General features: G+C 45.9%; 1 protein-coding gene across 1 annotated transcript; it reads left to right on the forward strand.

Annotated features, from left to right (window-relative positions):
- The first annotated feature begins 11,919 nt into the window (after positions 1 to 11,919).
- On the forward strand, positions 11,920 to 59,258 carry Pygb (glycogen phosphorylase B). Its single transcript, XM_042666437.1, has 20 exons — positions 11,920 to 12,263; positions 26,360 to 26,461; positions 33,517 to 33,595; positions 36,441 to 36,544; positions 37,595 to 37,726; positions 38,131 to 38,242; positions 38,709 to 38,791; positions 39,847 to 39,990; positions 40,483 to 40,575; positions 41,888 to 42,034; positions 43,109 to 43,272; positions 43,682 to 43,796; positions 44,692 to 44,793; positions 45,492 to 45,639; positions 47,235 to 47,293; positions 51,173 to 51,314; positions 53,290 to 53,497; positions 54,755 to 54,889; positions 57,167 to 57,233; positions 57,880 to 59,258. The coding sequence occupies exons 1-20, from the start codon at positions 12,021 to 12,023 to the stop codon at positions 58,030 to 58,032; spliced, it is 2,532 nt and encodes an 843-aa protein (XP_042522371.1). The 5' UTR covers positions 11,920 to 12,020; the 3' UTR covers positions 58,033 to 59,258.
- The last annotated feature ends 1,237 nt before the right edge of the window (positions 59,259 to 60,495 follow it).

A 60,495-nucleotide genomic window follows, 5' to 3' on the forward strand; every position in this document is an offset into this window, starting at 1 on the left:
CTAAAATCATCAGGTTTTCCTTCCTACAGGTCTCTTTAGACAAGCCTGGCCACATCTGTCTTTTTATGCACCCTCAAGAACACATAGCCTTTCTTTTTTGCTCATCCTGTGGAGTTTTTCAGCCTTGTCCTGGTCTCACTTTAGGCCCTGAGAGAAGGATCAGGCCTTCTCACTCACTGGTAAACCCCAGGGTCTACAGTATGGTCCTTAACTGTCTGTTAACTGATGAAAGGCTTCCTAGAACGAAGGTGAATCAAATCCTTGGTGACAGTGTGGAATCTCCCTGCTCACTCCACCTTGCACTTCCTGTTTAGCCTATGGTCATCTGTTTTCTCAATGGGTGTGCCTGGCCAGCCCTGGCTAAACAGGCAAAGCAAACAGGCTTTTGTCAAGAAGTCTTCCCTTCCTTCCACCTTGGACAAATCTTTAAGCTTGGCTCCGCCATAGCTGGAGTTGCTGTGAAAAAGTGATCTTGGAAGAATCTTGTGCTGTTGTGAGGGCCTCAAGTGGCCCTGACTATCTGTTTCATGGGGGTGGTTTCTGGCCCTCATGCTGACCCGGTGAATTTTGGTAAGTTTTTAAATTAAGATATCATTTTCATATAGTAAAATGCACAGATCTTAAGTGTACCATTTAAATTATTTTCTTGTATCCACATAGCTCATAACTACTGACATACAGAGCACTTCTCTACCACCCCAGAAAGTTCTTAGGTAATCTCCCCACAATGGACCCAGCAACCATTGTAGGACACTTGATTGGTTTATCAGTTGAATGACTTTGGTACTAGTGAGTAGACACGTGGTGGCTGAACATCTTCTGAACATATACTCTAATAGTGAGCTATACCTTCCAGCCCCTTTATGACACATTTCTATTGTCAATTATAGGACACCACATGAGTAGAATCACACAGTGTGTGCTCTCCATATCTGGCTTTTGGCTTAGCCAGATGTTTGAGAGATGCATCCAGGCTGATGTGTGTGTACTGTGTTCCTTTTAGTGTGGAATATAAGTAGATTGTTGCTGTATACTCCGTTTCTTCGTTTTCCTGTTAATAGTTACTTGGGCTGTTTTCAGTTTGAAGCTTTAATGTATAAGGCTTTTTATGACTGTTCTTATACAAGTCTTTCTGTAGACATGTATTTTTATTTCTCTTGGATGAATGCCTAAAAGTAGTTGGCTGAGTCATATGGAAATGTATGCTTAGCTTCAGCAGAAACTATCAAAACAAATGGGGTTGCCAGGCACTAGTGGCTCAGGCCTGTTCCTTTTCTTCTGTGGTCAGTAAAACAAGGAGAATGGTATGATAACCTTGGCTGGGGCTGGAAGGACATTCTTGAGTTCCCTCACATAAGAGAATGGGGAAAACAGCAGAAAGGGAAGAAAAATATTTTAAATGTGTATAATGGAAAGTGTAGTGGTAGGAAAAGGAGGTTATTTATTGGTGTCTGTTTAGGTTACATTTTCCCCATTGTCAATTTTTATGGAAAAGGGGATGTTTTAATCACCTGGCTGCTTTCTGCCAAAATCAGGAGATGTTAGGGAATTCATTTGATGGAAGGTATGTGCCTATGAGAGTCATCCCAGTGGGTCATATGAGTCCCAAAGTGATTTTGCCCAGGTGAAGGATGCAGCTAAGTGGAAAAGTAGATGTACTGCTCCTGTAATCAATATAATAGTTCCACTAAAATAGATGATACTTGATAGATTTGACACCCTTACACATCTAGGAAAACAAATCTGTCAATTCAGCCTCCAGGCTATTGAAAATGGATGTGTGCTGTTCCATGTCTGTTGTAACCAAATAGCTTGTTGTCTGATCTCTACCTGAGAGAAAGTGTTGATACTGGTAGAGCAGGACATACTAAACAATAATACATATGCACCTTTGCTCAGCCCTCATGTAGTCCAAAGCCATTTGATTATCCAACACAATTTCTGCAAGGAGTTGAAGAAGCCAGTGTTGGAAGATCAGGAAGTTAGCCTTCTATCCTACAGAGGGAATACAAAAGCAATTTAGATTTGACTCATATAGACATATGTTATGTCTCTTTCCTGAGTTAGAAGTCTTAGATCTCTTAGTGTTTGGTTCTCACACTGGGGTCCTAATTATGGTAAACTTCACTCCAATGAGATGTATAGATGGCTTGACTCCAGCTAGCTTCAAAAAAGTGAGTTGTCAAAAGCACATCATAAAGCCCTTTTAACATTTTTCTTCTTCGGTTCTTCAAGGCCTGTTCCTTCTAAGTTTTCAGAAGCACTCAATCTTCTGTTCTAAATGTATGGAGGGGGTATTTCCAGCTGAGACAGTGATCTGAAGCAAACTTATATACAGTGTTAATATTTGACTTTTATATATACTGTTTTAGTCTAGCTTCTTTTGTTGTTGGTGGGGGTGTTTTTGTTTTTTGGTCTTTGGTCTTTGGTTTTTGTTTTTGTTTTTTTTTTTTTGGTCAATCATGGGGCCTGAACTCTGGGCCTGAACACTGTCCCTCATCTCTTCAACTCAAGCGCTCTACCACTTGAGCCACCATGCCACCTCTGGCTTTCTCTGCTTATGTGTTGCTGAGGAATTGAACCTAGGGCCTCATGCAACAAGGCAAGCACTCTACCACTGAGCCACCTTCCCAGCCCTCTAGCTTCTTTTTTATGTGTATATTTTTAATCTCCTTTTCAAGGGGCCAAGACAGGTCTCCCATATATTTCATAGGGATTCAACTTGACCTACTTCTAGGCACCAACCATGTTCAGAGAAGAAAAATTGGCTATACTCTGTCTCCTTTTAAGTGATTTTTTACATAGTTTTTCTACAGTCCTTTTTAGTATATGACTCATCTTTTTCATTTTTCTAATAGACTGAGATCTACTGGACATGTATGTAGTTTCCATATAATGCCCCAGATTTCATTTGTTTGGTAACTCTTCATTGAAAATAGGAGTCCAAATCTTGAAATGATCTCTTTTAGCAAAATCTCTGTCACCCTGATGGACAAAGATAGAACAGAACTCTACCTACCCAAGAAATATATCATCTAACACTAACAGATATTTAAAGTTTTCAGCAGTCTTTGGCAATGAGTAAAATTTACTTTGCCGGTTTTCAAGGGGGTTGTTTTCTTATTTGTTATATTCCCTTCTGCAGAGGTTTGTTTTGTTTTGTTTTTGTGCTGGTACTGGAACTTGAACTCAGGCCTTCAACATGTCCTCTACCTCAAGGCTGGCATTGTACTACTTGAGCCACAGCTCTACTTTTGGTGGTTAGTTGGAGATAAAAGTCTCATGGACTTCCCTGCTTAGGCTGGCTTTGAACCATGATCCTCAGATTTCAACATCCTGAGTAGCCAGGATTATAAGTGAGCCACTGGCACTCTGCTGCAGAGGTTTTCTTGCATGTAAGGGACAGTTGTAGCCGGGCACTGGTGGCTCACACCTGTAATCCTAGCTACTCAGGAGGCTGAGATCTGAGGATCACTGTTCAAAGCCAGCTTGGGCAGGAAAGTCCATGAGACTCTTATCTCCAATTAACCACCAGAAAACCAGAATTGGCACTGTGGCTCAAGTGGTAGAGTGCTCACCTTGAGTGAAAGAAAGAAAAGGAAGGAAGGAAGGAAGGAAGGAAGGGAGGGAGGGAGGGAGGGAGGAAGGGAAAGAGAAAGAAAGGAAGAAAGAAAGAAAGAAAGAAAGAAAGAAAGAAAGAAAGAAAGAAAGAAAGAAAGGAAAGAGAGAGAGAGAGAGAGAGAGAGAGAAGGAAGAAAGAGCAACCAAGCCAGGCACTAGTGGCTTATGCCATAATTCTAGCTACTCAGGAGAATGAGATCTGAGGATTGCAGTTTGAAGCCAGCCTAGGCAGGAAAGTCCATGAGACTCTTATCTCAAAAAACAAAAAAAATCTATTCAGAAAAGGCCGGAAGTGGCACTGTAGATCAAGTGGTAGAGCACTTGCCTTGAGCAAAAAAAGCAGGTACAGCATCCATCCAGGCCATGAGCTCAAGCACTAGGACAATGAAGAGAGAGAGAGAGATGGAGGGAGGGAGGGAGGGAGGGAGGAAAGAAAACAAAAACACCCTTTGAGCATATGTATCATCATAAAGGCATATTTTGAGTCAATATACATGTTAACATTTTTTGTCCTTTGAGAGGTGTATTACTCTAGTTGTGATCAGTTCAGCCCTTGGAGCTGAAGACCCTGGAAGCAATATTGCTGCTTCTTTATCTCCTGCATATCCAACCCATTGTTGACCACTGTCTATAAATTTACTTCTGTCAGTGAACAAATCCCAGTCTAATTTCAAAATGGGCCGGTCAGGTAATCTCAATCTGCTGTAATACATAGCCTTAGAACCTCTAAACCATTTTTATGCAAGGATTCATCACCCTGAGCTGGGATCGGGGTCATATGGCTTAAGGTAGATGGAGTTTTTAATCCAACATTCAGGTTATCCAATAGGATGGCTTGAAATCCTCCTGTTTTACCAGAATTCATCCAGTAACTCCCTTCTTTGTTCTAGCAGAATCAAAACCAAATGAGGCACATAAACCACAATGAGGCACATACACTGCCCCACTGTAAACTTTTCAGCCTTTCAGAATAGTCACAAGTAGCAACAATCTATAAACAAGAGTTGTCAAGCTTGTGCTATATTATCAGGTTGTTTTGGGACATCCTCCTGCATCTGTAGAAGGGCCCTGAGGGCCAAGTTTTGCTTTTCCTGTACATAAAATTTAAACTCTTTCATGTGATTCAGGTGTTCCCAGGGCTTGGGCCATTATGAGCCTTTGTTTTAAATTTTCAAAGACTTTCTGGCTTTCCTCTATTTAAACCAATGGCTCAATATCAGTTCCTTTAAGGGCCTCATACAAAGGCTTTGCTGTTGGCAGAAAAGTTGGAATCCAAATACAGCATTAACTACCATTCCCAAGAGCCTGCACATTTGTCTCTTGCTCCTCAAGGCATATAAATTAAAAATGACCTGTCTTCAGTATGATATGAAACTACAGATTCTCTGATTTATCTGAAAACCTAGATTAATATCCTGTAGCTTGCAAATCTGTGCCTCCTTAGATGTTGCTTTGTGACCATGTAAGGTGACATGTTTCAGCACTACTTCAATGTTGACAAGGCAGCATTCAGGTCTAGGGCTGGACACAAGGTCATTCAACAAGGATTATAGGCCTAGCCACCAGTGCTTTGTGGTAGGTGGGTTCTTAAATCCTTGTGGCAAGACTGTTCAACAATATTGTGAAGTCACCCACACATTTAGATCTTGCCACTCAAATAGAAACATTAAGATTTTTCTCCTGACCAGGTGCCAGTGGCTCATACCTATAAATCTACCTACTAAGTGGCTGAAATCTGAGTATCACAGTTCAAAGCCACCCTATGTAGGAAAGTCTGTGAGACTTTTATCTCCAACTAACCACCAAGAAGCCAGAAGTTGAACTGTGGCTCAATTGGTAGAGCATCAGCCTTGAGTGAAAAGTCCAAAGTACAGCACCCAGGCCCCGAGTTTAAGCCCCAGTACCAACACCAAAATAAACAAACAAATAAAAGTTCCCCTAAAGGGACGAAAAACAAAACATCTTTAAGTCCATCTTTTCAAACATCTTCAAACACTGACAGCCATCTGACACAGAAGTTACAAAGGTGTATACGTTTGGTACAATTAGGTAGATGCCCTGAATCATCTACTATGGCTCTCATATCTTGTGTAACCTGTATTCTTCAGTATGGAGCTTTTAAATGGTATTGCAGGGAGTCAAAGAAGGTCACATAAGTCCCTGTTCCAAAATCCTGCTTAGAATTGGCTGCATTCTTATAAGGCCTCTTTCCTGAAAAGGAATTGTTCCTTTTTAGGGCAAGTTGTTCCTTCTTTTAATAGCACTTTAATGGGCACCATCAAAAAGCTAGTCCAGGGATCTCATCAGCCCACACAGCTTTGCTTAAGTTTTTGGAGACTTCAGCAGGTATGGGACTCATCTCGGTCGCTTGGCTTCCAAGTAGTGAATGAAGACAGAGGGCATTTACAGGAGATGAATGCTGTTAAGCTTGCTCTCCAGATAAAAAGGTTATTTGAGCATGTCATTTGCACAGCAGATCTCACCCCAAGAAAAGAAGGGGACAATCGGCATGTATACAAAACTATGGCTCTGACTTTGTTCTCCCAATTTGCATTCCAAAGGCTGGAGCATAGGTCATTCCTCTCTCCTGTTACCTCACTGCAGCAACCACGGTGTTACTCAACACTGTCACTCTACAACTCACAACCAAATAACTTGTTCTAGTATCCATCAGAAAGTCAATTGATCATTTCCCTACTGTCAGCTGTATTTTGGGTCAAATTCAATCTTATGGAGCATTTTTTTTTGGGGGGGTCTGGTCGTGGGGCCTGAACTCTGGGCCTGGGCGCTGTCTCTCAGCTCTTCAGCTCAAGGCTAGTGCTCTACCACTTGAGCCACAGCGCCACTTCCGGCTTTTTTCTTTTTGCTTATGTGGTGCTGAGGAATCGAACCCAGGGCCTCATGCATGCAAGGCAAGCGCTCTACCACTGAGCCACCTTCCCAGCCCCATTATGGAGCATTTTGATGGGAGCTATCAGTGTAACTCTGGGCTTCATCTCTACCTTTAGGGGTCATCTCTGAAAGCCATTTGTTCTCAGGTTTCATTTGTAGTTTGGGGCACTTTTTTTTTCCCTCCAATATTTTGCAAAATTGTGGGTGTTTTTTTTTTTTCCTAAGTTGGATCAGTTCTTGCCATCTTTGGGGCTTCTTCATAAAGGACTTGATTTGGTTTCCTCTCTAGCATTTTAAGTTGTGAAAGATGCATGCCATTAGCTCCCTCTACCTGTCGAAATGCCCTTCTGATATCAAGAACACTCTGTCCAGCCTCATCTTTTTGCCTTGTCCATCACAAGTTCAGGCTCATCAATTGTGGGGAAGATATTCAAGAAAGCTTTTACATCTTCCCAGATGCGGCAGTAGGTAGCAGAAACTAATATTAAAAACATTCAGTCATTCTTACTATCTTTCCTATAGGCAGGCTTTTAATTTTTTTCTAATTTAGTAAGTCCAAAGTTGAAAAGAGACTGTAGACCCAGTAGTGCCCAGCCAGCTATCTTTAAGCACTTATTTCTGCTAGAACTACCACAAAGAAACTTGCTGCACTCCAATTGGAGTGATTGCTTGATCAAATAATATTCATAGTTGAGTGTCAGAAGGGGAAACCACTCCTGTCCTTGACTTCTAACCTGGAGGGTCCTGGGTCAGCTGTGTTATGCCTCCCTCTTCTCAGAGATGAATGCTTATATCCACCCAAATGTGTAAAGGGGTCCATTTCTGTTGGATTATTTTATTTGGAGCAGAATTGTGAACTCACAGGAAGTGTTTGTTTAGCTTTTGTGAATACTGCCAGTTTCTCAAGTGCTTGCACTAACCTATAGGGAGTTTTGTTGATGTAGAAGCTGAAAAGGCTGAGGTGCACACAGCCATCAGTTGGTCAGGACTGAAGTTAGGGACACCCTCAATGTCATTAGTGGGTACAACCTAAAGGATTCAAAGCTGTTTGACAGATGTCCTAGTGTTACCTTAATAAATCCTCTAGCTTCATTTACTCTTGGCTGAGTTAAAATTTTATTCGGGAGTTCATACATATGTTGAGAAATAAAAAGTCTCCTGCTACTTTTGCTAAGGAGAATACTTCTGCTGTATCGGATTATGATAACAGTTGCTTGGATTACTGTTCAAGGACTTGAAAGCCACTTTTGCTGACTCTTCACTTGGTGACTGACTGGAATTGGATGAGAAGGCTTTACTTCTGCCATCATATTTTTGTCTCCTTGCTATAATCTTTGTGCCAGATGCTACAAAGCTTTACATAGAAACATGTGGAACACTTGAGAAATGATTGGTCCAGAACTATGATATAGTTCAGATATGGGACTGGAGGGGATGGTTTCAGGAAGGGGATAGTTCAGTGGTAGAGTGTTAGTATGCACAGGTCCTGGGTTGATTCTCAGCAAGGCAAGAAAAAAATCAGACATGGACTAGTTCTGAAGCAAAAGAAAGGTGAAAGTTTATTACAGAAAAGAAATACAATATACTTAATAGATGATGTAGCCTCAAACGGAAATGTACATTTCATTTTATGGAGAATGCTTTAAAAAAATCATATTTGGGCTGGGAAGGTGACTCAGTGGTAGAGTGCTTGCCTTGCATGCATGAGGCCCTGGGTTCGATTCCTCAGCACCACATAAGAAAAAAGAAAAAAGCCGGAAGTGGTGCTGTGGCTCAAGTGGCAGAGCGCTAGCCTTGAGCTGAAGAGCTGAGGGACAGTGCCCAGGCCCAGAGTTCAGGTACCACGACCGAACACCCCCCCCCCAAAAAAAAATCATGTTCTTTTTTTTAAGGAAATGGAGCAGACTTCCAGTGTGCATGTAGCCATTGGTACTTAGTTGAAAATGTTCCTCCCTATACTGTAGGTAGTTCACTCTTCAGTGGAGTATAATAGCCAAAAACAAGTACTTGCTAGCGATATTTACCATGGGTTTGACCATGTGCACCTTACAGAAGGATCCCAACTGTAAATAACAAAAGCTTACAATAGCTCTAGTTACAAAGTTTTGGAAAAATTGTTTTGATAACTGACAGAGTATTATTTCCATTACCTGTGGCATTTTAGAATAATAATTATGATTGGCAGCATTATAGCCACACTATGAAGCTCTGCTAATTACAATTAGGAACACATGTATACAAACCTGTTAAAAGCATCACTAACAATTTTAATTTAGAGGACACTGGCCCTCCCAGGTCCAAGGCACCTTGCAATGAGGGTTACAGACCCATGCCCTTGGGCCTCTCACACCAGAATGGAGCTGGTCAGTGCAAATGAGCAGCAGTTCATAGATGCATCCATCAGCTGGAGGGAACAAAGAAGAAATTACGGTTTTCCAATCCAAATTTATTCCAGGTTAAGACATTAACTAAAAAGCAAGCTGATTCTTGGGTTCTGCCATAGGTTTCATAAGGCATTTGGGCTTTTGTGTTATGAGATGCTCCATCCCTATAATTAACACTTGAGGGGTTAATTTATTCCATCTCTTCCATGCTTCCTAAGATAAACAGATATCCACCAGTGTCAGTGCAGATGTAATCCTTTCACTACAATAGTTTGCATCTGTCCTTTCTGGATTTCAGAAACCAAGCTCCTCAAAGGGTTTACTGAAAAATTATTTATTTGATGTATATAAAGAATATAAAACATATACTAAAAATTGAGTTTCTGTTCCTAACAATCCTTGTTTGAAATGCAGTCTGGACTTCTTAGCAGGCAGGGAAATTCAGATCCCAGAAAGAGCGATGCAGTGATAAAGGATGGGACAACCCTACAAGGCAAGGCGTAAGTGGTAGAGTCCCAGCTGTGAATGGAAAAAAGCCCAGTGAAAGTTTGAGGCCCAGAGTTCAAGCCCTAGTACTAGAATGCAGCTTTTAAAAAAACAACAACAACCAAGCTGGGCACCAGTGGCTCACACCTGTAATCCTAGCTACTCGGGAGCCTGAGATCTGAGGATCATAGTTCAAAGTCAGCACAGCCAGGAAAGTCCATGAGACTCTTATCTCCAATAACCACCAGAAAACCAGAAGTGGCACAGTAGCTCAATTGGTAGAACACTTGTCTTGAACTGAAGAGTTCAGGGACAGCACCCAGGCCCAGAGCTCAAGCGCCACAAACAACAACAACAATAACAAACACATAAACTCCTATTCATGTAAAGCATGTAAAAGTACCTGTAACTTAACATGTACAAATAGGAGTCTTGGGAAGGGAGTGTAACTGTATTTCAGTTTACTTTCTGGTTTTAGTTTTTGAGTCTGGTGCCTTTGAAACCAAGCTTTTAAGACCCCAGGCCTAAAGTCCAGGAATCCCAAGTTAGGTTTAGCCACTCACCCCCATAAGCCAAATAAATACGACATGGTGAAGAGCAGAGAAAGGAGGTTTATTGCATGACAGCCATAGGAAAGCAGCACTTCAGTAATCGTCAGCCATCTTCAAAGGTACAGACATTAGCCTCAAGTTAAATAGGGAGAATTGGGGAAGTAGATGAGGAACATATGTATAGTGAAGACAGTCCCAAGTCACTCTAATGGCTTCGTTGTCTCTGGGATGTTTGGGGATAGAACAGGAAGAAGTTGCTTGGCCAGTGGCCTCCTGAGTTTTTGGGTGTTTCCTTTAAGATGATATGAAGACATTTTCTTTCTGAGGGGTAGTTTGCCTTCCCTTAGAAGATGCTTATCAGTGAATCTGGTCTTTCCTGGAGCCCAAGGTGATCACAAAGTGACTACAGCAGAGACTAGCTCAGATCGAAGGGCACATACACAAAGATGGGGGACTTTTAGTTCATTCACAGGGCCCAGCAAAGGCACCTTTTAATACTTGTTGAAATAAGGCAATTTCCTTTTCTCCTCACTTACCCTGACTCACAGGGTGCTGGGGTTACAGAGTGCATTACTAAGCCATCCCTCCCTGCCTCCCTTTGAAGCTTTCTTTGTAATCTGTGTCCCAGAGGACTATGCATGTTCACAGGCAACAATCAAAACTGCCCAATCATACTCAGATTGCTTCAGCATCCCTAGCCTCCAGCAAAGTCAGACCCCCATCCCTGCAGTCAGTGACTGGTATTTGATCTGGCTGGCTCTAGAATCTCTAGGATATATAGTGAAGGAGTGAATTTCAGAGAGAAGCAAGGGTAGGAGGTAGACTTACTGTCTCCTGAGGAGTCTGCAGCTGGATCACAATCCAGGTGAGGTAATTTTGGAAGTATCACACCAGGAAAATGACTACACTTGGACTGGTTTTTGTTTGTTTGTCTGTAGTTCTGTAGTGTCTGTAGGATTACTGGTCCATTGCACCAAGGAAGACCATCCCAAGCACAAAAGAAACAGCAGAGTTCTGACTGCACTGGGAGAGGGTGAAGCTTAAGGGAAGCTCACTGTGAGGTAGCTCTATGTGCAGAGATCCAGCAGGTCTGGTCTGCAGAGGAAGCCGTGTTCAGACACTACACCTGAAGCTGCCTGGGTGGGGATGGAGGAGGATGCAATTTTGTCAAAGGAACTGAGCTCCTGCAGCCTACTCTACTGTTTCTGGGTGCTGAAGTTACAGGAGTGCATCATGAAGTCCATCCATTGTTTCGTTTTTCTTGTTTTCTTTTTCTTTTGAATCAATGTGTGCTGGCGTGTCGTTTAGGAAGCAGTATTTCCCAGTGAGGATGCTGTGGTCACTCAGAGGAGGGGTGGTGATGATTCTTGGTGGTGGTTTCAGTGCTCCCTCAAGCTCCTGTCTACTTGCTGCTGGTTTTCTCCAGGTCTGCCATCCTAGTCTGGATTGGCAGGTAGGTTTCATTTTCCTAAATGGTATTTTTAGAGCTTATCCCCCACCCCAACTCAAGGGATTGAGTCCCCCAGGTGTTGGAAGCCAACATTCACCATGATTCAGTCACACCTCTCATTCAGGGCACTCAGAGACATCTGATGGCCTTGTGTTGGGTGAAGGCCTCTAGCCCCAGGAAATCCAGAGAGTCCCTGGACAATACGGCTCCTCTCCTTGACTGGCCCAGAAGCAGCCTGGAGTGGCTTCCCACTTTCGTCCCATCAAGGTAAATATGAGTGAATGCCGGGGGTTGGGGGCGGGGGGGGGGGTGTCGAGGGATGGAAGGCGTCATTTCAGATTCCCCTTTAGTCTTCTTCTTGCTCTAGTGCAGGGTTAATGCCCATTGTAGGGGCAGCGCCCCCCAGACAGCAGGAAGCGCCGCTCAGCCCCCTGTCCCCGCCTCCACCCCATCAATCTCGGGGCCCTTCCCCACCGCGTGGCCCCGCCCTCGGCGCAGTGCGCAGGCGCGGCCGGGACCAGCCCCCAGACGCCGCAGTCCCGGGCGCCAGAGACGCCGCCGCAGCATCCGTGTGGAGGGTGTCTCGGGGCCGCTTTCCTCGTCCACGCCTGTGGTCTTCCGCCCTCGGCCAGCGCGATGGCGAAGCCGCTGACGGACATGGAGAAGCGGAGGCAGATCAGCGTGCGCGGCCTCGCGGGGCTGGGCGACGTGGCCGAGGTGCGGAAGAGCTTCAACCGGCACCTGCACTTCACGCTGGTCAAGGACCGCAACGTGGCCACGCCCCGCGACTACTTCTTCGCGCTGGCGCACACGGTGCGCGACCACCTGGTGGGCCGCTGGATCCGCACGCAGCAGCACTACTACGAGCGCGACCCCAAGGTGAGGCGGCCGCGCTTCCCCGCGCCCGGGCCCGGGCATCCCGCCGCGCCGCCGCCCCGCCCCTCGACGGGGCCGCCCGCCGCCCGCTGCCCGGCGAGCCGCGGCCTGCACTCCGTGAAGTGACCGCGAGCGATGCACCCTCCCGGAGAGGGGTCCGGCCGGGGGGGGGTCACCCCTCCGCGCCCTCCCTCCCTCCCTCCTGTTCCCGCACACCTACAGCCCTCCTCCTCGCCCCTCGGTGGCTGGCTTTGGGTGGGCGCCCACCTCCTCCGCACTCGGTCCTCGCGAGTCCGTGGCACAATCGCGCGGGCCGGCGGAAGGCCGCGGGAGCCCCGCGCCTGCTGGGGGTGGGGGGAGAAGAGGGTCCGGGAGGAGCGTCTGTCTTTACTGCAAATCTCCGAGGCCTGGAGTGCCGGTGGAATGTTCTGGCAAGTTTTTAGCTGTGAGTTTGCAGGGGTGGCTGCACTGCTGATGCTTTTTCCTTTCTTGCTCCCTCTCCCTCCCTCCCTACCCTTTTGTTTTTCCTGTGGCAGCGAGAAGGGAGGTCTGGGACTAGGCCTCTTGGTTTTTATGGGCTGGAAGGTGGTGAGAGAAGCAATCTGCAGGGAATTAGGGGTTTTTGTGTTGTGTGTTGGGTAAGCCTGATGAGAAAAATCTTGGTGATGCTGCTTACAGGGAGAGAGATCCAAAGCCAGAGATGGGAAAGTACTCTTTTGTCTTTGAGGTTCTTACACTATCTCAGAGAACTTTTCTTGGGTTAAAGTTCATAGAAATTGCTATTAGTAATTGTTAATTTTTTATAGTTTGCAAATTTTGTCTGCAGTAGAAAACTGCTCTTCATTGTTCTAAACGCTAAAACATTAATGTATCCTTCCAGATCTTTCTCTGGCCTTAAATATCACACATGTATATTCGTATGTTTGCATGGTGTTGTGGCTTTTCTGTTTATCAATATGTAACTTTTTCATTTAAAAACAGCAGTTCCAAGTCAGTCTTGTTTTCAGTTTGATGGGTGTATCATAGTCTTGGACAGCTTCCTGTTGTCATCTGTTTTGCTCTTGACCATAGAGAGTTGTGTCTCTCTTAGGCTAAGGTAGGGTGGAACTGGGAAGGAGATAGATCCATTCGCAGGTCTGAGGCCATTTAGCAAAGATTTGATTTGCAAAATTCACCTGGGCACATTTGCTGTGTTGATGGCATTTTATAGTATTTTTGTAGGGCATTAATATATGTTTGATACTTGCCAAGAGTAAGATTGATTGCTTTTCCAAACTTCCTGGGGCTTTCTTTGTTGTTGTTGTTGTTTTCTTAAATAAAGACAGTAACAGGACAGATATTTTTAGCATATCAATTAGACTTTTTCATATTTAGTATGCAAGACAGCTTAGGATGAAGTGGCTCCAAATGGCTAAAGCAGGTTATTACAACAACAGTTTAGGATGACTGCCAGGGAAACTGGCCAAGGGGCAGTGGCCTCCCCAGAATTCCCTGCTAATAGAGGAGCTCTGATAGACAGAGTCATTTGAATTGTCCAAGCATCGGATGACAAGTACAGAGCTTTGCTTGCACATTCAAGGGCACTGCCCAGGAGCCAAAGGACACCTTAGAGCTCTTGTAGTGATGGGCTCAGGGATTAAAGATTCTGCCCTTCATGGGCAGAATCAGCTCCTCTATCAGAACAGGTTTTCCTATCCTCAGTGAGAAGTCTGTCTTGATTGTCTGTTGCTGGGTGGAAATCTAAAAGTTCCATGTTTGCTTAGTAAGGGGCCTGAAACTAGCCTGGCAGGGCTTATGAGAGGAAGTAGGCTTCCAATAAAATCACACAGCCATCTCTCTCAATAGCTTGAGACCCAGACTCAGGGTACCACTGCAATGTTAAATTTGATCGAACATAGCTTTTTATTATTTTTGTCTTTAAAAATGATTGCTAGAGAGGAAACTAGAAAATAGATAAGCATGTAGGAAAAGTTAATCTCACCACCTAGTAATAGCATGTAAATGTTCTAAATATTTAGTGTTCTATATATTTTTTTCTGGCAGTACTGGGGTTTGAACTCAGGACCTTCTATTTAGTAGGTGGATATTGGTTTTTAATCACATAAACTAGGTTTGGGTTGAATCTATTGTTTCGTAACTCTTTTAGTTCTTTATTTTTAGTAACAGCAGAAATAAACTTGAGAGCTTAGAGGAAGATTTCTGTTTTGTTTTGGAGACAAGATTGCTATGTTACTGAGGCTGCCTCAATTTTAGATTACAGAGGTATGCATCACCTTTTGGAAAAATTTTTTCAAGCAACCCACCTGGCAAATCACGTCAAAAATTTTGGCTAAAAATGAGAGCTCTGAGCCAGGTGGTTTACACCTATAATCCTAACTATTCAGAAGATTTGAGGATGTGAGAATTGTGGTTCAAAGCTAGCCTGGAGCCTGGCGTCGGTGGCTCACACCTGTAATCATAGCTACTCAGGAGGCTGAGATCTGAAGATTGCAGTTCAGAGCCAGCCCGGGCAGGAAAGTCCGTGAGACTCTTATTTCCAATAAACCATTCGAAAACTGGAAGTGGAGCTGTGGTTCAAGCAGTAGAATGCTCGCCTTGAACTGAAGAGCTGAGGGACAGCACTCAAACCCAGAGTTTAAGCCCCACGACTGACAAAAAAAAAAAAAAAAAGCTAGCCCGGTCAGGAGAGTTTGGGAGACTCTCATCTCCAGTTAAACACCAAAAAAAGCCAGAAGTGGAGCTGTTGTTCAAGTGCTAAGCTCTAGCCTTGAGTAAAAATGGTCAGGGACAGTGCCCAGGCCCTGAGTTCAAACCCTAGGACTGGAAGGAAAAAGGAAAAGAAAAAAAAAGGAAGTCTGTACTTGGTAAGAGGAAGCACTTGTAGTTTGGTCAGAAGTCCGGTCTGAAATGGTAGTCCCTAAAACTCCACACAGCTCAGAGATGTAAGAACTGGGAGGCAAAGGAGGGTCTTGTATGAGTCAAACTCCTTTTATAATTCTTTCTTCTGGTGCTGGTGATTGAACCTGGAACCTTGTATGTACCTGGTAAGTAAACACTTTACCACTGAATTACCCCAGTCTCTTTTAACCCCAGTCTCTTTTTAGTCCTGGTTTTACCACTCATTTGCAGCCACTGATGGTTTGAGTGGATTTTTTTTTTAAACAAGTTCTTCCTGTGTATCATGTGTTAGCTTGGAACTCACTGTGTATCCCAGGCTGGCTTTGAACTTTCTACCCTTCTGCTTCTACTTTCCAAGTGCTGGAATTACAGGTATGTGCCCCCATACCTAGCTGGGTGTATGTCTTCACCTCAGATTTTTTTCCTTTTTTCTTTTTGTGTCATATAACAAAACAGTTTATGAATAAAATGCATCTTTTTTTCTGTTTTTTTATTGTAAAGATACTGTACAGAGGGGTTACAGTTACATGAGTAAGGTAATTAGTACATTTCCTATGGAGCATTGTTACCCCCTCCTCTCTTCTTTGTTTTCCCCCTATTATTCCTTCCCTTCCCACCTCCCCAACTCCTTCTTCTCCCCCTCCTCCACCAAGTTGTAAAGTTCATTTTCAACATAGTGTCTTGTACATCTCATTCCTTCCCAATCTTTAAAATGAAGGGAGTTAATTAAGCTAAATCTATTTGAGATTTCTGGTCCTTCTGACATGTTACAGTTTTGTGTTTGCTCATAAAATGTTTCCAGTTTAAGTTGACATTCTATCTTCATCCAGAAACAATTTATTACATCTTGCTAAGCAAGATATAACAGAAGGTTGAGTTTACTAAAGGCCTCAAAGAGAAAGTTGGGATGAGACAGGAAGAATAGAAAGTACAAGGTCAGGATACAAAATGCAGCCATGGCTACCAAAGCAAATGGCAGATAGTGCCCATTTATGGAAGTCACCAGATCCCATTGACACCTCTGGAATGCACAGATGCTTACTTTCTTCCAGGGGTTTTGGTAAACCTGGTTCCATACTAAGTAGTCACAGACCTGCCACACCTTTGCAGTGGGTTTGTTGGTCATTTATAACTTGGATCTATAAACTTGGCCTCATGGTAGTAATAGATTAAGGAAAAGCAACTCTACCATGGGGCCCAAACTGCTTTCTGTCTTAGATATTTCGAATAAGATAATCACAATGAATATGACTAGTTTTACAGCCTGGATGGGCCCAGGAGATAAAGGAAGATAATCCAGGGCAGTATTTTATAGCCACGGCTGTTCCAGGATCAGGTCTGAGGTTTTCTTTTAGTTAGTGGTAAAACTAGCTGCTTAAAGCTTTTTAAAATTCCTTCTTGGTGTGATGTATTTCCACTTGTATGGCTGATGTTGACCTTGAGTCCTTTGAGTAGGCTTCCCTGACAGCAGATAACTCAGTTATTTCCTCTGGACCAAAGTGGTAATAGGCTGCTGTTTTGGATTACTGATAACCCTGACTTTAGTCAAGTGTAAGGTAGAGTTAAGCCATCATTTTACCAGGTATGGACTCTCATCTGTATGCACCATAATTTTTCTTGGACCACTGTCTGGCCTCTGGACACTGTAGATTACTGTCCATCATTCTGGATATTTCTATGAAGATGTTTTGGGGGTAAGATTAACACTAAAATCAGTGTATATGATTTTTAAATTAAAAATTGGTTGCTACTGACTGGGTGTTCTACAATTCAGTTTAACTCTTGACTTTGTCTACCTGGAGTTAGTACAAACCTGCTTGCTTGCTTGCTTTTTGACTGTCTGGGCTTGGGCTTGAACTCAGGGCCTAGACACTGTCCCTGAACTTCTTTTGCTCAAGGCTAGCAGTCTATCACTTGAGCCACAGCTCCACTTCTGGCTTTTGTGTTTATTTGGTACTGTGCAATCAAACCCAGGGCTTCATGCATGCTAGGCAAGCACTGTACCATTAAGCTACATTCCCAGCCCCATAAACCTGTTTCACTTAGATACCAGTCATAAGTTAGAGCCTAGATTCTGGGTTTTTTAATTTTATAAAGACTGCTCACAAAACAGGGAAGTGCCTTACTTGTATCTATTAAATTGTTAGGAAGCCAAGTTTCAGTGGCTTATGCCTGTAATCCAAGCTACTCAGGAAGCTGAGATCTGAGGATCGTGGTTCAAAGATAGCCCAGCAGGAAAGTCGATGAGACTCTTTATTTCCAATAAGCCACCAGAACAAAACAGAAGTGGTGCTGTGACTCAAGTGGTAGAGCGCTAGCCTTGAGCTGAAGAGCCGAGGGACAGCACCCAGGCCCAGAGTTCAAGCCCCAGGACCGACAAAAAAAAAATTATTAGGAAGTGTACATCTTAGGAACCCATAGAAAGACAGGAACAGGGCTGGGAATGAAGCTGGGCTTTGAAGCTTCCTTGCTCTGCAGTTGTTTCTTTACATGTCACTAACCTTGGAGCTACCCTCTGGGACCCTTCAGTTGGGGATAATATAGGAGTTTCATCTCTGCAAAGAGAGAGAATGTGTGTGTGTGTGTGTGTGTGTGTGTGTGTGTGTGTGTGTGTGTGTGTTGTCTGTGCTTTTCTGTCTGTGCTATCCTTGAACCATGATCGTCTATTCTCAGCCTCCCATGTAGCTAGGATTGCAGGCAAGAGCCAGTAGCATTCAATGGTCTCACATATTTTTAAATGACTTTTTATTAAAAAATTGTTGTGGTGCTGGGGATTAAACCTTTAGGGCTTTGTGCTTGCTAAGCCCACTGTTTACTTTGCATAATACTTTTTCACAATTTTTTTATTGTCTTAGATGCAATTTTTTTTTTTTAAGTTGGTCATGGAGCTTGAACTCTGGGCCTTAGACTCTGTCCCTGAGCTCTTCAGCTCAAGGCAAGCACTCTACTACTTGAACCACAGTGCCACTTCCAGTTTTCTGGTGGTTAATTGGAGATAAGGTCTCATCGACTTTTCCAGCCCAGGCTGGCTAGGAACCGCAATCCTCAGATCTCAGCCTCCTGAGTAGCTAGGATTACAGGGATGAGTCACTGGCAGCTGGCTTGCAAATATTTTTAAATTCATTGTAGAGTTGAGTACAGCTGTTGGAAATGTGTTTTTTGACAGCAGAGGTCAGATGACCATGCTTGGGGTGACACAGGCCACAGGGGCCTCTGGGGAAACTGACCCTTCCCCTTACAGACCCCAGGGACAGTTGCCTCCTTAAAGGAGCCCTTCACAGCCATCAAAGCATACAACAGAAACGATTAGCCATGTACATAGTAATCGAATTACATGACTTTTCACAGATTTTGTTTCATATGATTACAGACTTTTAAAGGTTGCAAAAAAAAGACAATGAATTCTTCACTACTCATCCCCCAGACTCCCCAAATGGTAAATGTTTTAACATAATGGTTAGATCATCTTGTCTGTCACTCTAGGTATAAATATATTTTTCCTCTCAACCTTCTGAACACTGTCTGCAGCCTTGTTACCTTTTACCTCTAAGCACTTCAGTGTGTCCTGAAAATTGAGTTCTTACACAACCAGTATGTAGTGTTGGTTGTTTAAACTCTGGGTATTCACCCTGACATGGTGCTGCCATCTACATGTTCTGTCCAGCTTCACTAGCTGTCCACCTGGAAGAAAAACATATAAGATTAGGGATGTGGTTCAAGTGATCCAGTTCACTCCCACTATCACCAAACAAACACAAACAGCAAAACAAGATTTGTATATTAACAATATAAAATGTAATGCCACAATTATTAAAGATACAAGTGCCGAGCACTTGTGGCTCACATGTGTAATCCTAGCTATACATGAAGCTGAGATCTGAGGATTGAAGTTTGAAGCTAGCTCAGGCAGAAAAGCCTGTGAGAATCTTACTTCCAATTAACTACCAAAAAACTGGAGGTGGCGCTGTGGTTTAAGTGGTAGAGTACCAGCCTTGAGCAAAAAAGCTAAGGAACAAGACCCAGGCAGTGAGTTCAAGCCCAAGTACCAACACACACACACACACACACACACACACACACACACACACACACACACACACACACACACACACACACACACACACACACCCAGGCCCTGAGTTCAAGCCCGAGTACCAACACACACACCCAGGCCCTGAGTTCAAGCCTGAGTACCGATATACACACACACACACTCACACACACACACACACACACACATGCACACACACACACAATCTCATGGTCCAGATCACTTACTGCTAGTTGAGTTGGCTCTTGCCAAATCTGTCAGAGATAACGATCTTCTATTAACATTTTGTGACATTTTGTGAGCTCAACCACATGGAAGGCAGAAGACGGTGAATTATGAGTGTCACATTATGGAGTGCAAATCCATCTCTTGCAGACCTAAATGACTTCTAAGGTCCTTGTAAGTTCTAAAGTTCCATAATGTTAAGTTTTACATTTCCAAAGTAGACTGGACAAATGGATCTATGTTCCAGTGCCAGTTGCTAGAGCCTCAGTGGAAAGGAGATTGACAGTCCATGTTGAGAACAAGTATGCCAGTTTCCCATGGGAAGCCAAGTGTCCCTGACACTTATTCTAGTATAACATGTTTGTGTGTGACTTCACAGGCTGAAGTAGGTAATCTTCACATCCTATATAGTAAACACAATACTGGTTTTATAGCACTATTCCAAACCACTCTAGTAGAGACCAGGACTGGTCAGGGAAGGCCAAGACAAGCCTTGTCTGGTAGTATCTCTGCCCAGTGTCTCTCCTGCCCAGTGTTTATTCTCTCACTGGGCCTTAGTTTGCCCAGGGCTGTGTCTGAGATCTTGTTCAGCTCACAGGAAGGAGGGGCAAGTGTCTGAGGGGCAAGGATCCTCCCCAGGGTCTGTTGGTGGTATGCCATGCTCCTTGGCTTCCAATTGAGTCAGTAGTCTTTGTGTCTGTGTCATAGGGAGCCATTGGTGGCATGAGAATCATTCTCTGCCCACTTAGCTATTGTCTTGGATGGACAGAACCAAATGGACAAGAGGACAGGCCTCAAAGCAGACCTACCTGCAGCCTTCATCATCTTGGTGAAAGCAGTGACCAAGGCTTTGTTCTGAGGATTGGAAAGTTCTTTCCTTTTCCACCAGGCTATTCAGACACTTCTGTTAAACAGAGACTTTTCAGGAGAAGTCTCAGTTCTATTACGTAAAGAACAACATAAGGCTCTACCTATTGGTATTAAACTCCTCTTCTGAAGGGCCTTTACTCCTAAGGAATATCTACTCTTCATATTGTTTTTCACCTGTCTCTCCCAAAGAGCCTCATTTGCTCTTCTGTCATCTCCCTATTATAAACTTTGCATATAATAAAACATAATTTTTAAAATAAAAACAAGGGCTAGGGGTAGTTCAATGTTAAGTGTACTTGCCTAGAATGTTCAAGGCCCTGGGTTCAAGCCCCAAGACTTGGGGTGGGGGAGGGTAAGCCATTTCTAGGCTGTTTAATTATAGTTCCACTTCCTCTATTTCTGGGGTTTAAAAATCAGAGAATTAGGGGCTGGGAAGTTGGCTCAGTGGTAGAGCGCTTGTCTTGTATGCATGAGGCCCCTGGGTTCGATTCCTCAGCACCACATAAGCAAAAATAAAAAAGCCAGAAGTGGCACTGTGGCTCAAGTGGTAGAGCGCTAGCCTTGAGCTGAAGAGCTGAGGGACAGCGCCCAGGCCCAGAGTTCAGGCCCCACGACCAGACCTAAAAAAAAAAAAAAAAAAATCAGAGAATTACATGCTTTACCATTTGAACCATGTTCCAGTGCTTAGGTTGCTAAACACACTGTTGGAGGAAGGAACCTCATGAGAAAGGCCAAAGCCCCTTGCCATGGTACCCTGCTGTCATGTCCAGGATGAAGCAGATGAAGTAATTTACTAACCAGTAGTTTCTAAGCAGGAAGTCCTGGTGGTGGCTAGCCGGGAAGGACTGGTGAGCTTGAGATCATGGGGAGAGGCTAGGCAGTGCCTGGGACATCTGTAGACCACCAGACCTAGCCCCAGATGTGGCTGGACAAGGCCTGTGACCTCACATGCTATTTTTCCAGGACTACCATCATGCTAATTTATTAGGCTCTACCACTCTTCTTGAAAAGCCAGCATGAAGAGGGGTGCCAACACCAAATGAGGCCAAGCCTGGCCCCATGTAAATCCTGGAGTGGCTGTGGTGTTCACTGAGAGTGAGCCATTTTGCCCTGGTTCTCCCAGGTGGCTGGGGCAGACAGTAGGGATCAGACTACTGCCTGTAAAAGTCAAGTCTACATTTTCTTGTGTAACCCCTCTGGCAAGCCTCTTTAAGTTTGATGGTATAAACTATCTTCAGGAAACTGGAACAAAACAAACTCAACAACTGAGGAAGTATGGAAGTTCTTATAGCAAGTTGCACACATCACAACACAACATCATGTAGTCCTGAAGTCCGGTTCTTGGAGCTGAGCAGAGCCTGTAGCAGTGCTTGGCCTGTTGCCTACCCCATATAGTCTTCAATGGCTAGATAGTGTCTAGTGTCCTTTGATAGATCTATTCAGCAGACCTGGGGACCACACTGCTGCTCTGCTTATATACACGGCACTGCTTGGGAGGTTGCATGGTGTTAAACTTAGGAAAATGAAAAAGAATTTAATTTTTTTTTTTGAGTCTAGGTCCAACATTTTATGCCTCAGTGACCAGTCCTTGTAAGTACAGGTAATCATACTCTTGGAGATCAACTGTTAGACTTTACTTTTTCTAGTGACAGATAAAAGGTAGACATTTGGAGCTGGGCGCCAGTGGCTCATACCTGTTGTAATCGTAGCCACAGGAAACTGGGATCTGAGGATTGCACTTCAGAGCCAGCCCAGGCATGGAAGTCTGTGGGACTCCTATCTCCAATAAACTATTCAGAAAAAGCTGTAAGTGGCACTGTGGCTCAAGTGATAGAATGATAGCTTTGTGCAAAGGAAGTTTAGTGTTAGCATCCAGGCCTTGAATTCAATCCCCAGGACTGGGGAGCTGGGGCAAAAGAGGGGAGGGAAGGGAGGAAGAAGAGGTAAGGGAGACAAAAATGATATTTTGTCTGAAAGATTAAGCTGTTAGAACTTTTAAAATAAATACTTTTAGGAAAAGACAAAATCAAAGCATTTAACCATATTCTTCAGTGGTTAACCATTCAGAAAACTTCTTGGGAAGAACTCCAAGATAAATGGGGAGATAAACAGTACTGTGTGTCAGAAATTCCCTTCTCCTGGGCTTTCATTGTCTCCAGTTTCCACTACCTGTGGTCAGTTGTGATATGATGTTCAGCAAATTACAGATGTAAATCCATGTGTTTTAAATTGCATGTTATTCACAGTACTATGATACCATCTTGCACAAATCCAGCTTTGCCTGAGTCAAGAGTCATTCCTATGTTCAACAGGTGCACACTGTGTATACCCTTATGTGGTTCTTTCATTTGTAATATGGTCTCTTGCAGTATTACAGGGCATGTGCTCAAGGAAGTTTTGTTTAAGGCCCCAAAGCACAAAAATAGTAATGCTATTTGAATATTTTTTTTAAAGCTATCAAGTGCTTATTTTAAATGAGAATGTAGAAGTTCTTGACCTTGAAAATAAAAAAGCAGGCCTGGGAAGGTGGCTCAGTGGTAGAGTGCTTGCCTTGCATGCCTGAGGCCCTGAGTTCGATTCCTCAGCACCACATAAGCAAAAAGAAAAAAGCCGGAAGTGGTGCTATGGCCCAAGTGGTAGAGCGCTAGCCTTGAGCTGAAGAGCTGAGGGACAGCGCCCAGGCTCTGAGTTCAGACCCCACGACCGGACCCCCCCAAAAAAAAAAAAGAAAGAAAAAAAAAAAGCGCAGCTAGGAATGTGGCTTGGCTTAGTGGTAGAGTGCTTGCCTGGCATGCATGAAGCCCTGGGTTCAATTCCTGAGTACCACATAAACAGAAAAGGCTGGAGGTGGCACTGTGGCTCAAGTGGTAGAGTGCTAGCCTTGAGCAAAAGAAACTTAGGGACAGTGTCCAGGGCCTGAGTTCAAGCCCCAGGACTTGCAAAAGAGAAAAGAAAAAAGAAAAAGTTATACATAGATGTTGCTGAGATCTACAGCACAGTAAGGTATTTTTGAGAAGCCACATTCACACACTTTCATTGTAGCATATTGTTATATATTTTTTCAAATAGTAATATTATTTTCCTTTTGTAAGTCTTGCTGTTAATCCCTTACTGTGTTGAATTTATACATTAAAATATGACCATAAGTATATGTGTGTAGAGAAAATAACAATATATTCTGGTTGTGTATTCCTATCTGAAATGCATGGAGCCAGCAGTGTTTTTGAATTTGAAAGTTTGAAGTATTTGTGTACTTCATCTTTTCAGAAGTTTTCAGGTGATCAGTGCTCAGTCTGTGTAGGATTTGGTACTATCTACAGTTTCAGGTGTCCTTGGGGGTTTTGGAACTGATCCCCCTGGAAGAGGGAAGTACCAATAGATAGGAAAAAGGAGATTGCTGTGTGTGAACATTTAATTGGCAGTATTTTCTTAAGCAGTTGGGTTCTAATTGGCTTAGTATATTACTCCTTTGTTAGCAGACCTGCCTGGACAGAGTTCATGCTTCCTTTTCACTATGTAAACCCCATAAAATAAGTTGGGCCAAGTGCAGTATAAATACAGTGCAAGGTGATGGAAGTCAGTGAAGCAATGGACTGTGAGCCATTGTAAGAGCAGGTATACTGACAGGCTCTGTGAGGATTTTGTAATTTAAAGGATATTGGAATTTGGGTAGAATTTTAGAAGACATTCAAATGATCCAGAAAGGAGAAACAGGTAATCAAAGATTGGACTTACTTTGTAATCCTATCTTTTTTTGTCTTTTTGGATAAGTATATGCTTATGAATTTTTTGGCCCCTCATGTGTTGGTGTGATTTGGTACAAAAGAACAATGACCCAAATGGTAGAGCACTACCTGCTAGCAAACACAAGGCCCTGAGTTCAAATTCCAGTCATGAATTTGGCCTATCTCAATCTAATGTATTTTGCATTAATAATTAATAATTTTATTAATATAGTTAAACATGAATAATTGTTAATTATTATGTGACTATAAACATTAATAATGTATTAATCTTGAATTCTGCTTCCTTACTGAAGTTATTTATTAATTCTAAAAGCCTAAGCATTGCTGTGTTTATCTCCTCTTGTCTTTTATAATCTTGATAGATTTGATGAGTACTGGTTAGGAATTTCATAGCACATCCTTCAGTTGGGTTTGTCAAATGTTGTCTAGAGAGATTCATGTGGAGATAAGGTGGGATAGACCCCAGAGTTCTCCCTATGTCATATCCCAGTACCTGATCAGTGTGGCTGATGTTACCATAGCTCACTTTCCAAGCTGCCACTCTGGGGGTAAGGCAGAGTTTGGCCCACCCTCCAGTGTGAGGAATTCAGCTGTTTTAGCTGTTTTTACAGTCACTGCAGAGATCAGAAAGTATTTGGGGGCTCCATGGAGGCCATGCAGGACTGTCACTCTTTTTGCTATACCCATTGGCTTCAGTGTTCAGCCATGACTCCCACTTCCCTTGGTTGTTACTGTGGGATCTCAGAGTGGTTTTTTTGTTCTGCTCATTCTGTTTGTCTGTTAGAGTTCTTCTGTAAGGACGTTGTTTTCCCTCTAGGCCCTGTCTTTGATAGCACAACAGGGAGCAGTAGAAACTGAGCCACAGGTAGTTGGAACTAAATAAATACCCTTTTCCTAAGACAGAAAGCAGTTTCTAGAGGAACAGCAAGTGCCTTGAAAGGAATTGAGTGGACAATCCAGTTTTCAGGGGCATTCATTAAGAGAATCTACTTTGGAATTCACAAGGTTGTCTTGGCTCCCAGAACAGTGTTTGTGATTCTCTGCACCCGCTGAATGGGACTGAGGTAGAGGACAATGGAGTGTAACCGAAGTCTGGCCTGGCCTGTTGATAGACTTCAGTCTTTGCTCCCCACATTTAGTTCAGTGTTTTCTAGTTTGCAAAAATTTGAGAAGACAGGAAACTATTGTGTTTCTTTTCTGAGTGATCAGTCAGGTAGATAAGGGAACTCTCCTGAAAGCCTCTCCTGAAAGCCACCCCTGTGCTGAATAGGGGGCCACAGAGGAGCTTGCCTCAGGCTTCTAAGCAAGTCTGAGCTCAGCTCTTGGGGGATAGTGGTTTCTGAGCCACAACTAGAGCTCTTAATGCTCTGCTTAGTCCAGGAGCAGTCTGTCTGGCAACAGTTATACAGCACCTCACTTAGCATGGAAGTAGTGCACATCACCTGCCCCCACACAAAGCCACTCCACCCACCTGCAGGCAAATATACCTGTGCCTAGTGGAAATGGTGCCCCCATTCAGCCACCAGCATCTGCTGACCACACTATGATTTAAAAAAAAATGATTGTAAAGGTGATGGACCAAGGGGTTACAGTTACATCATCGGTCAGATCATGAGTACATTTCTTTAACAGTGTCACCCCCTCCCTCATTTTCTCCCAGTTTTTCCCTCCTGCCCCCCCCACTCCTGCACTGATGTTTATTATAATAGTACTTCATGTGTATTTCAAAGCTGTGCTCAGGTGGGTGACACAGACCTGCATTATCAGCTACTCTGGAGGCTGACATCAGGAGGATCAAAAAGGGAGGCTATCCCAGGCAAAGAAAAAGCCCAGGGAGACTCCATTTCAGTCAGTTGGCAATGTGCACCTATCATCACAGCTATGTAGAAGGCATACATAAATAGGAGAATTGTGGTCCAGGCCAGCCTGGGCAAAAATGGGAGACCCTATTGAAAAATAACTAAGAAAGGGTTGAGGTCATGGTTCAAGTAGTAGAGTGCCTGAATAGCAAGCACAAGGCCCTGAGTTGAAATACCAGTACTGCCAAAGGACAAGGGAGGACCTGTGCACTCAGGGTTTTCCTTTGTTGTTTTTCTCCTGCACCTCAGGGAAGTCTAGTGTATTTCCAGTGGGGACTTGCCCATGGGAAAGTGCTATGCATTTGAAGGGCCCCAGGTGGCTGCCCTTGCAAGTGCGGAGGCAGTATGGGATGATGGGAGGGGAAAGTCTTACCTCAGTGCCTCATGAATGTGCTCGTCACTCAGCCTTCCTGGTGCGGGAAATCTAAAAGTCTTCCTTTCCTTTCACAGCGCATTTATTACCTGTCCCTGGAATTCTACATGGGCCGAACGCTGCAGAACACAATGGTGAACCTGGGCCTGCAAAATGCTTGTGATGAAGCCATTTATCAGGTACGGGGCGGGGGTGGGGGGGGGGGGGAGAGGGGGAGTCCTCTTGGCCAGGCTTCTGGATGTTCTCTTGTGGCACACTGAGGTTTTAATACAGTTTCTCTCAGACGTGAGAATATCAAGATTTGCTACCCGGGGGAAGGGCAAATGTGCATTAGTATGTTCTCCCCTTTCAGAGGAGAATGGGTTGGTGGGCCATGCTCCCCTTCTCCAAAGGAAGAAAGTAAGAATTTGAAGAATAATAAAACGAGGAGCACGAAGATGGGATGAAGCCTAATGCTTAGATTTAGCAGTTTCTAGAAAACATTGCAGCCCTTGCTATAGGCTTAAAACATGGTAAAAGATGCTGGTACTGCATTTTTATTTTTTTAAACTGGTAATTGGTCTCTGGTTTCCTTCTCCCACCTCCAGGAAGCCTCCTGAGCTCACTGTACTTGCTGATTAAGCGAGGGCCCCTCGCTTCATGAGAATAAATGTCTCCTTTCCTGTAGGCTCCCTTTGTACTTCATCGCTGCACAGATGATTTCTGGCCTTTAGTAAAGCCGTACAAATATCTCCCCTCTGTTTTCCCTGGTATACTTGTCTCCACTGAAGTTTGCAGCTGCCTCCTTATTGATACGAATGTGGGAAAGCCTTCAGAGAGGGGTTTTCCTACTAGCACCCTGCTCCTGCCTCGGTTCTTGTTGGGTTTGAGGAGCTTGGGAGCTTTGTTGGAACATAAATCCAGCCATGGTTATGAGATGATTTAGCCTTCTTAGGACCCCTACCTCTTCCTCCATGGCTTTGTTAGTAAAATGTAACATTGTTGTCACAAAATACTTGAGGGGGGAAAAAAACTTGAAAGGTTCAGTTGAGCTTATGGTTTCAGCGATCTCATTGGGCCTGAGGTGAGGCAGTGTATCATGGTGGCAGGAGCTTGTGGTGGGAAAAGATACTCTGTGGCAACCAGAAAGCAGAGAGAGAGAGAGAGAGAGAGAGAGAGAGAGAGAGAGAGAGAGAGAGAGAGAGAGAGAGAGCAAGCAGAGGCAGTAGTGAATGAATACCTTTCAGGGCATGGCCCAGTCACCTGCTTCCTCTAACTAGACTCCACCTCGTAATAGTCCATTCTGCTGTGAACCCACCAGTGAATTCATCCATAGATGAGATCAGGGTTCTCATGATATAGTCACCACTCAAGACCCCACCTGCATTGAGTACCTACACAGTCTTGTGGGGACAATCTTTTTTTTTTTTTTTTTTGAAAAAAAATTTTTTTTAATTGTGAAAATACTGTACAGAGGGGTTACAATTACATGGGCAAGACAATGAGTACATTTCTTATCAAGCATTGTAGCCTCCTCCTTTGTTTCCTCTTGCCATCCCTTCCCATCCTCCCCTCACTCCCCCACCCCTTACTCCCCCCACCAAAGTTGTAAAGTTCGTTTTCACCGAAAGGACTTGTACATCTCATTGTTGCAATGGGTCCACCTGTATCCCTATTTAAACAATTTGTTTTTCCCTTCCTCTCCACAAATTATACCAACATCAAATACAGTGAAAGCAGGGGTTATACCGTGGGGGAGGGACATAGAAAGCAATATAGAAATCATCTTATAAATGTGTTAGAAACAATCACATGAAAGAAAAAAACATTTGAATACATATCTTAGGGTTCATTTCCCTAACAGCAACTTATCTGACCTTTTCTGCTTGACTCAGACATATACTAGTTGTTGCAAATAAGGGAAACCATGGGACCTATGTTTCTTTGGGCCTGGCTTACTTCACTTAATATAATTTTTTCCAAGTCTTTCCATTTCCTATCAAATGGGGCAATGTCATTCTCTCTGCTGGAGGCATAGAATTCCATTGTGTATATATACCACATTTTCTTGATCCATTCATCTACTGAGGGGCATCTGGGTTGGTTCCATATCTTACCTATGGTAAATAAGGCTGCAATAAACATAGTCGTGCTGGTAGCTTTAGTGTGGTCTTGTTTGTGAACATTTGGGTAAATGCCCAAAAGTGGGATTGCTGGGTCATAGGGGAACTCTATGTGGAGTCTTTTGAGGAACCTCCATACTACTTTCCAAAGTGGTTGAACAAGTTTACACTCCCACCAACAATGCAGTAAGGTTCCCTTCTGTCCACATCCCCTCCAGCATCTGTTGTTATTAAAGTTCTTGATTATAGCCATTCTAACTTGGGTGAGGTGGTATCTCAATGTTGTTTTGATTTGCATTTCTTTTGTGGCTAGAGAGGTTGAGCATTTCTTCATGTGTCTATTGGCCATCCTTCTTTCCTCTTCAGAGAAGTTTCTCTTTAAGTCTTTAGCCCACTTGTTTATTGGGCAGTTGTTTCTTTGAAGATTTGTGGTTGGGGATTTAATTTTTTGAGTTCAAGGTATATTTTAGATATGAGACCCTTGTCCATTGTATGGCTAGTGAAGATCTTCTCCCAGTCCGTAGGCTTTCTATTGATCTTGCCAGCTCTGTCCTTTGCCATGCAGAAGCTCTGCAATTTCATGCAATCTTGTGGGAACATATCTTATGCAGTCCATAGCAAAGACTTAGTGGACCAATAGCAGCTGCAGCATGTAATTTCAGTTGGGCTACAAAACAGAGCAGGGCATTTCCCCTAACATAGGAAGCTATTGCTTAAAATGTTCTACCAAAATAATGGTTATATTTTTGGTGATAATAAGATTTGGTGATACTAAGATACTATAGCTCTTACACTCACTTGGTTTGCCCGCTCACTCAGCTGGTATTCTACCTCTTGAGCCACATCTCCAGCCTGGCTTTTTGCTGGTTATTTTGGAGTTGGGAGTCTCACAGACTATTTTTTCTGCCTGGCTAGGCTCAAACTGTGATCCACCAGATCTCATCCTCCTGAGTAGCTTGGATTACAGGCATCAGCCACCAGCATCTGGTCATTTATACTATTCTGCAACTATCACTACCATCCATCCCCAGAAAAATCTTGATTTTCCCAGACTGAAACTATATACCTAATTAAAAAGTAACTTCCTATTTCCTTCTCTTCAGGCTTTGGAAACTAACATTTTGATTTTTATTAATGTGTTCTGCTTTAGGTATTTTATAAGAATGGAATCATATGCTGGGCACTGGTGGCTTACACCTGAGATTCTTATAGCTAATTAACTAGAAAAAAAAAAGCTGGAAGTAGAAATGTGGCTTAATTGGTAGAGAACAAGCTATAGGGAAAAAACCAAAAGCGCAAGGGCAACTTCAAGCCCCAGTACCAGTAGTACCACAAAAAAGTGAGATCACAGAATGTATGTGCTTTGGTAACTGGCTTATTTCACACAGTAAAATGTCCTGTTCATCTGTGTTGCAGCTTATGTCAGTACTTCATTGTTTTTTCAGGCTGAATAATTTTCAACGATATATAAGTACTATATTTTGTGTATTTGTTCATCTTTTGATTACTGTGAATAATGCTACTGTGAATATGGTGTACAAACACCTCTCCAATTCCTTGCTTTTACTACTTTGAGAGGTGGATGATTGAATCACGTGATTTCTGTACCTTTTTCACAGTGGCTATACCATTTTATAGAAATGCACAAAGAATTTATTTTATTTCCACATCTTCACTAATGAAATTCCCTCCCTCCTTCCCTCTCTTCCTCACTTCCTCTCTCTCTCTTTTGCTGGTCCCCTGGACCTGGATGCTGTCCCTAAGCTTTAGTGCTCAAGACTAGCACTCTACCACTTGCGCCACAGCTCCACTCTTGGCTTTTTGTGGTTAATTAAGAGATAAGTCTCACAGACTTTCCTGCCCAAGCTGCCTTTGAACTATGATCATCAAATCTCAGCCTTCTGAATAGCCAGGATTACAAGAATGAACCACTAGTACATTGCTCACAGTATGGTTTTCTTTGCCATTTCTCTAATTATTCGTGATGTTGAGCACATATGCATATGCTTATTGCCTATTGGTTATCTTTTTTTTTTGGGGGGGGGGGGTCCGGTTGTGGGGCCTGAACTCTGGGCCTGGGCGCTGTCCCTCAGCTCTTCAGCTCAAAGCTAGTGAGAGCCACGGTGCCACTTCCGGCTTTTTTCTTTTTGCTTATGTGGTGCTGAAGAATCGAACCCAGGGCCTCAGGCATGCAAGGCAAGTGCTCTACCACTGAGCCACCTTCCCAGCCCTATTGGTTATCTTATTTGAAGAAAAATCAGTTCAAGTCTAGTGCCCCCCCCCTTTTTTTTGGCCTGTCCTGGAGCTTGAACTCAGGGCCTAAGCACTGACCCTGAGCTTCTTTTGCTCAAGGCTAGCACTTTACCACTTGAGCTACAGTACCATATCTGGCATTTTTTGTTTATGTGTGCTGAGGAGTCACATGCAGGGCTTTATGCATGCTAGACAAGCACTCTACCACTAAGCCACATTCCCAGATCCTAGTGCCCATTTCAAAATAAGGTTTTTTAATTGTTATTTTTGTCTGGGTCAGTCCTAGGACTTGAACTCAGGGCCTAGGCACTGTCCCTGAGCTTTTGTGCTCAAGACTAGAACTCTACCACTTGAGCCACAGCTCCACTTTTGGCTTTTTTAATGGTTAATTGGAACTAAGAGTCTAATAGACTTTCCTGCTTAAGCTGGCTTTGAACTGTGACTCTTAGATCTCATCCTCCTGAGTAGCTAGGATTACAGGTGTGAGCCACAAGCATCTGGCCAGGTTGTTTCTTGGTATTGAATTTTAATCCATTGAATATTGAATTTTCTATCCATTCTTGATACTTATGGTTTGTTAAATATGTGGTTGGCAATTTTTTTTTTCCTACTCTGTGAGTAGGAAAAAAACCATAGTGTCCTATGGTTCACAACATTTAAAAACCTGTATGAAGCCCTGCTTGTTTTTTCACGTTCCCTTTGCCTTTGGTGTCACACGTGACCAGTTTTTCCATGTATATATATATATATATATATATATATACCTACCTATATATGTAGATATAGGTGTGTATATATATATATATATATATATATATATATATGCTAAGGTGATGTACAGAGGGGTTACAGGTACATAAATAGGGTAATAAGTACATTTCTTGTCAAACTTTGTTACCACTTCCCTCAATTTTCTCCTACTTTCCCTCTCCTGGCCACCTCCCCAATTGTACAGATCATTTCCAACATATTGTCTTGTGTATATGCTGTTGCATATAAAAAAATTAAAAACCTTTATGAAGTCCTGCTTTTTTCATGTTTCTTTGCCTTTGGTATCACACATGACCAGTTTTTTGCTTCTTTTTTTAAGGAAGGTATGACAAAACAATTCAACAGAGAACAGTCATTTCAGCAAGTGATGCTGGATATTTGATATTCACATGCAAATGATAAGAGTTGAACACCTACCTCACATTGCATACAGATTAAAGCTCAAAATGGATCATGCTAAACAAAAGAGCTAAACTCTGAAACCTTTAAAAGAATATGTAGAGAAGAGGCAGTGGTTTTTTAGTTATGATGTCAAAAGCACAAATAAAAGCCAACACATTGGGCTTCATCAAAACTTAAAATTTGTGTTCATCAAATATGAAGAAAGTAGAGCTGGGTTTAATCTGTAGCACCTAAAAAAGAGGAGGAAAGGGAAAGGACAGACACCATACAAAATGGGAGAACATTTTGTAAATCATAAATCTGTGCTGGATGTGGTAGCCATTCCTGTTGTCTCAGCTCCTTGGGAGTCTGGAAAGGGAGGATTTCTTGAGCCTAGGATTTAGAAACCAGGCTAAGTAACATAGTATGACAATGTTAAAAAATAAGCAAACGATCTGATAATGAATGGTTTGTGTATCTAAAATATATAAAGAACTCTTTCAGCTCAAAAATGGAAAGACAATGCAGTTTAAAAATGAGTGAAGGTCTTAAATGGACATTTTTCCAAAGCTAAAAATGGTCAACAAGCACATTAAAAGATGCTCTTTGTTGTTAGTACCAAAGAAATGCAAACCAAAACCAGGCCACTTAATGACCACTAGAATGATATAAGGACAGAAGGATGGAGGACAAGTGTTGGTTAAGATACCAAAGTGGAGCCCTCATATACTGTTGGCTGGTGTGATTAGAAAATGCTGGTTGCAGTCATTTTGAAAGTGAACCAGCAGTTACTCAACAAGTCAAGCATGGAATTACCATTTAACTTAGCAATTACACTCCAAGGTATATGCCTGAGAGACATGAAATCATATCTACACATAAAATGTACATGAATTTCATAGCAGTATAGATATTCACAATAAACCAAGGTGGAAATCATAGAGATGTTCATCAGTTGGTAAATGGATAAACAGAATGTAGTATAGCCATATTGTACTGAACAACAGGGATGAGGATGTAGCTCAGTGACAGAGAGCTTACCTAACATACACTAGACTCTGGGTTCAATCCCCAGCAACCTCCTAATAAAAGCTGATTGAAGTGCTGATATCTACTTACATAGTTGAACATTGACAGCGTTATGTGCTTGAAAGCTGGCCATCAAAGGTCACATATTGGGTGTTTGCATTTAGATATCTGCAGTGGGCAATGCATGAGACAGAAAGTAGATAAGAAAGGTTTCCTTTGGTGTTATAAACTTAAAAAGGTTACCCCACTTGGGCAAAATTTTGTCCCTTTTTTAAAATTGGCTCATGTGGTTTTTTTTTAATATCTCCACACATGTTAACACTATATTTCAATCAATGCTATGCCTTGTGTAATACTAAATTTAATATTGGGTTTTTAATTCTAAAAGAAAGATACTTGTGGGCTAGGAACATAGCTTAGTGGTAGAGTGCTTGCCTAGTATGCATGAATCCCTGGGTTCAGTTCCTCCATATAAACTGAAAAAGCCAGAAGTGGTGCCATGGCTCTAGTGGTAGAGTGCTAAGCTCAGGGACAGTGCCCAGGCTCTGAGTTCAAGCCCCAGGATTGGCACCAAAAAAAGAAAAAGAAAAAGAAAGATACTTGTTTTTGGTGTAAGCTCATAAGATTTAAACATCTTTCAACGTAGTGTTTGAGGGAAATATAAAGTAATACTGAAATTCTGCCTTTTTTGTTCACAGTTGGGGTTGGACATGGAGGAGCTAGAGGAAATAGAAGAGGATGCTGGCCTTGGGAACGGGGGCCTGGGACGGCTGGCAGGTAACCCACCCTTGTCTTTCCAACCTTTTGTCTTTGGAGGATCAGATGGCCAGACCAAGAACAAGTCTGCCCCTGACTCCAGCTGTCAGGGTAAACTGGCCTCCCAGCGTGCATGTCTGTTCTTCTGGTCAAAATCTTTTCACTAGTGGAGGAAAAAAAGTGGGAGATGTCCATTTTCTTTAGTATTAGGGCATTTCACACTTAATAGGGTCAGGCCAGCTGGTGCTAAGAAAGTGTCCAGTGTGCTGACCGCCTTGCAGGGTCCAAAAGCCTGAATTTGGAAGCAGGACAGAGGGCTAGAAGCCTGATACGTGTCTCTGACTTCAAGTGCTACAGCTCACTCTCTTGCTGTAGGCCCTGGCACTGGCCTAGCAGTTGCGCCTTTTCAGGCATATCATGTGTTCCTTCCAGCCCCTGCACTTGAGAGAATCCCCAGTTGAGTTTTCTGTTTTAATTATCTCTGCCATCCTTCCCTAGAAGAGGGAGCAACATAAAGAACATGGATGTGGGGACAGCAGTGTGGGTTTGTGGCCCTTTGTGTAGAGGGGCCTAGCCATTTTGAGTCCCAACACCTTTTGCCAATTGCCATAAACTGAGGTCCATCAAATACCTGTAAGGGAAGTGGAACTATGTCTCAAAGTGATACAGGGCTGGCCTTGAGCAAAGAACTCAGAGGCAGCGCCCAGGCCCTGAATTCAAGCCCCACAACTGACGCCCCCTCCCCACAAAAAATACCCGTATGTTTTTCAAATTTTACCTTAAATTTGTCAAAATGTTGAATGTATTCTTCTTGAATAAACAGCACATGAATCTAGATAAAGAAAAACTTGGCCCCTCCTGCCCTATCCCCACGTGAGTCCTCCGCACCATCCTCATATGCCGTGTACTTAAGCAAGGCACATCCTGCCATTGCTGCCTTCCCTCCCGGAGACCATGTCCAGGCTGGCAGAGCATAGCGTGCACTCCTTGAGTGTCAGCTGCATACTTAGGCATCCCCTGCTGGGGACTAAGCTGCTAGTGTCTCAGCATCCCATTCCCCCAGCACTGTGACATTGAATTGTGCGTCACAAACTTCCTACTTTATCCTTCTTCCGCAAATATAGAACTTTTCCTTATAGGGTAGAGGAAGTCACAGCCTCCTTGGTCTCTTCTGGCATCTATATGTTTCTTAAAAGCCCTGGGACAGCTCTAGGGATGGCTGGTAAACTCAGTCTCTGAGCTTGAGGCTGATCCACTCTCTGACCTTGGGGATCTGCCCACAGTAGAATGGTGCCTTCCACTTTTCCAGACACTTTATCCTGCCACTTTCCTCCAATATGTCCTGAACTAGCATTGCCCCTCCTCCACTTCCAGAGTCCTCTGTAGCCTCCTGCAAATGACCTGCTACCTGCTAGGACCCCTCCCACCATGGCAGACCCAAGCAGCATCAAGCCTACCATGGCTTGATGTCCGTTTCCCTCCTACAATTCTGAGTCTCCTTACAAGAGCATGAGTCTGATTTGTTGATCTTTCTCACCTGTCTCCTCAGCAGAGCAACTGACACTCAGGTGTCTGCTTGTTTGATGAACTAGATGTTTATTTTCTAGTGTTCCATGTGATGGGTCCTTCTTTCTTCTGTCCTCTTCTTTTCCTTCCCTTACTTTCCTTCTAGTATTAAGGATTGAACCCAGGGACTTGCATATGCTTAGGCAAGTGCTGTATCACTGAGTAACATGCCTAGTGCTTTTTTAATCCAGAAATTTAGTGAGGTTTCTTTCTGAGTTTGATTTTTGTTTTGCAGTACTGGAGTTTGAACTCTGGGCCTTGCATTTGTTAGTCAGTTCCTCAACTACCTGAACCATATCTTCAGCCTTTTTTCTTTCATTAGTGTTTTTTTTTGTTGTTATTGTTGTTGCTGTTGTTGTTTTGGCCAGTCATGGGCATGACCTCTGGGCCTGGGCACTGCCCTCGGCTCTTCAGCACAAGGTTAACACTGCCACTTGAGCCACAGCACCACTTCCGGCCTTTTCTGTTTATGTGCTGCTGAGGAATCGAACCCAGGGCTTTATGCATGCAAGGCAAGCACTCTACCACTGAGCCACCTTCCCAGCCTTTCTTTAATTAGTTTTTGAATAGGGTCTTGCATTTATGTCCAGGCAGGTTTAGACTACAACCTTACTGCTTAGGATTTTGCAAGAGCCGGCATGTTAGGCATGCATACCATGCCTAGCTTCTCATTGGTTAAGATGAGGGTCTCCCAAACATTTTGCCTGAGCTACCTTTGCATTGAGATCTTCTTAATCTCCTAAGTAGCTAGGATCTCAGTGTAAGCCATTGTACCCAGTTCCAGCTGAATCTTCATGTAAAACATTGTGTTTGTTTTGTTTCTCTCTCAAGTTTTAATTGGAACAAGGGCTGAATTCGGTAACATGTTACTTCCCCTACATTCTGGGACCCTGGCTGCGCTTTAGACCTTGGGTATTTGAATGTTCTAGGCCATGAACTACATGTCATTAATTTCCAGACCTGCTTTCTTAACATGTAGAGAGGACTCCGTGTGGAGAGGTGAGGAGGCCTCATGCCTTAGTGCATGTGTCTGAGAGAGAGCTGGCAGGGAGGAACGGGTCTTGGCCAATAAAGAGGTACCTGGCCTTATCATGACCTCTGTGGGACTCTTTTTCCTCCTGTCTTCTCCCACATCTTTGCCTTGGTATTTTCTTGGCATAGCCTCCGGCTTTCAAGGTCAGAGTGTTCGCTTTCATGAAACTGAGCTGGTTGTGGTCACTACTGACTCTGTTACCTCCCAAGAGGCCTTGGTTCCCAGCAGCCTCAATCTCTGCTGATAGTCTGTGATTGGATTTTTCAGCCTGTTTCCTTGATTCAATGGCCACCCTGGGGCTGGCAGCATATGGCTACGGGATCCGCTACGAATTTGGGATTTTTAACCAGAAGATTGTCAATGGCTGGCAGGTGAGTGACATTGGCCTAGTTCACCTAGTTCACTGGTTTCCAGCTGTCCTCAGGTATTCTTTCAGTTAGGCTGTCCTGCTGTATACTCACTGGACAACCTGCAGATGGTCTGCAAAGTGCAGCAGGAAGGCAGCCAGCTGTGCTGGGCACTTCCAGTTCTGCCTGGCTCTGGCCAAGTTGGTTCCTGTGTAGGCTCTTGCAGACATGGTGACAGGGAAGTCAGGGCCAGGACATAGGAGATTGACTGAGTCATACAGGAGTCCCTGCAGCAAGGAGTAGGATGCTATGCGTTGCATGCTTGCTTCTAGGGGTATCTGGACATGGATAGAAGGCAGTGCTTTTGGGGTTCATCTTCAGGGGCAGTTGACTTGGCGTAATTAGAAAAGCAGTTTATTATAGATTTCATTCCTACCTTCTGCATTCACTTCTGACATGAATGAGGGGACCGTACCTCATAAGGTCAGAGGCCCTTGGGGAGAGTGAACTTTAGTTAAAGCATTAAACCGCAGCAAGTGAGGTGGTCAGGACCGTGTCAGTGAGAAGGGCCTGATCTCAACCTGTAGTCTCCCTAAACTCAGCCAGGCCAAGGGCACTTCAGAATAGAAGTCAGAGGTCTTCCAGTTGGGTGGAGAATAATTTATTTAATATTTTTGGGGGCAAGTGTTGTGGCACATACCTGTAATCTCAGCTATTCAGGAGGCTGAGAACAATCATGAGTTCAGGGCCATCCTGGACAACTTAGTGGAACCTTATCTCAAAAAAAAAAAAAAAAAAAATCAAGCTGGGTGCTAGTGGCTCATGCCTATAACCTACTCAGGAGGCTGAGATCAGGATCACAGTTGGAAGCCAGGCCAGGCAGGGAAGCCCATGAGACTTTACAGTTAGCCTCCAGAAAACCAGAACAATACCCAGGCCCTGAGTTCAAGCCTTCCACCTGACCCCCCCCCCCAAAAAAAAAATTGGACCCTAAAAGTCACAGATGAAGTAGGGCTGGGATTAGGAGCAAAAGGTGTGGTAATAGATACCCCTAGCTGTTTGTTCCCCCTGCAGGTTGAAGAGGCTGATGACTGGCTCCGCTACGGCAACCCCTGGGAGAAAGCCCGGCCCGAGTACATGCTTCCCGTTCACTTCTACGGGAGAGTGGAGCACACCCCTGATGGCGTGAAGTGGCTGGACACGCAGGTACTGAGGCGGTGGTTGAGCACGGGGGCTACCCTGCTAACTCGTGTTGCTTACTAGGGGGAACCCAAAAACATACTTGTCTTGATAGTGATAGGGCCTTTTCCCCTTGCGTATATGAGAATAGCTCCCCAAATACCTCTGTGAAGCTTCGCCTTCTGGTGCCACATTTGGCTCATGGCTCTCTGAGCTGTCAGAGCTTTGGGTATTTGAGCCAGGCCTGGGCCAGTGTCCTGGACCAGTGTTCAGATCCTCCCTCTTGGCCAAGCCCTTGGGTCCCAGGTCTCATGGCATATATTGGAGAGGCTTATAGAGAAGTTGGAGCCTCCCTAGCAGGGGACATGGAAGCTAAGAAAGGGACAGGGTCCCTGTGGCCTCAACCCTGAGTGTCTCTTCCCTGTGGTCAGGTGGTGCTCGCCATGCCCTACGACACCCCAGTACCCGGCTATAAGAACAACACTGTCAACACCATGAGGCTCTGGTCTGCCAAGGCGCCCAATGACTTCAAGCTGCAGGATTGTACGTTGCACCCTGCTCCTGTTTCTGTATGGATGACTTAGCCCCGATGCTGTGTGCTCACCACTCCATTTCCCCTCTTTGCATTCTTTGCTGGACATGCCAGCATATCCCCTTAGTTCTCTGCAAAGCATGTGCCTGGGTGTACCTAAACTCCTCAAAGCTCCCTTGTGAGCACAGGCAGAGTGAACACAGATCCAGGGCCCAGCAGCCAGGGTTGCAGTCATTCGGACCACCTATGACAAGAGAAGGGGCTGGGGACACGTGTGTAGGGCACTATGGGATCAGCTAAGCACCACTTTTGCCAGGATGAGATGGGGTACGACAGTGGCTCTGGGGACTCCCTGCCCAGGTCCTGCTTTCTTGCCCTTCCTGAAGACGCAGCTGAGCAGCTGTGACGCTCGTGCTTAACAATTCCCCAAGAGGCTGAGAGGAGGTGTGTACTGACCCAGATGCTGTCTCTCCTTAGTCAACGTAGGGGACTACATTGAGGCTGTCCTGGACAGGAACTTGGCTGAGAACATATCCAGGGTCCTGTATCCCAATGACAATGTGAGTAGCTACTTCCTGTGATCCTCATTGGCCAGGCCTCTTTCCAGTTAGACTGTGAGCAGGAGGTCAGGCCCTCCAGCAGAGCCTGGAGCTGACCTCACACAGGCTGTGCATGTGGGGCTGCTGGCGACCCTCCCATCTAGACTGCACACTAGCTCTTGGGAGTAGGGCAGGCTTGGTTATCCTTGAAGCCCTGTGAATCCGCATGAACCTCGTTTGGGTCTGAGCAGATGCTACCCAATTCAGGGTGGGCAGTGTCACTTTGCAGAGCCCATCAGACCATGGGTTGGCCTGTGATGTACCTCTAGTGCATCACCTGGCTCCCCAAAGACTGGAAGACCCATTTGTCCCTGGCACTGCCTGGAGATGGTGCAGAGATTCTTTGCACGTGCCCATCATGTGCTAGGTGGTGGTCATGCCCAGTTCTCTGGACTTAGTATCTGGCAGCTTGTTGTTGTCATTGTTGTCAGATAGGACATAGCTCATTGGTGGAGGATGTGTCTAGAACATACGAGGTTCTGGGTTTAATTCCCAACACCCCTCTGCCCCCCCCCAAAAGTCATCAAAATTACCTAACTTGGTGAAGCATGCACTTTTTAAAATGAACTCTTTTATTTTACCAAAGTTAACCTGTGCACAGCTTAACAAAGACTTGTAACAAAATGAATATGGTCTGCTCCCCCTTCCCGCAGACTTAAGGTGCATTCCAGAGCTGCTGGATGCTGGTTTCTGCTTAGCTGGGGCTTCTTGTGGGATCTGTCCCCTTACAATGTTTGTCCTGTGGTTTGTCATACAAGTGGTGACCCTGTGCTGACTGTTCTTCCTTCCCTGTACACAGAAGGTGCACACATAGGCTTGGGTGTCAGGCAGGCTTGGCTTGGCCACCTATTGTTGAGCTAGGTGCCCGACCTGGGCCTCCCATGGGGATCAGATGAACCCTGAACAGTAGGGACAATTGGGTTGTGCAGGACCCCTCCCAGTTTGGCATTCCCCAGCCTGAACTGGTACCTTGGCTGTGGTTGGCCTGTGCTGGTGAGTCAATCTTGTGTTGGCAGTTCTTCGAGGGGAAGGAACTCCGCCTGAAGCAGGAGTACTTCGTGGTAGCCGCTACCCTCCAGGACATCATTCGCCGCTTTAAGTCATCTAGGTTTGGCTGCCGGGACCCAGTGAGAACCTGTTTCGAGACATTTCCCGACAAGGTGTGTGATTGATGGGGAGGAAGCCCCGTGCAGGCAGGGACACAGGGTATTCTTAGACTCCTGAGGTTTCTTCCTCATAACCTGGGAGGGGCTGGAGCAGGCTGGCAGTGTGCCCGGGTCACAAGGTCTCATCATCCTGGGTCAGGACTGCATTCAGGGTCCTCTCCCAGGAGCTGGACAAGCACTGGTGGTATTAAGAGCTAAGGCAGGGAGGACACATTGAAGAGCTCTTCTGGCAAATCCTGGCATTTGGAAGTCATCTTAAGCAAAGCTTAGCAGGGGAAACCCTGTGTGGGAGGGCATGGGTCCTGCAGCCCCTGCCGCCTCCTGCAGAGCATGGCTGGCTATAGAGCCAGTAGCACCCTCCTGGATTGTTCCCCAGGCCCTCTGGGTTCTGAGGCTGCTGGAGTTGCTAGGCAGATCCTTTACACCCATCACTGGATGCTCATGAGAGACGAGTCAACCGAACAGCACCCCTTGTGTGAACTGCAGGTAGCCATCCAGCTGAATGATACCCACCCTGCCCTCTCCATTCCTGAGCTCATGCGGATCCTGGTAGATGTGGAGAAGGTGGACTGGGACAAGGTGAGTAAAGAGACCAGGTCTTCTCTGGTATTCTCTGTGGCCCTCCAGCCTGCACTGCTATGGTTATGACTGGGTGAGCTGGTCCTGGGAAAGTGGCACCTCCCAGCCTCAGCAGGGCTGAGGACTTCACCTTTGAGAGTACGGAGGCCATGGGAGGGAGTGGATCCAAGAGGTGGATTCTGTGTGGAATGGCAACACAGTAGGACAAGGGTGCTGAAGACAGGAAATGAGGAAAAGATTCTGATACTTTTTTTGGGGGGGGGGAGGGGGCGGGTCCGGTCGTGGGGCCTGGGCCTGGGCGCTGTCCCTCAGCTCTTCAGCTCAAGGCTAGCGCTCTACCACTTGAGCCACAGCGCCACTTCTAGCTTTTTTCTTTTTGCTTATGTGGTGCTGAGGAATCGAACCCAGGGCCTCATGCATGCAAGGCAAGCACTCTACCACTGAGCCACCTTCCCAGCCCCGATTCTGACACTTTTTAGGGATTCTTTATTTTTAAGTCAGGTGTGGGGCCTGAACTCTGGGCCTGGACACTGTCCCTGAGCTCTTGAGCTCTAGGCTAGCACTCTACCATTGAGCCACAGTGCCACTTCTGGCCTTGTCTGCTTATGTGGTATTGAGGAATCGAACCCAAGGCCTCATACATGCAAGGCAAGCACTCTACCACTGAGCCACCTTCCCAGCCCACTTTTTAGGGATTCTTGGATGTGCTTTATTCTCTTAAAGTTTGGTGAGTGTTAAGAAATACATATAAGACATATGTATATTTCATTCTTAGTATGACATTATTCTAATATGACTTGTTCTCATAGCCTAATTTCTTTGGGCCTAGATTCTTTGATATAGCAGGACTTTATTAATTGGGCTTTAACTATATTAACATAAAATATGAAGTAACTTTTTTACTCCATTCATAGACTGGCCTTGGGCTATGTGCACTCCCTGTGAGGCTGCGCCTAGTCCAGGTCAGTGAAGGATGAGGCCACATGATAACCATCTCCCTCCATACTGCAGGTCACAGATAATTTAGTAGAAATAAATAGAAACTGCTCAGCATTCTGTCGGTTTGCTGAGAGTGGAAAAGGTGATTCTCAGGGAGTAGGTTATGCATTTGTTCACACAAGAGGATATAAAATTTAGGCGTGTCGTGTCAGCAGTGGAACTATAGACTTTGAGAGGGAGACCAGCCCTGCAGAGCAGGGACAGTGTCAGTGGGCACTTCCTGATGGCTCCAGGGTCTGCCTGTGATCCTAGACTGTTGCCTGCCTAGGGATCTGTTTCTAAACAAAATTGCCATGCTGTTCTCAATGTCTAGGCCTGGGAAATCACCAAGAAGACCTGTGCATACACCAACCACACTGTGTTGCCTGAGGCCTTGGAGCGCTGGCCTGTGTCCATGTTTGAGAAGCTGTTGCCAAGGCACCTGGACATCATCTATGCCATCAACCAGCGGCACCTGGATGTGAGCATTGCCAGTGGGCAGTGGCATGGGGGGGGCATCATCTACACCACTACTATCTGCCAGTGGCGCTTGGATGTGAGCATTGGTCCACCTCCCCTCTAGCCTGGGAGAGGAGATGCTTACTCCTTGGGGACCAGGGACTGATACCTGGCAGAATTCTTGACTGCCTACTGCCTGACTTCCACACTGTATTGTGGGATTGATTGATTCAGGTCTTCTAAAGTCCATTTCCAAGATGGCTTTAGATAGATTTTAGTGTCCCTTCCTGGCCTGTGTGTATCCTGACAACTCGGCAAGATTCAACAGTCCCATCTGTCCTTCTTGTGCTGTCTGCAGAGAGGACAATGGTATAGAAGCAGGGAACATGGGTTCAGGGGTAATTGTATCGTATGTATGTGGTGCTGTGGATGAACCCAAGGCTATACACTAGGCAAGGACTGTTCGTGAGTTATGCCAGTATGTAGGTTTGAGGTTTGAACTCAGGGCCTCACACTCACCAGGCAGGTGCTCTTATTGCTGAGCCATTCCTCCAGCTAATTATTTTCAATATATGCTGTTGCTTCCTGCCCAGACATGTACCTATGCTACTAGGACAACAGTTGCATGCCACCATGTCCAGCTATCAAGAACTTGGCCTGGATTGGTCTTAAATCACAGTCTTCACAGTCTGAGTCTCTCATCCAGCTAGGAATAGAGTGAGCTATGGCACTTGACCTGCCATGTCCTTTTTAACCTTTGTGTGAGAAAACAGCCATCCTGTTGGTGGAAATGTAGTTGAGTGCTGCTTAGCTTACTGGGGCACTGTACTAGCTTCTTCCTTGTAAAATAAATGGCACATCCCCACCCTGCCAGTATCTGTCCTTAGTGCAGCTTTGTAGGTCCCATTCCAGGCCCAGGACCCCCCCAGGCCTGTGAGGGTGATCATCCATCCAGGATGTGGGGCCCCATAGGGTGTCTGAGTACAGGTCTGTGTGTAGCAGCCCCTGGGCTACAGGGATGCAGATATGGTGGGCTGACCCCTGGTTTGCTGTGAGGTGTTGAACCTACACCCTTGCTCTGTGTTCTTGGCCTCAGCACATAGCTGCCCTGTTTCCTGGGGATGTAGACCGCCTGAGAAGGATGTCTGTGATCGAGGAAGGAGACTGCAAGCGAATCAACATGGCACACCTGTGTGTGATTGGCTCCCACGCTGTGAATGGTGTGGCCAGAATCCACTCAGAGATCGTGAAGCAATCTGTGTGAGTGAGAGGCTTTCCTAGAGCTGAGTGGGCACCTTTCCAATACCTAGGCTTGGCTCGAGAATTGTCTGCTACACACACATGACCAAGATAACTGGCACAGTCCCACGCCACTCACTTGTGAGATGAAGGCACCCACCTTACCCCCAGGCTCACCTGTGGCAAGAGGGTGGCGCTGGGCAGTCTAGTCAGGAGTTAATGTTCTATCTGCTGCCAACCACATTCCACCAGCACCTCATCTGGGGAGTTGTGTAGGGCTTGGGTAAATGGTGGTCAGGGGCTAGATATGACCCATGAGCACTGAGACCGCAGCATGATGGCCAGTTCAGGACCTCACAGGGGTCTCCTGAGAACCACCTTACATCTCATGTACACATCTGTGACAGTTTCCTGTTTTCTGTGTTTGTAGCTTTAAGGATTTTTATGAGCTGGAGCCAGAGAAGTTCCAGAATAAGACAAATGGCATCACACCTCGGCGGTGGCTGTTGCTGTGTAACCCTGGGTTGGCGGACATCATCGTGGAAGTGAGTCTTGGCCTGGCTTTGTGTCCTGTTGGGACACGAGGGGACACCGGAAGTCCTGGACCATAGTTACAGGCTGTAGCTGTCACTGGCAGCATCATTGAGCCCTTCACTGAGTGGTGGTTGTGAACCCATGGCAGTTTGGCCCTGGAAAGGCTCAGGTTAGGCTCCTGGGCAGATAGACTTCTTTGCCTCTGCCACGTGTCCAGGTTCAGAAGCTTGCATAGGCTTTGGATGGGGCCAGGGTGCTGTTGAGGGGCAGCCCTGGGCCTCAGTGACTATGCTAGGGGAGATAGGAAGCCCAAGCCATTACAGCTTCTTTCCATGTGCCTACAGGCACTGTGTAAGAGTCAGGCCTGCACAGGTGGCTGTGGGTGTGGTACCCAAGGACTCTCAAAAGGACAGCAGTACTCTGAGGCTGCTGTGGGGAGATTGCCCGACAGAGGCTCAGATCAGGGAGGGCTTCTCCCAGGAGCAACACAGGGAAGATATGATACAGTGCCAGGGCCTCCTTGGGATCTGGAAGACAAAGAGATGCTACAGAGAGGCCCAGTCAGCCTGGAGCCTCTGCTAGGTAGTTAGAAACTGCTGCTTTATGAGAAGACACTCCCTCACTCCTGCTGGCCCCAGGTGTCAGCCTGTGAGGGGACATCTCAGTCAAGGATCCTGGGAGTCAAAGACAGGGAAGTTGATGAGTTCACCGGACATGATTGAGATATTAGACTTGGACATTCCGAGCCACTGAGCAAGCTGAAGCCAGGGCAGGGCTCTCCTTGCCACATGGCCATGGGAGTGAGGGTCCTAAGGTGTAAGTCTCTGAGGAAACAGAGGCATGAGGTGACAGATGGAAGGAAGCTAGGGCTTGAACAGATGCCACATGTCTATTTCATGTTTCCAGAGAATTGGAGAGGACTTCCTGACTGACCTGAGCCAACTGAAGAAGCTGCTGCCACTGGTCAGTGATGAGGCACTCATCAGGGATGTGGCCAAGGCCAAGCAGGTAGGCCTGCACAGCACTTCAGTCTGCCTCCCTTGCTTCATACCGCAGCCTGTGTGGGCCCTTTCGGCACCCTCAAGAAAAAGCCCCTCACCAGGGATCAGGGAGTTAGGGATCCATTCTTTCCAGATGAGGACTCTGCTGACCTCTGGTCATCAATGGGCCGGTTTTAGCAGCCCCCAGCCATTCTCAGCTTAATCCTGCTCACTGTGTTGCCACCAGGGAGTAGAGAAGTCTCTGGAAGCTACCTGCCATGGGAATTCATCACTAAACTAGAGCCAGGTCTCTATCACCCATGTGATGTCTGGCAGGATTGTGGCCTCAGTGTTGACGAGTGCCTTGAGTACCATCTCAAATGCCTACAGTGGTCTCAGAAGCACCAGACATCTCCATTTCAGTCTCTGAAACCTTTTCTCATTCCCAAGCCTCACCCTGACTCCACAACACTCTGACCAGTCCCTCCCTTCTGCTCTCTTGTTATGCACCAGGTTTGCACCCAGGCCTTTTATTTTTTAATTTTTGCCACTCTTGACCCAGTATGTCCATTTTCAGTGTCACCTTTGTTCTCTGTTCTTCCCCGATGTCCTCTGCCTGCAGTGGTGTTCTCTGGGCAGAATGGAAAGCCAGTTACTGGGATCCTGAGAGCTTCTCCAGAAGTTTGTATGAACTATGTGGCCATTCTTCTCCTTCCTTTTCCCCAGGAAAACAAGCTGAAGTTCTCTGTCCACCTGGAGCAGGAGTACAAGGTGAAGATCAACCCCTCATCCATGTTTGATGTGCATGTGAAGAGGATCCATGAGTACAAGCGGCAGTTGCTTAATTGCCTGCATATCATCACCCTGTACAACCGTGAGTGTGGGTCCCAGGGAGCTTTATTTTCATTCATGGCCATGCTTTTCTGTGTGCTCAGGTGATTGATAAGCACACAAACTAAAGCTCAAGGGGTTATGGGACCTTGGAGGCCAGGGCCTCAGGGGAGGTAGGATTTTGTGGGCTCCAAGGCAGACTTAGTTTCAACTTTAAGCTTAATATTTCTACAAGTTTTACCTTGTTTGAAAAGGCTGTGGTTATTTGAGGCGTTTAATTTGTACATATGAAAATTAGAATAATAGCTAGGTGCCTGTACTCCTAGCTTATAAGCCAGCCTGGGCAGAAAATTATGCCAGGTTCTTTCTCAAAAATGACTAGCAGAAAGCCAATCTAAGCAAACAAGCTGAGTGAGCATGAGGCAGGCCCTGTGTTCCAAACTCCAGTACCAGCAACAAATAGTAATAATGAAGTCAGGCATGGTGTTGCATAACTGTAATCCCAGCACTAGGAGGCTAAAGTAATAGGCTGTGAGTTTGAGACCGCCTGGGCTACATAGCAAGTTCTAGGCCAGCTCTCTTAAGGTCCTCTCGCTTAAGAAAAAAAAAAAAAGACCATAAACCAGGCATGGTGATATATGCCTATCATACCATCAGCTTTCCATTGCTGTGACAGTCAGCTTAGGAAGAAAAGTTCCTTTTGCTCAAGGTTTCAGCATATGCTCCATAGGCCCTGTTACAGCACAGTTTATCATAGTGGGACCATGTGAGAGAGGAGGCCTGATCACCCCGTGGCTGCTAAAAAGCAGAGAGTGGAAGAGACCAGAGTCCCAGTAGGTACAGTCCCTCCAGTGACCTAACTTCCTTCTACTGGAAGGAAGTTGCCATGCTGGCAACAAGCCTTTAGCCTGTGGGCCTTTGGGTACATTTCCAAATCCTAGCATACCCCCATGGCCCAGCTAGGCAGTCTGGGGACCGGGTCTCACTCTTCACTACTTCAGGGGCTGATGATGCCCTCTTTCAGTGTCATCAAAACACATTTACAGTATGTTTTAAAAACATGAGTTCTGGGGCTGGGAAGGTGGCTCAAGTGGCGGTAGAGTCCTTGCCTTGCATGCATGAGGTCCCGGGATCAACTCCTCAGCACCAGAAAAAGCCGGAAGTGGCATTGTGGCTCAAGTGGTTGGTAGAGCGCTAGCCTTGAGCTGAAGAGCTGAGGGACAGCGCCCAGGCCCAGAGTTCAGCCCACAACGGACAAAAAAAAAAAAGTTCTCCCATGGAAAGGTAACAATGAAATCTTCCACTACATAACTTGTCACACATCAAAAACCTTGGGTTCTCGTGTTCTCCCTACCCTTGAATGCTGGTGACCAGGGCCAGACAGGCTGGCAGGTTGAGCTTTCCTGGAAACATAGGCACGGCTTTTCCTGAACCTTCCAGGAAAGGTGTCTGCGTGGTTCAATGGCAGTGGTCTGCTGGGACCACCTGCTGCAGCCACATACCTGTGCTTCTCACACCATAACATGCTTTGCCAAACCTACCTGTCCACACTCTAGGTTGCTGGGTCACTGTACAATACTGGGTAGGGATGTCTGTTTTCACACTGTCCCACTTGAACCTCTTCCCTTTGTCCTGCAGGAATAAAGAAGGACCCAACCAAGGCCTTTGTGCCCAGGACCGTTATGATAGGGGGAAAGGTGAGGTAACATCTTTTCCACTTGTTTTGATCCTGGGCCCAGGATAACCACATGGCCCCACACTCAGAAGGCAGATGCCAGCACGCACACACACAATGCCAGGGGCACCTAACTTTTGGGGTGCTTATGGATGAGAGAAGCCCTTGACAGGGTTGGCTGAACATGAGGAAATGGGATTGGTCCTGCCTGCCCAGCCCACAGGAGTCCCCAGTGGGCATGTTGGAGACCCCTTAGAGGGTGCATCCCTTGTCCCAGCTTACTCCCAGGATTTCATGCTTTGTGATCAGGATGCTGGGTTGGCTGTGGCTGATTTATCTACCACAGGCGTCCACTTCAGTATGGTTTCAGTTCATGTTAGTGTGACACAAGAATGGTGTCATTGCTTCCTTATACTTGGCCAGTGGCCGGGACTTCACTGGGGAATGTGGGCTACTGGGATTGCCAGCTTTGATATGGGGTGGTCCTGGACCATGGGGCAGGTCAACAGGCAATAAGGCTGGTGTATGTGAGGGGGCACAGGTATTTATCCCTGGCTTGCAGACCTGTCCTTCCCTTGGGTTTTTTTTTTTTTTTTTGCAATTTTTTCATTGTGATTAAGTGATTACATAAGTTTCACAGTTTCACAGTATTGTGGGATAGTATACTTAAAGTCACAAAGACATTCTAACCTTCCTAGGGCAAATTGTCATGGTCTATAAAGTTTGAGTTCTATGAGCTTTAACAATAGTTATTTCTTCCATGTCAGGTGATATGTACATTCCTTTCCTTTTGCTCAGTGTCAGCTGTTTCCTCTTTCCCTCTGATTCCCTCCCTCCCATCACTGCCATTGAGTTGCTTAATTTGTTTTAATCAATGTCCAGTGCAACTGATGGGTCCTGCTGTTGTATGTTTTCCCTCTGGTGTCCTCCTCCTAGTTTCCCTCTGATGTGCACATATATACCATATAGGTGGTCAGCAGCATCTCCCTTGGACTTTTATCACTTGTAAAGGTAGCCACAGGGGAGACAGCTCCTCCTCAAGCCAATACCCCCTCATCTCACTTTGTTTTTGTCTCTTCCCACTCTATCATCTAGTTGTTGTTTTTTTCAATGCCAGTTCTGGGGCTTGAATTCAGGGCCTGGGCATTGTCCCTGATCTATTTTGCTCAAGGTTAGCAATCTACTACTTGGAGCTGCATCTCCCAGTTCCAGCTTTTTGGTGGTTAGTTGTTGATAAGTGTCACAGACTTTCCTGCACAGGCTGGCTTCAAATTGCAATCCTCAGATCTAAGCATCCAGAGTAGGAATACAGGAGCCACGGTGGCACCTAGCATCACCTTGTATTTTTAAAACAATTTTTGGACATCCTGCTGTCTTTGTTCACTGATATTTCTGTATGTAACATACATAGTGGTGGCTAGTGCCCATTGTCCTAGGATGTGGAGCTGGGAAGAATCATGTTTGAGGCCAGCCCAAGCAAAAAGTTTATGACCTCCTCCTCCATTCCCAGTTTCAACCAGTAAGTTGAGTGTAGTGGTGTGCACCTGTCATCCCAGCTACATGAGAGGTGAAAATAGGGTCATGGTCCAGGTACAAAGGGTTAGAGGCATGGTTCAGGTGGTAGAGTGCCTGCCTAGAAGCACAAAGACCTGAGTTCAAATCTAAGTACAAGCAAAAGTTTTTAAATGTTACTATGAAAAACTTGAAACTTGGAGAAAAGAAGTCTACACTACATCCATAAACCCATCTCCATACTTACATTGAGCCATTTCAGAGCATATGCCAAACATGAAGACTCTTGAGGTCACATCAAAACCACAGTAGTTACAAGGCTCTGTTAACATCACCACACACTACACCCACTCACTGAACAGGAAATACCATCCACTCGGGGACCATGTACCTATTTGTCTTAGTAAAGCCACAATTGTTATTTTTATTTGAGACAGGATCTTTCTATATTTTCAGGCAGGCCTTTTTTTTTTTTTTGTCAGTCGTGGGCCTTGAACTCTGGGCTTGGGCGCTGTCCCTGTGCTCTTCAGCTCAAAGTGAGCACTCTACTGCTTGAGCCACAGCACCACTTCTGGTTTTCTAGTGGTTTATTGGAGATAATAGTCTCACTCACGACTTTCCTGCCCGGGCTGGCTCTGAACTGTGATCCTTAGATCTCAGTCTCCTGAGTAGCTAGGATTACAGGCGTGAGCCACCAGCGCCTGGCTTTCAGGCTGGCCTTGAACACCTGGGCTCAAAGGATCCTTCTGCCTAAACCTCTGGAGTAGTTGAGACTCAAGTCTGAACCATTGCTAAAGTTTTTTTGGTCAGTGTTGGGCATAGGCCCAGGGGCCTTGTACATGCTAGACAAGTACTTTGCCACTGAGCAATATCCCCAACCTCACAAATCATTTTTTTGATGTCTGTTCTAGGACTTGAATTCAGGCCTGGGTGCTGCCTCTGAGCTTTTGTGCTTAAGGCTAGAGTTCTACCACTTGAACCACAACTCCACTTCAGCTTTTTTTTTTTTGGCTGCTAAATTGGTGATGGACTTTCCTTCCCAGGCTGGTTTCAAACCATGATCTTCAGATCTCAGCCTCCTGAGTAACTAGGAATATAGGCATGAGCCACCAGTGCTCAGCCCCACAAGTATTTTTAAATGTTTTAATCAAGACCCCAGATATGGCCCTTGTATTGAGATTAGTGGATATAGACCTTTATTTATTTTTGCCAGTTCTGGGGCTTGAACTCAGGGCCGGGGCACTGTCCCTGAGCTTCTTTTACTCAAGGGTAGCACTCTACCACTTGAGTCACAGCTCCACTTCTGGCTTTTTTGAGTAGTTTATTGGAGATGAGAGTCTCAAGTAGTTTTTTGCCCAGGATTGACTTCAAACGAACCATGATTCTCAGATCTTAGCCTCCTGAGTAGTTAGGATTATAGGCCTGAGCCACCAGTGCCCAGCTAGATGATCTTGATTTCTTAATATATTTTTTTCATGTCTTCCTTTCCTTTTCTGGTGGGTACTTGTGTTTGAACTCGGGGTCTTATACATGCTACACAAGTGCTTTACCAATGCCCCTAGCCCTTTGGTGGTTATCTTTGAGACAGGATAGAGTCTTGCCTCTTACATAGGCAGTTCCTGGACTATACTGTCTGCCTATTTTATGCTTTCTGTTGTAGTTGGGATAACAGTCACGTGCCACCAGGCCCTGCTTCTTCCACTGAGACGAAGTCTCTTGGACTTTTCTACCTAGCTGGTCTTCCCAATCTTAGCATACCATGTGACTGAGAAAAACAGGTGTGTGACACCAAGTTCAGCTGTTGATTGAGAAGGGGTCTGGAGTATGCCTAGGCTTACCTCAAATTGCCATTCTCCCCATCTCAGCCTCCCAACTAGCTAGGATTATAGTTATAAGCCACCAGCGCCTGACCCTCCCCCCACACACACCTTTATAAAATTTTATTTTCAATACATTTGTTACAGATACTGGGTTATTATCCCTAGGCTGGCTTTTTCTGAATATATCCCTCTGGTATGGTCAGTATGTTGCTTAGTTTTCTATATTTCCTGTAAATTAACAGTTCTAGAAGTCCTTGTTTCTTTTATCTTGCAATTTCTGAAATGCTGGCTGGAATCAGAAAATGAAACTCGAGGGTGACAAATATCACAAGTGAGATGACCACGGAGGAGGGCTTGGTAGATGCCTTGTCCTCCGGGCAGAGCCAGGCCTTCTTCCCCCAAACCAGCAGGGCCACAACATGGGGCATGGCCTGCTGTCTACTGGCTAGCCCAGCACTAGGCTGCCACAGCTATTGGTTGACCCACTTGGAGACCCCTCGGCACTGCCAGCTGTCCTGCCCCAGTATGGACCCTGAACAAAGCATTTCACCTTTAACCCTCATTTCTAGGCAGCTCCCGGTTACCACATGGCCAAGATGATCATCAAGTTGGTCACATCCATTGGTGATGTTGTCAATCATGATCCCATTGTGGGTGACAAACTCAAAGTGATCTTCCTGGAGAACTACCGAGTGTCCTTGGCTGAGAAAGGTACCACTGGAGGGGGGGGGGGGGGGCGGGGGTGTGTGTGGCAGATTCCTGCCTGGGGCCCGTGGCCAGTGGGTAGGCTGTACTGGCCAGGATCATTCTCCATTTCAGTTAGCATCAGGAGGTACTTGCTCCCATGTGGAACACCTGCAGCATGCTCAAGAAGAGCCTTTGTGGTATCACAGGCAGAATGACTGTGGCGCTTGCAATGTCCTCGTTTTCTGGACCTTCTCAAATCTGCCTTAGTCTGTGTTCTCCCACCTTACAGCCTCCTGCCTGTCAGCTGTGCCTGCTGCTCCTGGGTCTCTCTTGCTAGAAGGATGTGCATCTTGCTAGTGGCTTCTCCCCACTGCCTTCCCCTCCCTGCTCACCACTACCTGTTTGCTTCTAGGTTTCTTCTTCAGTCTTCCTCCCTCCTTGCCTCCCTCCCTCTCTCCCTCCCTCCTTCCCTCTCTCCCTTTGCTGGTCCTAGCATTTGAACTCAGGACCTTTTTGCTTGCTTGGGTGGAGTTCTACCACTTGAGCCATACCTCCAGCCTGGCTTTTTGCATCAGACAGACATCTTTGTGCCTGCTTTCCAGACCATCATAGTAAAGACTACAGGCTGACTTGGTTTCTTTTGCGCTCAAAGAAGAACCAGCCCTATGAACAGCCTGGTGCAGAGAGGTCTCCAGGAAGGCTCAAGTAACTGGGCTTGAGCCAGGCATGGTGGTGCACGCAGCTGTGTGAGAGGTGGGGGCAGGAGGACCACATGTCTAAGGCTAGCACAGGCAAAGGAATCAAGACCTCAAAAACAAAAAAACAAGACCAAGACCAAAAACAACGACAATAACAACAACAAACCCCTCAGAGCTCAAGTGGTAGTGCATTTAAAAAGAGTAGGGAGGGGGTTGAGAAGTTGGCTCAGTGGTAGAGCGCTTGCCTTGCATGCCTGAGGCCCTGGGTTCGATTCCTCAGCACCACATAAGCAAAAAGAAAAAAGCCAGAAGCGGTTCTGTAGCTCAAGTGGTAGAGCGCTAGCCTTAAGCTGAAGAGCTGAGGGACAGCGCCCAGGCCCAGAGTTCAGGCCCCACGACCAGACCCCCCCCCCCAAAATTTTTTTTTGAGTAGGGAGGTTTGAGGTTTGTCTAGGTGTTAGCCTGGACATTTGGCATGTTGCTAGACCTTGCTGGAACTTCTCATTTGTCTTCCTCCCCTTTCTGCTTTTTGAACTCCTCCTCACACTCACGTTGAGATCAGCTGATCTATTCCATCTTCAGAACTGGCCATGGGGCACCCATCTGGTACTTCAGCCCAGGGCCTCTTGCTTTCTCTCTGGCTCCCTAGACTTGCCCTGGGAATACACAGGCAGACCACAGGACCTGGAGGCTAGACACACCTGGGCCTTGTCTCAGCTGAGGACATTGAGACCACGGTGTCCAGCCAGGGTGTATAAGAACACAGCCCTTTCCAAGGGCTGCTGTGTCTAGTCTACCTGCCACCTCAGAGCACAGGGTCCATTCTGTACACACCCAGTAGCTTCTGTGCTCATGAGCATAGTATTCTTAGCCTTTCACAGCCACTGAACCTGCCGCAGTCCAGGTTCCTTTTGCATGATCCAAGGAGTTTTATCAGGTAACTGAGTAAGATACCAGTGTTGTGAAAATGAAAGAACCACATTGTCAGCAAGCAAGGACTAAGACTCCCACTTGACTTAGATTGGCCTGGTCCCTGAAAGCTCTAGAACAAAAATCCTATGCCACTTGGGTCTTCTCCTCAATGGTCTATCTTAGACCCCCTGCCTCAGACTGAACTGATCAAGAAGAGGACCCCCTACTTTTGGACCAGGAAGGAGACAGCTGCCTGGTCTCTGGGTCCCCCATGGCTGGCTTGTCCTGTAGCAAGCTCAGTCGCAGGCTGCCCTGAGCTGGAGGAAGGGAGTGCAGCTGTATAAATCAGACAGCAGGGCCTGGTGCTGATTTTTCTCTGCCCTCCGCAGTGATCCCAGCGGCTGACCTGTCACAACAGATCTCCACTGCGGGCACTGAGGCCTCAGGCACCGGCAACATGAAGTTCATGCTCAATGGGGCGCTCACCATTGGCACCATGGATGGGGCCAACGTGGAGATGGCTGAGGAAGCTGGGGTCGAAAACCTCTTCATCTTTGGCATGAGGGTGGAAGATGTTGAGGCTCTGGACCAGAAAGGGTGAGTGAGAGTCCTCCATGTATGCTAATGAAGCATGTGGCAGCTCTGGGGAGGAAGCTGTGGAGAGCAGCATGGAGCAAGGGGCCAACGCTGGCCGAAAGGCCTTCCAGTGGCTATGTGCTCAGTGAGATGATCAGTCCCTTCAAGGGTTCAAGGATGCTGGATACCTGTGAGGCTGCTGGGGTAGGAGCTTGGCACTTGTTTCTATGACAGTCCATAGCATCTGGACCTCAGGCTGTGAGTGAAGGGCTGGCTTTACTCGTCACTACTGGGGAAGGGCCTCCTCCTAGACAGACACAGCTTAGACATTGGTGCTAGACACAGCAAACACCTGCATCACCAGAAGCACACAGTTGACTTGGGGCCTCACTGTTGATCCCTGGCCTAACTCGTCAATTATCTTTTTATTTTGAAATACTTTTACATTTGCAGAAACTTCGTAATCACACTATACAGCTTTCATCTACCTTCTCCCAGTTCCCTGTTGTTAAAGTAAGCGATAGTGCAGAATACTGCTAGCTATGAAAGTCCATGTTGTATTCTTAAGTTTACCAGTCTTTCCATTAATGCCCTCTTTCTGCCCTAGGACCCCAGACAAGGCTCCCCATCTCTTGGCTGAAATTTCTAGTTTTCCCTGCTTCATTGACCTTGACCCTCATTCTGAAGGAAGATTTAAAAGAAAAGGCAGTATTGTATAATTGACTTTAAAGGTCTTGAGGCGTCAGCAAGACTTTAAAGACAAGCACTAGGGTTCACCCGTAAATGTACCTCAAAATTCAACTGTGTCCTCATCACCCAGAGCCTGTACAAGGCTTCCACCTGCATCTTCCCGCCTTTGCTGTGTCCTGGGATCTTCACGCCTGCTACCCCACCCAGGCCTCTGATGACCATGGCTGGCTCTGCTTACTCAGTTTGGTTTTCCTTCATTCTTGGGTTCAGAGAAGGTGATCCTCTCAGGGCAGCTTCTGCATTTTTAAAAGCTTGGCCTAGGATTTCACAGCAAGGCAAGTCTGAGCGGCTCAGCCTCATTCATAGAAATGCAATGTGAGTCATACAATGTGAGTCATTAGTAACAGCATTGCTTGAAACTAAAGGCTTACGGTATGTTATCACTTAATCCAGCCATTTCTCAAAGGCTGGTAGCCAATAGATGATAGCTGGTGCTCTGGACCCCAGACACAAGCTGGGGTCTGTGTACACTACTTGTCCTCCAAAGCTGCCAGTCTTGGGACACTAATGCACCAAATCTCTCCACAGGTACAATGCCAGAGAGTTCTATGAACGCCTACCTGAGCTGAGACAGGCTGTGGACCAGATTGGCAGTGGTTTTTTTTCTCCTAAGGATCCAGACTGCTTCAAGGATGTGGTCAACATGCTAATGTACCATGACAGGTGGGTGAATCTCCCTCTTGCTTGCTTCTCCCGTCAGCTGTGTAGTTACCACCATTGGGACGAACGGTCCTTCTGGTGGGCTGAGAATTATATTATTTGGAGGACAAGACGTATGCTTTCATGAAGCCTTATCTAAGCTGACCAGACAGCCAAACACAGTGTAAGGCAGTATCTTGGTGAGAGTTCATGGACGACTGTGGGAACTGGAAGCTGGAAGACCTGTCCCTTGGTTGGCTGGAAGCCCAGTAGAGGGCGTCCAGGGATCACAGGCAACATAGGAACCAAGAAGGGAGGGCTGTGGAACTGCAATTTAAATGAATTAACTGGACAGGTGCCAATGGTTCATGCCTATAATCCAAGCTACTGAGGAGGCTTAGATCTGATGACCATGGTTTGAAGCCAGCCTGGACAAGAAGGTCTGTGAGACTCTTATCTCCAATTAGTCACAGAAAAAACGGGAAGTAGTGCTGTGGCTCAAGTGGTAGAGCACTAACCTTGAGCAAAAGGAACCCAGAGACAGTTCTATCCCACAACTGGCAAAAACAAAAAACCGCAAACACACACACACACACACACACACAAATGACATTTTAAACTTATAGTTGGCATTTAGTTACAGTGCAGTTAACATAGGGTTAAAATTGATCTGAAGTACCTAACAGGCCAGCAGAGCCCACTTCTCGTAGCAGCTCTTCATCCTTTCCTACTGGTAAAAGTTGAATCTAGTTATTTTTCTTTTTCTTTTGCCTATTCTTGGGCTTGAACTCAGGGCCTGGGCCCTGTCCGTGAGCCTCTCTCTGCTCAAAGCTAGCACTCTAGCACTTTACCACTTGAGCCATAGCACCACTTCTGGCCTTTACTGTTTATATGGTACTGAGGAATAGAACCCAGGGTTTCATGCATGCTAGGCAAGCACTCTACCACTGAGCCACCTTCCCAGCCCACTGGGCTAGTTTTTTTTGTTTGTTTGTTTTTTGTGGGGCCTGAACTGTGGGCCTGGGCCCTGTCCCTCAGCTCTTCAGCTCAAGGCTAGCGCTCTACCACTTGAGCCACAGCGCCACTTCCGGCTTTTTTCTTTTTGCTTATGTGGTGCTGAGGAATCGAACCAGGGCCTCATGATTGCAAGGCAAGTGCTCTACCACTGAGCCACCTTCCCAGCCCCTGTTCTTGTTTTTTAAGACTGTCACCAAGCTGGTTTCAGTCAGACAAGATCATGATCCTTGTTTATATCTGTGCTAAAGCTGGATACTCTCCTGCTTATGATGGCTTATAATGAACATTTTTTATGACATAAAAAAATTTCTAAATGATTTTTGTTACAGATAAGTATCTCAGGATGATCAACCAAAACCAGGCACAAAAATATATTACATTAGGATAAAAATTCTTTGCAGAATAGAATGAAAGTAGAAGTTCAAAGAGAATGGAATAAAATTTCCAGTTGTTACATCTTACATTCTGCAAACAAGGAGGAACTTTATAAATAGTGAATTTCAGAGCTGAATGCTGGTGGGTCATGCTTGTAAACTTAGTTGCTCAGAAGGCTGAGATGAGGATCATCTGGTTCAAAGCCAGCCCAGGCGGGAAAGTCTGTGTCTTTTTGCCAATTAACCACCCAAAGGCCACGAGTGAAGCTGTGTCTTTTGTGGTTCAATGCAAGCTTTGAGCACCAGGCCCCGAGTTCAAACCCCAGTACCAGTGCACGTGCGTGCACATGCACACCCTACACATACAAACAGTAAATTTTGTAATTTGTGCGTCTGACTCAATAGTAAACTGAAATGCATTTCAATAATTAATAAATCTGCACTTTTGTCTATGTCATCAATTCTCAGACTTGCAAACACATGCTAAAGAAGGTGCCATCTCTCAGCAAGAGCTTCTTGGCCATGGCAGGTGAAGTGGGCTCATGGCTGAGTCTGTAGACTGTGCGAGCATGTATGGCTCCGATCACCCATGCTAGTTGCACTGTAAATGCTAGTCCCTTAAAGGAATAGTGTGCTGAAATGAGTTTTATTTTCCCTGAAACAGCATTTCCAGTACAATAATATTACTCACAGAAAAGCCCTGTGGACAAATGGATCTGGTGCAGCCTAGTGCCCACAAACACAGCGGGGTCCTTCACCCTGGTCTCCAACAGAGCTAGGATGTGAGGGCCAGATGGGTAGTTCCTGACCCTGCTGTGGGACTAGCCTCTGACAACAGAGGCTGTTCCAGGTAGGATTCCTTGGCACCTGCCGCTTGCTGTCCTGACCCAGCCTCCTGCCACTGTTTCAGGTTCAAGGTGTTTGCAGACTATGAAGCCTACATGGAATGCCAGGCCCAGGTGGACCAGCTGTACCGGGTAAGGCTCAAGGCCCAGAGACCAGCAGAGAGCAGCTGGGACTCTGGGGAAGTGATGGACTGACTGGGTCAGATTCTTCACATAGTGGAAATAAGCCCTTGGCTAAGGCCAGCGGGGTTTCAGTTTTTTCACCAGTGGGTCCCACCTGCTTCTAGGTCAATTGCGGTCATTTCCTGTTTCGGGGAAATGGCCCCTGATAGCCAAGACCAGAAATGGGAGGCCTGGAAACCGAGTTACCCTTCAGGCCCCAGGGAGAGGCCTTCCTCAGTCTGGGCTGACCTCTAGTCTGACCCTATCATGGAGACCTCTTCCAGTGCTGGCTGTAGCCTAGGAGCAGCTTGAAGCTCTGGAGGAGCTGTTATGAAGCTCTGGGTCAAAGGAGACCCTTTGTCTGAGGGTACTGAATCCACCTGAGGCAATTGCTTACCTTAATACAGTTTTTCCAGGACAGAAACCCTCCTAGTCCTCCTTTTTAACTCTAGTGTAGCTTTTCTGATTCTCTAAGTTCCTCTTTTTCTGTCAGGCTTCCCAGGGGCCCAGAGCTCATCTGGGACCACTCCTGAAGTTGGAGAAACTCAGGCTCAACTAGGAGACCTCAGCCTTGCTAAAGGTGCCAAAGATTTATCAGCCTCTTTTTCCCCTGCAGAACCCCACAGAGTGGACCAAGAAGGTCATCAGGAACATTGCCTGCTCGGGCAAGTTCTCTAGTGACCGGACCATCACGGAGTATGCCCGGGACATCTGGGGTGTGGAGCCCTCTGACCTGCAGATCCCGCCCCCCAACCTCCCCAAGGACTAGGCACCCCACGTAGCAGGACCAGTGGGCATCTGGCTTGATTACTTCAGTTTCCAAACACCCTGCCAGCAGCTGGTGGGCTCTACTTTTCTTCAGTGCTGCCCTCCTGGTTTCCTATAAAGGAAATAATGGAGTTTGCAGCATCTGTGGTCTTGGATGGCCCCAGATGTGAACAGAGATGGAGCCAGCTGCCACCCCCCCCATGAAACTACACATCTTGCCATGAGTTTAGGTCTTTAGTTTTGAGCATCTGGGTTCTCAGGTCTGGTCAGGTGGCCATGGTGAAGCCTGAAGACCTGTGTTTGGAAGCCTGTGGGCCACTAGCCATAGGGCCTCCTTGTCCCAGCTCTGCCTCCTGGTCCTGTTGGGAAGACTTGTACCCTTCAGACTTCATCCCCACAGCTGCCTTTCTTCTGCCCCCTCTCTGGGATTCTGCTCCTGGTAAATGGGTCAAGGACCCAGGTGGGCCCAGCCCTTTGTAGCCATCTTGGGAGCCATATAGGTGCTTGGGACCATTAGGGAAGGACCCATGTCCCACATCTCAAGAGGCCTTAGTTATGACAAAGCTGATTGACTGATGTAGGGTTTGGTTCTGCTTTTTCAAAGGAAAAAAGTAGCTGAAGCTTTCTCGTGTTTTAGCAAGTCTAACTTGTATCTGGAGGTGTTCCTGGCAGGATTACTGCCTGTCCTGCCCTAGTGTGGATCTGAGCCCTCTACAAACCTCCTGTCCGTGTCCTGAGGTTCCATAAATGCAACAGTCTTGTGGGGGCATCTGCACCAGTGAACCCAGAGGAGCCATTTCTGCTAGGCTTTTACAGCAGCCTGGTCAGAATGCAAGCTTGAGCCCATCTCAGCCATCCCTTTCCTCTGTGAGCTATGAGTCAGGGTAGAACCTGCCTCAGTGCTGCCCATTACCATGGGTGATAGTTGGAGAAATCATGTGGATCTATCTTTCTGGAGGCTTCCATACCGTATTGCATGCTGGACCTGGGTGTGGGATGAGGCTCTTCCCTCATCCCAGGCCTGCGGTAGTAGCTTCCCACGAAAACTCACCAGAACCACTGTGGTATTCTTTGGGGTGGGGACAAGTTCTGGGGCTGGTCATCTGCCCTGTGGGGTGGCCCCATGCATGAGGCTGTGTTCCATAAAGCCACTGTGTGTGACTGCCACTCTGCCACTTGCTATTACTGCCTCAAAAGAAACAGATTAAACTTTTATGTCCATGGTCAGTTGATGTGCTGTCTGTTTTACTCGCTGTCTTTTCAACTCTGAATTTTCCATGGGAAGCGAGAGGATGGGGCCTATAAATTGGGGCTGGCATCGCACACAGATAGACTTCATTCTTCCCTCTGTAACCAAGACCTGGGCAGAGTTGTGGCCCAGCATCCTGGGATTGCAGACAGAGATTCATTCTCATCTCCACTGAGTGTGGGACTTAGAGCCATTGTGCCTGGAATCCCACTCACTCTTAAAAGTCAAGTCAAGCCACGTGAGAACATTTTCCTCTGGGGACAAAGCAAGCATTGCATTTCTAGTGTGAACTGTATCTGGCCTCTTTTTACTTGCTGCCTTTGCCACCCTTTTTTTGGGGGCGGGGGGGGAGGTGCTCTGGGGACCAAATGGTTCTGCTAAATTGTATATACAGCTAGAGTCCAAAACCAAGAGGGAGGGGCAGGAATGTAGCTCAGTAGTACTGCATCAGCACTACAACCCCCAGCACTACAAAAAGAAATCAGGAAGGACCTGAGTACTGTGGGGTGATGTGTATATTCCGGTAGGAGGGCTGTAGACCTCCTGCTTATAGCCACACAGCTTGATGCTGCACTTTCCCCCCACCTCCAGAAATAACCCAGGACATCTGTGATCCCCACATCCTATGGCTCTTGGGACACATTTGTCTACACAGTTGACAGCACAGTGCTTACCTTCAGAGCATGCCTCCTCTGCACAGCTTCCTTCAATGTCCCCAGGGGCCTAGTATTGACCACACTGATCTTGCAGCCAAAGGCTCTGAGACCCCACTGCGTGTGGGGAGCTTGGCTCAAATTATCTGGTAGATGACAGCAGAGCAGTTGCCAGCTCTTGTAATTCGCCTTCAGTCAGCCTGTTAAAACACTTGTAAACAGCACTAACAGCTTGTATTTAAAATCTTTATATTTGGCTTCATTGTCCCCACTCCCACCAAAGGATCTGAGGTAGTCTTCAGGCTGGCTTGGGAAGAATCAGAGACCATCACCTCACTTACATGCTGGAAGCCCTGGTGTTTGATGGCAGGAGGATCCCAGCCTGACTGTAGTTTAGGCCACTGCTGGCCAATACAGGAGCTATGTTTGTGAATCAAAGGCCACCGGCACAGACCAGAGCGACACATGGAGGCTGAGGGGGGTGCGGGGTGTCCCAGACTTGATGGCCTCCCTAAGTTGGGGCAATATGTACGTACACTAAGCTCTGGGAAATGGACATGCT

Source organism: Dipodomys spectabilis, unplaced genomic scaffold, assembly GCF_019054845.1.
Source record: "Dipodomys spectabilis isolate Male_0828 unplaced genomic scaffold, ASM1905484v1 ptg000365l, whole genome shotgun sequence".
NCBI classification, from domain to species: domain Eukaryota; kingdom Metazoa; phylum Chordata; class Mammalia; order Rodentia; family Heteromyidae; genus Dipodomys; species Dipodomys spectabilis.

Coding starts and splice junctions, on each gene's coding strand:
- Pygb (XM_042666437.1), top strand. CDS start 12,021: ATGGCGAAGCCGCTGACGGACATGGAGAAGCGGAGGCAGATCAGCGTG. Junction 43,273..43,681: donor GAGATCGTGAAGCAATCTGT/GTGAGTGAGAGG, acceptor CTGTGTTTGTAG/CTTTAAGGATTTTTATGAGC. Junction 51,315..53,289: donor AGTGTCCTTGGCTGAGAAAG/GTACCACTGGAG, acceptor TGCCCTCCGCAG/TGATCCCAGCGGCTGACCTG.